At 48.4% G+C, this 69,607-nt stretch overlaps 3 protein-coding genes and 1 non-coding gene across 4 annotated transcripts; all 4 read right to left on the reverse strand.

The window, feature by feature from the left end:
• Positions 1–1,715: 1,715 nt before the first annotated feature.
• Positions 1,716–11,023, reverse strand: LOC141489044 (acetylcholine receptor subunit gamma-like). Its single transcript, XM_074189651.1, has 12 exons — positions 10,975–11,023; positions 10,494–10,633; positions 10,208–10,252; positions 9,831–9,940; positions 8,904–9,059; positions 7,896–7,993; positions 7,410–7,610; positions 5,942–6,056; positions 5,406–5,520; positions 3,298–3,514; positions 2,797–2,930; positions 1,716–2,051 (listed from the first exon to the last, which is right to left on the reverse strand). The coding sequence occupies exons 1-12, from the start codon at positions 11,021–11,023 to the stop codon at positions 1,887–1,889; spliced, it is 1,545 nt and encodes a 514-aa protein (XP_074045752.1). The 3' UTR covers positions 1,716–1,886.
• Positions 11,024–17,285: 6,262 nt separating this feature from the next.
• LOC141490195 (acetylcholine receptor subunit delta-like) lies at positions 17,286–25,364 on the reverse strand. The gene is made up of 9 exons (XM_074190431.1): positions 25,287–25,364; positions 23,519–23,563; positions 23,276–23,385; positions 22,573–22,728; positions 20,601–20,712; positions 20,323–20,437; positions 19,451–19,652; positions 19,215–19,333; positions 17,286–17,863 (listed from the first exon to the last, which is right to left on the reverse strand). Exons 2-9 carry the CDS (start codon positions 23,551–23,553, stop codon positions 17,681–17,683), a joined length of 1,032 nt encoding a protein of 343 aa, XP_074046532.1. The 5' UTR covers positions 23,554–23,563; positions 25,287–25,364; the 3' UTR covers positions 17,286–17,680.
• Positions 25,365–27,319: 1,955 nt separating this feature from the next.
• PRSS56 (serine protease 56) lies at positions 27,320–35,664 on the reverse strand. Its single transcript, XM_074190430.1, has 13 exons — positions 35,556–35,664; positions 34,140–34,277; positions 33,632–33,685; positions 33,337–33,526; positions 31,767–31,866; positions 31,487–31,646; positions 31,205–31,347; positions 30,314–30,476; positions 29,232–29,414; positions 28,973–29,125; positions 28,496–28,555; positions 27,731–27,837; positions 27,320–27,505 (listed from the first exon to the last, which is right to left on the reverse strand). Exons 1-13 carry the CDS (start codon positions 35,662–35,664, stop codon positions 27,320–27,322), a joined length of 1,746 nt encoding a protein of 581 aa, XP_074046531.1.
• Positions 35,665–40,647: 4,983 nt separating this feature from the next.
• LOC141490378 (U6 spliceosomal RNA) lies at positions 40,648–40,751 on the reverse strand. Its single transcript, XR_012469205.1, has one exon. It is a non-coding gene; the product is annotated as a U6 spliceosomal RNA (small nuclear RNA).
• Positions 40,752–69,607: the final 28,856 nt, after the last annotated feature.

The following is a 69,607-nucleotide window of genomic DNA, read 5'->3' on the forward strand; positions in this document are numbered from 1 at the left end:
GGGGAGGCACTGAGACAAAGCTAAGGCAAGGTTCACCCAGACAAAGGTGTGGCTTCTCACTTGCAAACATGGCCAGCCCAAAGCTAAAAGGTCAGAGCTTTTCCTTCAATGCTCCAGATCCCTTGAATTCTCTTTTATCTTCTGGTCATCTCCCACCCTTCTTCCATCAAACCTGCTCTTTTTTAACCTGATCTCTAACAAGTGGATGATTGCAATCAGGTTATCTGGAGATGGGGATATAGCCAGAAGTTGGAAATTTTAAAGGAATTTGAACTCAAATCTTCTGCCTCCTCCATGTGCTAAGAGTCATCTCATGTCCAGCTTCTTCCTTTAATCAGAAACTAGTTCTCAGAGAATCAAAGAATCATGGGATCCTAGAGCTACATCTGAAAGAAAGCTTAGATTTCATTTTATAGATGAAGCATAAAATTAACTGATTTGACCAAGGTCACACAAATAATCAGCATTGGTGGCAGAATTTGAACTCAGGACATCCGATTCTAGAGCAGGTGCTTTTCTCTTTATAGCACAGGAGTCAACTCCCTCCAGAGTCTAACCTGATTCCTCATGGCATCCTCCCCCTTATCCCCAGGAGGCAATGGATGCATAACCATGGCAAAAGGAGATAACCTCTATATCAGCAGGATTGTGGGACTGGGCAAGGGAATCAATGTGGACCTGCCAGCCTGAGGCAAGGCCAGTGGTGCACAGTGAGAACTGAGGTAGTCATCTTGGAGAAGATCTACCATGTTGGTGCCCCAGGACAAAGCCCTGTTACTCTTGCTCAAATCCATCATAATTCTTTATGTCTATATCTTTTCTCCCTTCCCAAATTTTTAAAGTATTTATTTTTTCCAAAAATCTGTAAAGATAATTTTCAACATTCATTTTTATAAAGTTTCCTCCCTCTCATCCTTCCCTCCCCCCAGCCCAATGGCAGGTAATCTGATATAGATTTTACATGTATAGTCATGCTACACATATTTCCATATTAGTCACAGTGTGAAAGATGAATCAGAACAAAAAGGGAAAAAACCCATGAGATCCCCTCCCAAATTTCAATCCCTTGAGGACAACAGAAACCACATTATTAATCAATGTGTTTGTCTCTCCTGGGACATGTCATATCATAATGAGTTTTTAAATAGCATCATTTCAAATGACACCTTTAGGGTCAGAGGAATATTTTCCATGTGTAAGGGAAGGGCTTCAATAGCCCCACCTCAATGGGTCAATCAACAGACTGAAGTAGATGTTAAAAACCACTTTTCAATGACCCCTTCCAGGCTATTCTATTCTCTGGACACCTGTCCAGCTCCTAGGCCCTACGAGAGTATATGCTCTTTGAGAACACCTGTGGCATTTTAGTAGGTGATTAATAAAAATTCTTGCTTATTGAATGATCAATGAAACACAGGGAGCAGTTTTCAGTTTGTCGTTATATGCTTCACTTGTCCAAGAGTATCTATGTTCTAAGAATTGTGTTAGCATACAAAGATATAGGTACACCCCATTCTCCTGCCCTCTGGAAGTTTATACTCTACTATCTAACAAATGTTTGTGAAATTGGATTGAAGGGATTCCCATCCTTGCTCTGTGAAGTCCTACTGGGCCTTTGTTTGAACACCCAAAAGATACATCAGTTATTCCAGGTTTGCTCTTTATTCCCCTCTGGGTTTTCCTCAAAGCATCTGATTCACAGAACTCTGAAAAATTCCATTGTGGAAACACAAATATCTTCACCTTCTTTCTTTCCAGAAAAGGTGCTCAAACCTTGATTCCCTATGGTGGGAGCAAAATGCCAACAAGATCTGACATCACAGGCCCAGAGGCCAGTGGGTGGGTGGGGGCATTGGTGGTCCAACCTCCACTTCTGCCCATGACAGCTAAGGCAGGTAGGTGCGGGGATCTCCTGGGAAAGGGAGAACGGGGACTTGGTTGTAGTGGGCCAGAACAAAGATGCCGATGGTGCCACAGAAGAAAAGCACAATCATGGCTAGAAAGCAAACTCGGTCCAGAACACGGCCCACCAGCATCCAGTCTTCATTCTCCTACAGCATCGAAGGCAAACATAAGATAGGCAAGTAAGAGACTTTGTCCCTGATCCTCAAATACTCTTTTATCCATCCATCCATCCATCCATCCATCCATCCATCCATCCATCCATCCACTCAGAAAGCTTTTATAGAATACCAACTAATTGCCAGACCCTATGATTTTATTGGTATAAGGAACATCCGGGTGAAGAAAATTGTCATCTTTTGTGCAGCTTAGCTGCCAGGGGCATTTTGAGGGTAATTGAGATGTCAGAGGCTGAGTTTGAACTCAGGTCTGGCTGCAAGGGCAACTCTTGGTTCACTATCACAATGACTGACCTCCAGGAGCTTACATTTTATTGTGGAGAAACAATAGTTGCAGTGTGCTAGAGCTAAATCTGGAAAGGCTCTTGGAGGCCAACTGAGCCAACCCCTTCATTTGACAGAAGAGGAAAACAAGACCCAGAGAGAGACATGCCCAAAGTCACATAGCAATGAATAAATACAAAATGTGTGAAAAGTAAATGCAAGTTAAGACTGTAAGCTTCCTGAGGGCAAGAACTGTCTTGTTTTGGATCTTTGTAGACCTCCCACTCACCACTGCCCACCCTGAGTCAGTACCGCAGTATCTGATATAGAATAGATGCTAAATCACTGACTGTGACTGAGAGAAATTAATTTGGACATGGTGGCGACAGCACTCTCCCATGCTTCCTCTTCACCTCTGTCTTCATCCTCGTTACCCCCGTCTCCCACTCACATTGTCAAAATGTCTCTGTTGTCTCCTGGTCCAGGCAATGTGGTTGCAAGCATCCATACAGGCCTGGATGGCAGGGGCTGCCTGCTTTAGACTGGCACAGAATTCATGAGTATTCCCAGACTCCATACCATTCCCTAATGAGGAAGCCAAGGGTAGAAAGAAAAGTTTGAGAGCAGGAGAGAACCAGGCAGAAAAGTTTAGGGATCTAGCACTGGGAAGGACCTAAGGGGTGGTCTCCTCCCCTTTCCTCCCCCCCCCCCCCCCCAAGGAAACTGAAGCACAGAGAAGGGAATTGACTTTCCCAAAGTCTTGTAGGTGATAAAACATCAAAAGTGTGATTTGAACCTAGGTATACTCTGCCCCCAAAGCTGACCCAAACCAGGGCCCTCACTCAACCCCTGTTGTCTTCCCTTACTCACCTTGGACAAGTAGCCCTGCCTCACAAGACCTCCCTGCCCCCAGGGCCTCCGCCCCTCCAGCAACCCTCCTCCCTGCCCTCACCAATCTTCTCCAGCGCAGCCTTCACCAACCCATCCCTCTGCCATCGCTGCTGAAACACCATTTCACTGCAGGGCATCCATGGGGTGGCCTCCTCTCTAGTCAAATCTGACCCCACAGAGGAGCCATTCTGGAGGTAGCGAGTGAGGCGTCTGGGGGCCAGGGGGTCCAAGGGTCTCATGTGCATCTTGAGGAATCGAGGCAGTAGGTACAGGAACACCTGGAGCCAGATGAGAAGGAGAGAGAAGGACCAGGATTCCTTGAGAGCTTGGACTGAAGGGTTCTTGGTCATTGATGGGGGTCAGAAGGATCTGGACTTTGGGGTGATATAGAAATAAGGAGCCCTGATTTTGGAGACAGGAAGCCCTGAGTTTGAATCCCACCTCAGACATTCACTAGCTGTGTGACCCTGGGTGAGTCTCCTAAGTTCTGTCTGTCTCAGTTTCCTCACCTGTAAAATGGGATCATAATAACACTATCTCCCAGGTTTGTTGTGAGGATACGTATAAATGAAGCTCTTTGCAAAATGTTAGCTGGTATCATTGTGATTCACTGATGTGGGGAGAGAGGTGAAAATCAAGTCCCCAACACCGTTTCATCTCAGCAGTGGCTCTGTAACCCGGGGCCCTGACAGATGGAGTGACTTGACCAACTTGGGTAGAGTCTTCCAGATCAAGGGTTAGTTCTCTAGCTTCTCTCTAAACTCAGAAACTCCAAACTATCCACAGAGATTAAAATGTCTGTGAGTGTTTGGAGCTCAAAACTTAAACGTATATATACACATATGTGTTTAAAATGGTTTTTCTATGTAATTGAAGAAAACAATAAAATATTATTTTTAGAAAAAGTCTGTGAGTAAGAAGCTCCTCCAGAGGGGCCTTGTGATGGGAGAGCTTGATTCAAATGGAGCCTCTGCAAAGGACTGGCCTTGTGGCTTCTGACCAGTTTGCAATCCTCCAGGAGCTTGTGTTCTTATGTGTGTGAGTATTTGTAAATGGCTATGTATGGATCTGAGTGTGTTTGAATGGATGTGAGTATGTGTATAGGGTATGTGTGGATGGGTGTGTGTATAAGTGTGAATATGTGTCTGGATATGGGTGTGTGGAGGTATGTGTGTGGTTGGGTGTTGGGATTGTGTATTTGAGTGGAGGTGTCTGTATAGATGGGTATGAGTATGTGCATGGGGGTATGTGTGTATATGGTATGGAGTGTATATGGGGGTGTGGGTGAGTGTATGTATGGATATGGGTATGATTGGGTGTGTATGGGTGCAGGGAGTTGTGTAAGTCTGGGTGTGCATGTGAGTGTGTGTATGGGTTTGTGTTGGAGGGGAGTGGAATACTACCTTAGCATAGATAAGTGCATAAAGAATAAAGATAGGTTTCCACAGAGAGGGGGCCTGAGTTGGCCCTTTAAGAAAGCCAAGGATGGTGAGAAAGGAACTCAGAAAGAAGTAAATTCTGGAGATGTGAACCAGGGAGTATACTCTCGGAGGCCAAAGATGGCAGGCAAAGACCAGAAAGCAGCAAATGGGCTGGTTTTGCCAGAACACAGAATGTGGGAAGGCAAGTCTGAAGAGAGAGGCTGGGATCAGACTGTGAAGGCTTTTAAATGCCTAGTTGAGGGATCTGCAGCTGAAAGGCAATAGAAAATGAATGAATGTATGTGTGAGTGAGTGAGTGAAATACCAGTAGAGAGAACACATATTTAGGATTTGGGATATTGGACTAGAAGCTGACTTAGAATCCAAATGAGCCCCATTACTGAGGAAGGAGACATAGGGAAGAACACAGATGTGTGTCTGTGTATGTTGGGGGGGGGTACCCTGAACAGAGTGGTTACTGGAGAGGATGTAGCTGGTGGATCGCTTGGGTTTGGGAGTTTTGAGCTGCAGAGGAATCAGAGTCAATGAGGTGTCTGAGCTATCTGGTACCCAAATAGTGGACCCTTGAGAGTGGAACTCTCTCCAGAGGGTCCAACAGTCAGGTCAGAAAAGGAGCAAGTCCAAACTCTCTGGTGATCACTAGTGGGTTCAGCCTATGGGAGTCCTGTCTGAACAATAGTGAGATCAGTTTGAAAAAGCTGTTAAGTATATGTGACTGTAACCTTACTTTTCGAACTCCTCGAGCCATGGAGTGAGTATTTGGTGATCTGAGTGAGACATTCAGGACAATCACAGCATTCACCACGATTAGGATGGTCACCACCAGCAAGAAAGTCAGGTACCTTTGGGAGGAAAGGAAGCAGGAGCCAGAACTGGCCATTGGCATCTTCCTGGGAGTAATCCCAGCCCTCCCTCTCTCTCTCTCTCTCTCTCTCTCTCTCTCTCTCTCTCTCTCTCTCTCTCTCTCTTTCTCTTTGTTTTTCTTTTTTACAAGGCAGTGGGGTTAAGTGACTTGCTCAAGGTCATGCAGGTAATTATTATGTGTCTGAGATCAGATTTGAACTCAGGTCCTCCTGACTCCAGGGCTAGTGCTCTGTCCACTGAGCCACCTCGCTGCCCCCCTTAAAACAGTGTGACACTTAAAACAGTGCCAAGAACTCCTAGGTCCAGTGGGCAGTCTTGGGGAGTAGCCCAGAAAGAGTGGGAGGTTCTCCTGCATGAGGAGATAGGACAGGAGGGAGTGAGGAGAAAAGGGATTCTTACTTGCTAATGAGGGGCACAGCCTCAGAGGTCTCAGGCACCTTCTTGGCCACCAAGAAGAGGAAGACAGTCTGGGCCAGTAGGACATTGATGGAGACAGTGCACTTCTGTCCCCCCGCTGGCCCACCCAGAGAAGAACTAGGTCAGAGCAGCAGGGCCAAGGATGAAACCTTCCCTCCACCTCCCAGCTCCACCCATAAAAGTTGCTCCCCATCTTCTCCTCTCTAATCTCTATCTCCAGGGCAGAAGTAGCCTCACAATGATGCCCCAGAGTTTTAATTGTGCAATCTTTGGAATCCGAATCACAGGGCCTTAGAGCATAGTCCTTGATGTCGTCCTGGCTTCAGCCCTCTCGTCTCACTGCAAAGAGGTGTTATCGTGTGGATCTTAATTATGAAGGTCTGAGGGATACTGATGCTTGCCAGGATATCCTGGGTGGGTTCTTGCCCTCAGGAGGCTTCTCTTGTCCCTGGCAGCATGGAGTGATTGAAGTAATGGAGCAGAGGACAGATTTGGGTTATTACAAGTATACCAGTCATCAGGCTGCTCTGGGACAGGGTGGAGGTTGGGGTTCTCTTTTCTCATAATAACAAGCTGCTAAACTTCAAATTGATAAAGTACATTACAAAAAATTAGAGCAGATAGGGAAACAGCCAAGTTCACCTCTCTGAACCTTCATTTCCCTATGACCACTATGTGTCTATGAATTAAAATCCACATATTCTCAAGTTTGACTCCCCAAAAGAGATATGAGTATGCACCTCCCTCTCTTCATTGCAGAAGTAGGGGACTGTGGGTGTGGACTATTGTAAACACTATCAAACTTTACTGATATGTTAGTTAATTTTGTTGAACTGATTTTTTTTCTTTCACTTTTTTATTCTATGCTGTAAGCAATGGCTGGAGGAGGGAGTAGGCACTGCAAAAGGGATGTCTTGGGAAATGAAGGTGAATAAAAATGAATCTTTAATAATGTTTATGATGTGATGGGCAGACTTTGGACTCAACTTTGGGGATACAAAACCCAAAAGGAAGTCAAGGCTGTATTTATATCCCCCAAACTTGACATCTAGTAGGAGCTTAATCAATCAATGTTTATGGTCTGACTCTGATGTGAATGGCAGTTCTCTTGCCACTGCTCTCTGCTGGAAGGGATTTCACACATTACCTAGTCCAGGCCTCTCTTTTTACAGATGAGGAAACTGATGCCCAGAGAGGTGATTTGCCCAGGATCAAACAGTTAGCAGAAGCAAGATTCCAATGCACGCGCTCTGGCTACTTACCTAGGGCTCTTTTCCCTACACTGTGTTCTGTTGAGGGCACCTCCAGAGTGGGTGCCCTGGGAAATGAAGGGGACTGAACTAGATGACCTTTAGATTCTTTTCTCAATCTAGACCTCATGAGCCACTAAGCCACCTGGGTTCCTTATCCAGGGCCAGGAGTTGCCTTTCAGGAGCCAGGGGGTCCTCACCTTTGGCAGGTAGGAAGTAGATAAGGATGGCAACAGAGGAGATGAGCACACAAGGAGTGATGATGTTGATGATGTAGAAAAGGGGTTTCCGCTGAATGAGCAAATAGAAGACCACCCGCTGGTGGGCAGCTTCCCCTGGGGCTGCTGGGGGATCCAGGAGCCTCTTGGCAGGGCGGTGCTTGATGGCCCATTCCCCATTCTCTGTGGGTGGCAGAGGGATGGCACAGGCCAAAAGGATACTCACCAGGAGACTCTAATAGGGACCCCATCTGGCTTTCTTCTCTACCCATCTAGCATGCTCCAAGCTTGATACAATGGCCACCACACCCCAGGGAAATTGAGGAAATGGAAGCAAAGAGAGGAGTCTAGATTGAAAAATGAGGGAACCATCTGAGCCCAGAGATAAACTCAGAGGTAATGAAAGGTTCAGAGAAGCTGTGTAGAGAGCAGAATGAGAGTGGCAATAACTGTGGAGGAATAAGTTACCAGTGAAGGCTTCGGGATCGATGAAAATCCACTCGACTGTCTGGCCATCTTCCTTACTTAACTGCAAATCAATCTCGTTTGAGCTATAAGTCTGGGACCTTTGGGGAGAGAAGACCCAGGGGGAAGGGCCAGAGAGAGGAGATGAGAGAAGGAGGGGAAGGGGAGGACAGGGGGAAAGGGGAAAGAGGAGAACAAAGGGACATGGGGGAGAGAGAGAGAGAGAGAGAGAGAGACAGAGAGACACAGAGAGACACAGAGAGAGAGGAGAGAGACAGAGAGAGGAGACAGAGAGAGATACAGAGAGAGACAGAGAGACAGACACACACACAGAGAGAGGAGAGAGACAGAGACAGAGACAGACAGAGAGACAGAGAGACAGAGAGACAGACACACACAGAGAGAGACAGAGAGGAGACGGAGAGATAGAGAGAGAGACAGAGAGACAGAGAGAGAGAGAGAGAGAGAGAGAGGAGGGAAAGACAAAGTGACAAAAGGGAGAAAGTGGAAGGAGGAGAAAATGGAGGGTAAAGAAAGGAGGAGAAAAGAAGGGAGAGAAACAAAGAACAGAGAGAGAAAAGGAAAGGGAAGAAGGAAGAGATTCATAAAGATGAAGGAGAGAGTGGAGAGGGGGGAAGGGAAAGTGAGAGGGAGAGCAAGCGAGAAGGCTGAGGGAGTGCACCCATCCATGAGTACTTCTGGAAAGGTTATGTTTTTCCCCCAATAAGTACGACTCCCAATTATACCATCCCTTCATAAAAATCACAGGTGCAAAGAGCAGTAAAGCTGGAAGTGACCTTACAGGCCATTAAATCTACCCTACCCTAGCCCTATTTTCTAAGTGAGGGATTGGATTCAGAAAGCTTGGCCAGGGTCAGCTGGCTAGTGAGTGACCAGGCAAGGCCTAGAGTCTGTGTCTTCTGAATCTCAAGCCCACATTGTTCCTTCCCCCAGCCCCCTCTTTTCAGCTGCTCCCCCTTCCCCTTCCAGCCCCAACCCCAGCCCTCTCACTGGAAAACCAGGGAGCAGTTCTGCCAGTCAAAGGGGAAGTAGGTAACGGTGACGGGGCAGGATGAGCGGAAGATGGCGGGTGGGAGCCAGTAGATGCAGCCGTTGGGGGATACGAGGACGTTGCAATACAGGGCCACTTCGAAGACTCCATCCACACTGTCAGAGGCACAGGGGGCCATGAAGAACCAGAGGCTGCCCAGTTGGCACCCCTAGTGGGGTTCCCTGAGCATCACCTGGCCCAGATGTCTTCCCATTCTCCTTTCTCTTGTGCCCCTCTCAGCAGGATGACCTAATCCCCGGCCCCTCCAAATTCAGGCAGCCTTCTCTTCAGCTCAGGAAGAACTTCACCTTCTCTCCAGACTCTCCTGGATAAAAAGCTCTTTTCTCAGACTTTCCTAGACACCCGGTGGCTGATTTTCTCCTCTCTCTCAAACCTGTTCTCAGATCACAGATACCACAGATGGGTACCCCCTATCTTCAGGACAAAGCAATCTCCTAGAGGGCAGGGACTTTCCTTTTTGTTCTTTTCTCCCCTTACCTACCATAGTGCTAGTCCCAGAGCAGGAACTTCCTGAGTTGGTTTGAATTGTAGCAGAGAAAGTACAATTCTTCCAAGCCCCCAAGAGCTAACTGCCCTCACTTTATTCTTCATCTCATCTTGTCCCTACCCATTTTTATCTCCCCCCAATCACTCCTTTCCTTCCTCCCCCCATTCCCCGCTCCCTTCTTATCATCTCAGAATTCCAGAGGCAGAGAATCTCAGGTGCTGAAGGGTAAAGACTTTCAGATCTATCTCAGGAAGCTCCCAATCGACACCTACTGAATGCCTGTGAGTCATGGATGGACTCTCAATGGATGAACTCCCTGGTTCCTACCCTCAGTTGCCCTTGGGTCCCACCCCCACCTACTCAGTATCCTTCAACTTACTTGTTCTCCAGAACTACATCTGGTCTCCACACCATGGTGGAGGGGACTCTCAGCACCCAGATGTCCTCATAGTCTTTGGGGTCCCAGCGCAGGCGGTAGTCACACCACTGCTACAGTAAGAAAGAACCAGGGAGAGGGGAACAGGCTAGCAGCTGACTCACACCCCCTCTCCCCATCCTCACCCTCTACCTCTAGCTCCCGTGACTCCAACTCGTGCTTCCCTGCCCCTTACTCAGCTGCCCTAGGACCCTCAACCCTCCCAGGACAAGGAACCTTGAACCAAAGTCAGGAGAGGGGTGGAGAAGGGGGGCTGGAAATAGCAGCTTCTGACCCTGGAAACAAGGGTCCCTGAGGTAGGGTAGACAAGGGGTGCTTACCATCTCTATCCAGACATTGGTGGTGAGTGCTTCCTCCCGTTCATTCTGAGAGCAAAAAGGGAGGTGTCAGCACCCCACCTTTGACAGCTAGTCCAGTCTCCAGTGGGGAGACCAATTAAATGACCTCTTTCTCCTCCTTAGAGGCCAAACGAGTGAACCCCAATCTCCCCAGTAGGATTCTTTTAAATTATCCCTTCACGGATTGCAGTCTGGTTTACCCCACGTCTTCCTTGGCCATCATGGGCAAGGGAGCTCCCCCTTTCCCCTTCCCAGGGCCCCTGTTCACCAAGGAGATGAGGTTGGTGAGGGTGAGCTTCAGGCTGACATTGATGATGTCCGAGTCCATCTCAGCTGGCCGCAGGTTTGGGTTATAATTTCTCATCAAATCATTCAGCAGCTTCTCTTCCTGGTTCAGGCCTTGGACTCCTGGAACCAAGGGGAGAAGGAGGAGATAAAGAAGGGAGAGAGGAGGAGGAGGAGGAGAAAGACAAGAGGAAAAAAGAGAAAGAAGAGAAGAGTAGGGAGAAGAAGAAGGGGAAGGAGAAAGGAGGCAAAGGAGAGAAAGAAGAAGAAAAGAAAGGGGAAGAAGGGGAAGGAGAGGAGGAAGCAAGGTAGATGAGGTGGGTGAGTAGACAGGCACTAACACTGAAGGGGAATCTTGAGAAGTGGTCCCCCCATACCCATTACCTCTCCCCAGCTCCACCCTTTGGACCCCTGAGCCCCCTGTTCCATGTCACCCTCCCAAACCTTCCCTCCAGCTTTGATACCCAGGCAGCCAGCCAGTAGCAGCAACTCCAGCTTCCCTAGCCAGGGCATGGTGAACAGGGACCAGGGTGGGAAAGAGGACGCAGTTTCCTAGCTCTGGGGGCAGACCCTGGCTTCTGCAGAGCTGTCGTCTCCTCCTGCTGGCTTCCCCCCCACAATCCCCCTCCCCATCTCAGGCACCTCCCTCCTCATCTCTCACACTTCCAACACACACGCCACCCTCCTCCCAGCTGTCTAGCCACAACATTGTCAGCTGTTCAGCCTAGGCCACAATGCCAGGTTCAAGTTACCGGAAGGAGAATGAGACCTGGGAAGGGTCCCTTCCCCCAATGCAGTCTCTTTCAAGTCCTCCCCCATTCCCTTTTCCGGGGCAGGAGCCAAGGACTTACCTCCTAGACAGAGGGGCTGAAAAATTTGGGTAAGAGAATTCCAGGGAAGATGGGGCTGGGGCTGCTGCCATCACTGCTCCTGGAACTGAGTTAGAGGTCTGGAGCCAGATCCCGGCTCTGCCACCACCAGGGTGACAATGTTGGGTAAGGGATTGCTCCAATCTGCACCTGTTTTCTCATGTGCCAAGGCATGAAACTGGTTGATCCCTCAAGGTTCCTCATGCCTCCAGGTACCAGACTGTGTATAGAAGAGAACCAGGGGATCTTGAGCTAGGCCTACCTTGGGATGGTCCATCATCCCCTAAGAACCAAGGAAGTTGAGGCACTAAGAGCTTGGGTGGACCTGGAGTCAGGAAGACCTAAGTTCAAATTTAACCTCAAACATTTACTAGATGTGTGACCCTGGACAAGTCACTTCACCCTGCTTGCCTCAGTTTCCTCATCTGTAAAACATAAGGAGAAGGAAATGGCAAACCACACCAGGATCTTTGCCAAGAAAACTTCATGACCCAAGTCATGAAGACTTGACACAAAACAGAAATGATTATACACCACCAACAAACTTGAGGCCCATTGAGGTTGTGTTCCTCGAGGCCTGTTTTTGCCTTTCTTCATGTCTTCAGGGTAATATCTTACCCATATATAAAGCTTAATAAAAAGCTTGTTTGTTTATTTCCTGCCTTGCTCCAGGTCTCAGAGCTTGGGGCAGAGTGACTCTGGGGCTTGAAGTCATCTAACTTGAAATCTTTTTTCTTGTCCAAAAAAAGGTCACCAGGTGATTTGAAGGATGCCACAGGGCCATGGATTTGGAGATAAATCCTCTAGTCCAACCCATTTTATTTTTAAAAAATCCTTAATTAAGTCTGAATTTCCTCTACCTGGCTTTCAAGGCTCCAATGAATTGGCCCCAGTTTTCCTTTTCAGCCTTTTCTCCTGTTTCTTGGTTTGATCAGATCCGGAGCTGGAAACAACTTTGTTGTTGTCTTTCCTTCATTCTTGAAGAAGACCATGACATGGGTGGGCGGGGGGTGACACCATGACAAGCACATGAATTGGATTTGAGTGAGGGGGCTGTGCTAAGTCACAGCCTCACTTTCTCCTCCAGGGCCAGATATGAATCAGGACAATTGGAGATGGCTCTGGATGCCAGGCAATCAAGGTTAAGTGACTCGTCCAAAGTCACACAGCCGGTGGTAAATCTCTGAGGCTGAATTCAAATTCTTGCCCTCCTGACTCCAAGGTCAGTGCTCTATCCACTGTGTCACCTAGCTGCCCTGGAAGGAACTTTACAGATCCTACAGATCCTCCAACCCTCTTACATTTTATAGATGAGGGAATTAAGATCTAGGGAATTGGATTGACTTACTCAAGAGTACATAGATCCCAAGCATTTAATCTACCTGGACTCCAACTGTAGAACTCTTTGTACTGTCTACACTGCTGAGTTTCCCCTTCTCACACTCCATACTTGAGGACTCTCCCAACACATCCAGCCCTTCCTTGCTTCCTTATCTGGTTCCTCTGCTTAGAACACTCAATTGTCTCCTCCCCCAACCCCAACTCTCTCTCTCCCAATCTACCTTTTCCCTCCTTCATCTTAAAATGGATCTTTTTGCTTAGAAACCAATTTTTTAAATTATAATTTGCTGTCCAGACATCATTCCAATGGTAGTGCTTAAGGAAGGTGACTAACACACATACACACACTTGTGTTCTATTGAAACTTCTTGAGGGCAGGGATCGTTTCATCTTTTTTCTTTGTATTCTCAGCATCTGGCACAGTGCTCTCTGACAAATTGCGTTTGGATTGGACAGAAACAAGGTTACAACTGGAACAGAGTGGATGCATAATAAATAAAAGAGTACTGATTGATTGATTTTTATGTCTTAGAAAACTCCTATTCAAGAACCCTATTTCTCACCCATTTATTGGACATATTAATGTATTACAGGATATCCTGAATGTGTCTCAGTATCAGATGGAGGTAGGAGAGGTCTCCTCATTCTCTTGACCAATGAGTAACTAATTGGGGGAGGGTAGAATTTTTTAAAGATTTGTGTTTTGATTTTATTTTAAAATCAGATGACCCACATTTCTTGAGAATACTAAAATAAAAGAATGAAATAAAATTAATACAGTGACCTAAGCTGAAAGTACATACAACTTACCAGACCAGTATCATCCCTCCTACCTCTATATTTAAAAAAAAGCTTTTAATTAACAGAAATATATTTTCTTTCCCTCCCACTCTCCCATCCCATTGAAAAAAAGGAAAATAAATAGGAATTATTAGAAACTAATTTGCATAGATAAGCAAAAAAATCCCCTCATTACAGAAAATGTGTGTACAGAAAAACACTAGTCTCATTCTGCATTCTAAATCTAAATCTAAATCTCTCCCTTTTGGTATCAGAAGAGTAAAACGTACAGGAAAGAAGTAGTAGTCTACTGGGCAGAGGGCAGGCAGTACAAGGAACACCTTCTTTATCCAGTTCTTGGTGAGATAACTATTAGTAGGCTGATCATAGGGACAATATCAGTCAATAAGATTTATTAAGCACCTACTTTGTATCAGGCAATGGGCTGGGTCTTTGAACTCTGTGAGCCTCAGTTTCCTCATCTGCAGAATAAACACATTACCTTTGTGACCCCCAACCCCCAAGGTTATCATGAAGGAAGAGCTTATTACGTAAACCTGGGAAGTCTGTGGAAATGTGACTTATTACAGCTGTTAGATTTCTGGGAAAGTGAATTTTTCAGATAATTGAGTCTTGGAACTCTCCGTAACAACAGTTTAATAATCTTCAACAGTTTGTGTTTCAGTGAATCTAGAATTCCTTGAGGTGTTATGGAGAGGTTCAGAAGAGTTTGCACCTCAAATAAATGGCTCTGGGCCATCCTGGTTCTTCTGTCTGCTTTTTTTAGTCCCTCTGTCTGCCTTGTATGGTTCTGCTTTCCCCAGAGCCAGCTGTCAGCTCTTCTTACTGTCAGTGAGCCAGCCCCTGGATTCAGCTAAGTGACCGACACACAAGTGTCTGAATGAAAGCCTCAGGGAACTCTTGTGAAATAAAATGAATGGGCTTTGTGACCAACTGTTGACAGTTCAGGAGCATTTCTGATGACTACTCAGTTCTCATGGTATTATGGATGGTCAAAGATGCTGGAAGTTTGACCTCAGAATAAGTTGGAAGGAAGGAGATGAGGGTTTACCATAGATCTTCATAATCATATTGCATCAGTATTTCTATTGTACACATATGAGTATCTGTTAGAATCCTAAGCGGCATTATGAGCAGGATGGTTTCAGAAAAACCTGGGAAAACTTATAGGAACTGATGCAAAGTGAAGGGAGCAGAACCAGGAAGACTTTGTACAAAGTAACAGCCACATTGTAACAGTGAATGACTTAGTTATTCTGATCAGTACAATGATCCAAGGCAATTCTGAAGGACTTAGGAGGAAAAATGACATCCACCTCCAGAGAAAGAACTAATGGAGTCTGAATGCAAATTGAAACACAGTTTTTAAACTTTATTCTTCTTGGGTTTTTTTTTTGTCTATGTTTTCTTTCACAACATGGCCAATGTGGAAATGTGTTTTGCATAACTACACATGTATAAACTATATCAAATTGCTTGTTTTCTCAGGGAGAAAGTAGAGGAAAGAGGGAGAGAGAGAATTTGGAATTTGAAATTTGAAAAATGAATGTGAAATTGAGAAATAGTTAATGAAATAAATAAAAGGCGTGGGGGGGGGGAAATGGAAGCAATCTAAGAGGAAATAGAAATTAGTTCCCTATTGTGGTTCTAGCTTTAATTAGGACCTAGATCAGCCATATCCATTCTGTAGAATTTTCCTCTATCACTTGGGTTAAAATCTGTCTGTCATGTTTACTCCTGGTATGACCTTGTGTGGTTGCACCACTCCAGATCTCTGTTTCCTCTTTAAAAATGAGGAGGTCGTATTAGATAGATGTTGAGGACCTACTGGCTCTAATCCTTTCCCTTGGTTATTCTCAGCAAACCTTTAAAACTCCCCACAATTCCTTCCTCTTGGGATTCTGGGAATGAAAAAGTGGGGGGACAGTAGTTAGTTTTTTGGAACCAGAAGGACAGAGGTGCAAGAGGGCCTGACTCAGAGGGCAGAAGTAGCTTCAGTAGGAATAATTTGCAAAGAGGCAGATTTAGGCTGTAGGTAAAAAACAAACAAAAAACCACCACCAACAAAAAAACCACCTCCCCCAAACTGGAGCTGATATAGGATTCCATCTCTGGAGATCTTCAAGAAGAACCTGGTTAGTGGGGTAGTGAGCTCTCCATGTCTGTAAGTATTCAAGGATGAAGTTGATGATATTTTGCTGAATGATTCTTGTTCAGGCATGAGTTGGGGAGGTGATTTGAAGTGTAAAAAATTTCTGGTCTTTGATTTGGCCCTAGGTTCAAATTTCAGCTCTGTGAGACTGTGGATAAATCACTTTACTTTTCTGGGCTTGAATTTCCTCATCTGTAAAATGAGGGAATTGGAAGAGATGACTTCTAAGGTCCCTCCCAACTCTAAACCTATTGAGCCTGGGATCCTAGCCTTGGAAATCCTTCCACCTCTCAAATACTAGGGTTCTAGATTTGGGCAGTCACAGACTGTGATGATGGATGAATCAGAGAAAGAGGAAGATGGAAAGACAGAATCTGATCATCAGGGACCTGCAGGAAGGGAAGCTTCCACCTCTTCCTAGGGAAGGATGGTAGCAGTGCAATGACATCGGGGTATAGCTTGGAAGTACTGAAAGAAAGTGCTAGATTAGACCCATAGCTGCAAGTTCCCAGAGACACAGAGCACTGGCAGAACTGTTTTGTAGGAAGTAGGGGATAAGAGAAGCTGGGGATGGATTGAGAGAGGCAGTGGTCTGAAGATCACTTTTGTGGACAAATGAAACTGGATGTACTTGGCTATGATGGCCCTCTATGTACTACTTCAACCTTGACCCTTTGTTTTGTGCAACTGATTGGCAGGGCAAAATAGGAGGGAGGGGAAATAAGAGAAGAGAGGAGGGCAGGAGACTTGTACCCACCATCATCCTTTGCCAAAAGGTGAGGAGACCCTTCAACTGAAGGAGGATCATATTGAGGAACCTAGATGTAGAGCTGGCAAAGATCTCAGAGGAAACTGAGCTGAACCCTCTCACTGACTGTCAAGGAAACTGAGACCCTCAGGAAGGCTTCCCCAAGGTACTGCTGAGAGTGAGGGATGGGGACAGGGTCCATGTCAAAGAGGTTCATAGGCTTGTAGTTTTGGGGCTAGAAGGGACCTCAGACACCATTTTGTCTAAGTCCTTCATTTTACAAAGAAAGAAACTGAGGCCCAGAAATGGAAAGTCAGTTTCCCAGTCATACATAATTGGATTGTTCACATCTAGGAATTAAACCCAGGTCCCTTGACTTTTCCACCAGTGCTTCTCCCACTGTGCTTTGCTACCTACCCAGGCACTAGCAACAGGACCTGTGTGTGAATGTCAGCTCAGACAGATCTTTACCCGTGGGATCCTGGGCAAGTCATTTCCTCATCTTCCAAATGGGTACAATAGTGCTCATATAGAATGGGTTATTATGAGACTCAAATGCAATTTTTAACATTTGTAATTTGACTTTTGGTCTGAAATATGATTTAAGTTATCTCCAATGAAAGAATATAAGTCTATTTGCAAGCTTTCACATGCTCCAGAACTGTTCCTGTTAGGGGTGACTGCAGCATCGAGAGAACTAGGTTCACTGTGGGTCACTAAGGACTTAATTTCTTTTTTTAATTAAAGATTTTATTTATGTTGAGTTTCACAATTTTCCCCCCAATCTTACTTCCCTCCCCCCCACCCTCACAGAAGGCAGTTTGCCAGTCTATACATTGTTTCCTTGTTGTACATCGATCCAAATTGAGTGTGATGAGAGAGAAATCACATCCATAAGGACTTAATTTGTTGATAGATTTAGCCGCACTGAGTTCAAATGCGCCATCAGACACTAATTACCTATCTATGTGGCCTTGGACAAGTCACTTAAACCCCAGTGCCTTGCCAAAAAAAAAAAAAAGTCAGCAGCTCATGTGTCCTCAGGAATACAGACTGCTCTATTCCCATCTCCTGTCCTCCCAGCCTATCTCCTTCCTCCAGGATAGTGTTGAGTCAGGACCTGGCCTTTGGAGAAGGGGGATCTTAGCAGGAGCTAGGGATGTGGCCTCTTCCCCACCTCTCCCCAGACGCCTGTCTTTTAGAGCACTTCTCCTTCGCAGGACAAGGTCTGGGTCTGTGGGTTCCTGGCTGACCAGCTCCTAGATGAAGCGTTTATCCTTCTCAGAATAGGTGAAGGGATCCCCAGGGAAAGGCTGGAGGGGGGGCTGGTTGTACATTCCCTGCAGGAGGATCCAGGCGGTACCCAGGGCCATGAGAGGGGTCACCACAAAGAGGCAGAGGCGATCCACGGTGCGGGCCACCCGACCCCAGCTGTCCTTCTCCTAGGAGACAATCAGTCCTTCGCCAGGCATCCATTTAGGAACTGCCCCCTGCCCTCGTGGCTAGACCAAGGAGACTCAAAGACCACAGTGAGACAGAGTCGCCCAGAACCGCGCAACCCCCAGAGTCCTTCCCGAGACTCAGAAAGGGGCAGAGCAGTCGTCATGAGTGACACGCCATTTTGTTGCCTTCATGAAAGAGTGGTCTACACTGCCTTCCCTTCCCAAACACTCATCTCCGTGACCTGCCATCTCAGGAGCTTCTGGTCCTTCTCCTCTTGCAAAAGCATCTACCGTCACTGACTACTGTCCCCCTCCCCCGGCCAAACCCTCCTTGGTTTTGACCTCTCTGTCTCCTTGTTTATATACTCGACCAAATCAGTGGATCATTGATTTCTGAGTGGAAAAGGCCTGCTGAGGTCCATTTGGTTCACATACACACACCCATTCTCCAAATGAGGGAATGGAGTCTTAAGGCAACAAAATGACTCCCTACAATGATATACAGGACATAGATTTTGAATTCAAAGGGACCTTAGAGGTCATCTGGCCTAACCCCTTCATTTTATAGATAAACTGAGGCCAAGAGAGGCAAAGAGGCTTGCTCACCCAAGGATGCAGGGACTACATGGCAGAAGTAAGATTTGAACTCAGGTCCTTTGACTCCTGCTCTCCTGTCCTATACTCAGCTTCTAGACTCCTTGAGGCAGATGTAATCTAGTCCTCTGGCCCTGGTCTTCTTCCAGTTCTCTACACCTTAGCAACCTAATGCATTGCCATGGCTCCACTTAAGGCTTCATGGTGCTCTCTAGCTCTGATATTGCTTTTCATCTCCAGCTGTTATATTGGGTTTTAGAAAATTTGGGTTCAAATCCCCAGGTGTGCTGCCTCTTCCTGTATGACCATGTGTTAGTTCCTTCCCCTCTGGACCCAATTGTAATGAGGGAGGTTGGTTTCATGGCCTCTGATGTCCTACAAGGCTATACCTATCATGCTCTCTGTATGACCCATAAGGCAGCAATCTGATGATGATGATGATGATGATGATGATGATGATGATGATGGGTGGATGGAAGAGGTAACCTTGATACCTTCACAATACTTTCACTCCAACCCCTTCCCATTCTACCTACATCTACCTCCAGAATATCATTTGGCTTCCATGCCAGCCTTGGGAGCTAGAGAGAACTCAGAATTCCCCATCATCCCTAAGTCCTGGGGGAAGAGGGCAGCTGAGGGCGACCCTTGGTCACTGGGAACATGGGCTATTGGGCCAGCAGATATCTTAAGTCATGGTGCCCAAGATTTCTCCCTTGCCATCTCCAGCCCAAGGAACCCTGGCACCATTTCTCACCTCATTGTAGTTATTCTGATCTCTCATGTGGTTGACAATGAAGTTGGCGCCATCCACAGCCGGCTTGATCTCATGCAACAGCTCTTGCTGTGACTCTTCAGACCCTGGTGGGGGCCGCCCTACCAGGAGACATGAGCACAAGGAACTCTGCTAAGATGGTAGAGACAAAGGGCAGGGCCCCAGCTGTCTGCTTTACCCCCTACACAAACTCCCCCGTCCCCAGCCTGGACACTCACGCGCGGGAGTGACACGGCTGGTGAGCCCATGCCTCTCCGACTGCTTCTCAAACATGAGATCACTCCGGGACTTGACAGTAAAGTATTCCTCAGCTTTGGAGATGTAGCCCAGAGAGCTGCTGCGGCGTATCTGGGACCCCAATGCTGGTTCAGCTTCTGGCTGGGACATGTGCAAGATCCGGGGTAGGGTCTCCAGAAACATCTGGGGGAAAGAGGAAGGCTGAGTTGGACTTGGGTCTTCCTGATTCAGTCTACTGCTCCTGCCCATTCTCTCACTTTTTATAGCTGTTTATGTTATGATCTCTGTATGCTTTCTTCTCCCCTCCCTCCTCTCTCCTTCTCTCCTTTCCTCTCTTCTTTTTTGTCCTTCCCTTCTCTCCCTCCCCATCCCTCCATCCTTTCCTCTCCTTTCCTCCCTTCTTTTTCCTTCTCTTCTCTCCCTTCCCTTCCCCTCTTCTCTTCATTTCTCCTTTCTTGTCCTTCCCTTCTCTCTCTCTCTCTCTCTCTCTCTCTCTCTCTCTCTCTCTCTCTCTCTCTCTCTCTCTCTCTTCTCTTTCCATCTAGTTACCTTCCTATTATATATCTCTTGGGCCCTGGCTCTCCTTCCCTTCATGTCCCACTCTTTACCCTCCAGATTTTCCAATCCCTTTCTCAGCCCGGCCTCAGAATAGGATCCCCCCTTTCTCTCTCCCCCCATAATACAACACTAGACTAGAAGCTCTCTGAAGGCAGGGACTGTTCTTTTTGCCTGATTTGTATCTCCAGGACTTAGGACAGTGCTTAGTGTGCAGTAAGTGCTTAATAAATGTTCTTCATCTTCAATTATCCATCCCCCCCCACTAACCTCTCCCATCTCTTTTCCCCAGACCCACCTTCCTGACCCCCTGTGAGAGGACATGGGTGCTGGGTGTCCGGTGGTGGATGTTCAGAGTGACCACACAAATAAGCACGATGATGGTAACAAGGACCATGCCAAAGAGGAGAAACCTGCCATGGACAGAGATGGGCCTGAGCCCCAGACTTAACCCCAATCCCTGAGTTCTGAACCCCAAACCCTGAGCCTCTAGCCCCAAGCCCCAGCTCCTGTTTCAGTCTATTCTCTGGGAATAGAGAAGGGAGAAGAGCAGAGGACAGGGGCAGTCTCACTCACTTGCCAATGAGGGGGATGGCATGGGAAGTAGCGGGCAGTCGCTTGGAAATGAGCAGCAGGAAGACAGACTGGGCCAACAGGACAGAGATGGTCACTGAGGTCTTCTCACCACCTGGGAAGAAGACCGGCCATAGGTTCTGACCCCTAAGTCCCTGCCTTGTGACCTTTAACCCCAAACCTCATCATCACTTTTAGTTTAGGGCTCCTGGGGCTCCATCTCTGATTGCCCTACTCTCCTCCTGCCTCCTGGGGCTGTTCTGGGCCTTTGGGAGAATCTATTGTCATGGACCCAGAACGAGGGCTGGGTTAGGGGGCTGGGCAGGGGCAGGATGGTAACTAGGTGACACAGTGTAAGAGAAATGGTGACAGAAGACCCAAGATCAAATACTGCCTCAGATACTAGCTTTTTGATCCTAGGCAAGTCACTCAATCTCTGTCTGACTCAGTTTCCCCAACTGTGAAATAGAGATTAATAATAGCCTCTAGCTTTCAAGGTAGTTGTTTCCTGGTCATATATAAAGGGCTCCAGAAACGTGTTATTATTCTTATTCTTTTCCCTCCATAAACAACTTCCCATGATGCCATGTGCCTGGAGGAAGTCTTTCACCCATTGAGAGGAAGATGGTTAGAGCAGAGAGCAGAGGAGGGCAGGTCTGGACCAGGAAGGTCCCACTTGGTGTCACAAGGAAGAAGTTTGGGAATGGATAGAATCAGACACCTGGGAAGGTCACTTGGTCCATCTCAGTCATCGTGCCTTGGATGCTCATGATGGAAATAATCAGTGGAAACAATGGAAGAAATATCAGCTCTTGGGCTCAGATCCTGGCTTTGACTCCTACCTTTGGGACCTAAGACAAGTGACTTTCCTTCTTTGGGTCTCAGTTTCCTCATTTAGAAAATGAAGGGGTTGATCCAGACAGGCTCCAAGGCCTGTCCAGGGTTAGATATATGATCCTAACCTCAGGGCAGGGCATTATACCACTCTAGGCCTCAGTTTATAGCAACATCAACTGAGGGGATTAGATTAGATAGTCTTAGAGGATCCCAGAGCTTGGGTCCTGCCAGCCCAGGGAGCTGGAGGGAGAACCTCTCACACTTGGTGCTACTATCTCTGAACTATTGGAAAGCCAATGGGGGAGGCTGAGAACCAGAGGGATGGGGTCAGGGTAGGGTTGGGGGGCTAGAGCCCCTCCCTCACTGTCAGCAGGCAGGTAGAAGGCCAGGTTGATCATGAAGGAGATGAGGACACAGGGCACGAGGATATTGATGATGTAGAACAGGGGCTTCCGGCGGATGATGAGGTAGAAGGTGATATCCTGGTAGCTGCTGCTGGCGGGGGAGACGCTCTGATCGATGTTTTTCCGGGCAGGTCGGTGAATGATTTCCCACTCCCCATTTTCTGGAAATGATACAGGCCCCTTGGACCGAGGAACAGAACTAGAACAGGGGAAAAGGACACAGAGCCAGACCAAGTTTCTTAGAGTCTAAAGAGGAGGGGAGGGCTGGGTACCTGTGAAGCCTGCAGGGTCAATGACAATCCACTCCACAGGGTAGGAGCGCCCACTCTTTACATCTGTCTCCTCCTTCAGCTGCAAATTAATTTCTTTAGCTGTGTACGTCAGGGAGCTGTGGATGATGGAGGGAGACGTCACACTGAGGCGCCTGCCCTGTCATTCCTCCCCCTCCATCGTCCCCCCAGCACGGAGCGATGGTTGGGAGAAGTTGACTCTGTTTCCTCCTGGGCCTTGTCCCTTTCTGTGTCCTTCATGGGATTCAACCCTGGCCTGGGACTCTGAGGCCTCCCCCAGCTCCTTTGGATCGAGTGTTTAGGTATCCTCCCTCAGGTCCCCTGGGGTGATGCTGCCCATGGACTCCAGGATAGGGACAAACATCGGACCGAGGGAGGAGATGCAGCGAAGCCAGCCTCTAGGGAGAAGCCGGCCTCTAGGGGCTGGAGGCCCCAGTGTCCAACCTGAATTTGAGGGAACAGTTCTGCCAATCAAAGGGGAAGTAGGTGACAGTGATGGGGCAGGAAGACTGGAAGATGGCAGGCGGCAGCCAGTAGACATAACCAGAAGGGTAGAGAAGAATGTTGCAGGCATAGGAGATCCGGAAGGCACCATCATTGCTGCGGGAGGGGAGGGGGGCAAGAGCAGAGGTCACTGGGGGGGAAGGGGCAAAAGTTGAGGTCATAGGCGGGGTAAGGAAGGCCGAGAGAAGAGGTCGCTGGGAAGAGGAGGGCAAGAGTGAAGGTCACTGGTAGGGAAGAGAGCCTTGGGTGGACTGGGGCTGGGGGGAAGCCATTAGAGGAGGGGCCAACGGGGTGGGGCCAGGGCAAGAAGGAAGAGCCCTATAGGGATAACAGCTTTAAGATTTGCCAAGTATTTTCCATGGATTCTGTCATCGGATTGCACTGGTTGCCCTGGGAGGGAAGAACTATTTTAATTCTGTATAGATGAGAACCCTGGGGCTGAGGGAGGTCAGACAGTCAGAAGTGGCCATGGTCCTTGGTCTTCCCAGCTCCATCCTCTACTGATTAGGAGTAGATGGAGAGAGCTGGGGGCAGGGGAGCCAGGGCCGGCAGCTGGAGGTAGCTGGAGGCAGATGGGGCGGTCAGGACTACTGGAAGGAAAGTGGGGAGATGAGCGTTGTGGGGGAGCGGACTCCAAGCCAACCTGTTCTCCAGGACAATGTCTGGGAGCCACAGCATGTCCGGAGGCAGGCGGAGGACACTGATGTTCCCAAATTCAGCCGTCTCCCACTGGAGCCGACTGTCGGTCCAGCCCTGGAGATCCAGAGGACACAAGGAGACACAGTTCCATCGTCTCCATCCTGTTCCAGCCTGAGGCTGGCACCCCCAGGTGACCCAGAAATTGTGGGGTGCTCCCATCCCCACCCAGCAAGCCAGATTTTCTCACGTGCTCGATCCACACGTTGGTGGTGAGGGTCTCATCAACTTCTTTCTGAAAGAAGAGTAATAGGTTGAGATCTGACCTTAGGCCCTGGAATAGGCCTTTACTTGTTTGTTTATTTATTAGGGGAGGTTATAGGAGTTAAGTGACTTGCCCAGGGTCACAAAACTAATCTGAGGCTGAATTTGAACTTGGGTCCTCCTGACTCCAGGGCTGGTGCTCTATCCACTGCACCACCTCCCAGGCCCAATTAGGCCTAAGGGTGTTGATCCAAGGTCTGGGACCTCTGAACCTCTAGGGATGAGGGGCGGGAGTTGGGACACAAGGATCCCGAACAATAACCCTCTTTACTTGAAAACAGCTTCAATAACAATAATTGGAGATGCTGAGGCCTCAGAGTCAGGGTCAAGTTCTGACATCCCACGGATAACCCTGGGCAAGTCGCTTCACCTCCGTGGGCCCAGGCAAGCCTCCAGATCATTATTGGAAGAGTCAGCCATCATCTACACTGGTAGAGGGAGTTTCCTCACTTGGAGTTCCCTAGACCAGGGGAGTCAAGTTCAAAAAGAAACCAAGCCCTGTGGCTCATCATGACTAAGAAAATCACAGGTTAACATTATCTATGTTTCGTAGTATTTTCATGAGTCTGCTTGGGCTGCTGGGCAGTCACCTCTGCCCTGGACCATGGGAAATCACAGATCCAATTAAAATAATGATAATAATAAACATTTCAATGTGACTTTAATACATAATTTCATTTGCTCCAACAGACTTCTAGATTTAACTCTAGAAGGGACCACTTCAGACATGCCCAAGGGGAGTAGGAGTCCTAGAATTCAAATTCTGGTCTTTTGACTCCAAATCCAAGAAATCTTTCCACTGTGCCAACCTGTCCCTCCTTGGGGCGACCCTGGAAGGGAGGTGCTACCATTATGCAATTGAGGAAACAGGTTAAATGACTTGCCCAAGGTTACTCCACCAGCTGGTAAGATTTAAAGTACAATTGGAACTCAGACCTTCCTAACTCCAGGCCTTTTGCTCTCTATCCATCGTACCACATTGACATTTACTTTTGGCACCTTTGCTTAGGCACTTTCAAAATATATCAATACAATTTATTTTCATATGACCACAATTCCCAATAAATTTCTCTCTCTATCTCTCCCTTTCCCCCTTCCATTTTTTTTTAACAAGGAAGCAAAATGGACCTACACATCAACCAAGTCTGACCGTGTATATACTGTTTCACCACCATAGGCCACCACTTCTGCCTAAGCAAGGAAGGAGGGCGGGGCATTCGCAGCATCTCTTTTTGGTGGACAAGGCCCGTTTTTTCTTAAAGAATTTCTCTGACCCAAAATGGCGAGTCAGCTCTCAGGCATTCTGTTAGCTGCCCCTTCTCTTTTCTATGTGGGTGGCTTTATTCAAGTTGCAGTTTCAATTCTTTTTAGCTGATTCTCTAGGTTAAACTTCATATGATTCTCTCTTCCCTTGTTCCCAAACTCCTGGGTTCTTGCTTCTTCCTTCCTCTCCTTCCCTTTCTCAGTTCAACTTGGGTCAATAAATGTTTATTAATCCTACCCTGCTCCAATTGATCCCTGCCCTCAGGAAGAGCATATTCAGCTTCCAGAGAAAGTCAAAGTCACAGGGGAAGGATGGGGAAAAGGGTCTCCTCCTGCTGCTCACTGCCCACTCAGCCCTGCTGAGCAGCTGCCCAGAGACCACCTGGGGAAGGCCAGATGACCTTTAGGACCTCAAGGAGTCTGGGACTCACCAGGGAGATGAGGTTGGAGAGGGTGAGGGCCAGGGTGATGTCCACCTTGTCTCCTTGGTGTTCCACTGGCCGAAGGTTCTTGTTATAACTCTTCTCTTCGAAAAGATAGTGGATGAGCCGTTCCTCCTCATTCCGGGCCCAGGCACCTGGGAAAGGAAGGGGCTGTCTGGGGAGCAGCCCGAGGGGTCAGGCCGGGGCTGGGTGGGACCTCCAGTCCCTGTTACCAGGGACTGAAGCTGGATAAAGACCCCAAGAGGCTGGGTCCTTCAGTAGGGTTGGGGGGAGTGTTACAGGATTGGAGGAATGGAGAAGGTTCTAGTAGGGATAGAAGCAGCAAGTAGTGTGGGATTAGGGCAGGGAGATGGGAGGAATGGCCAGTGTGGGTGGTAGGTTGCTCCCCTGAATGGGGGGGTGCTGGAGGGGGTGAGATGGGGATCCTAGAGGTGCCAGGGCCTTACCGGAGATGACCAGAGCCGTGAGAAGTCCCAGCCTCAGTGTCCAACCCTCCATTGTGTCCTCCGTCCGGTCTGCAGCCCTGGACCTGACCCCTACTGTCTTAGAGAGGGTGCTGATGAATGTAGATAGGACTGGGGGGGGCAGGGAGGGACAGGTGGTGTTGGGCTGGGGGGAGGAGGAGGAGGAGCAGAGGAAATGAAGAGATTAAGCAGCAACCCGATACCTAGGGCGGCTGATGGAGGGTGAGACAGAGGGAGGAAGGAAGGAGGGGGCTGGGGCGAGCTGGGCAGGGGGCCTGGAGAGCCGGCCGGGCCAGCTGTGGCCGTCACTCATCTCCGAGGGACAGCTGCATTCCTGGGGGGCAAGGGGGGAAGGACAAGAGGCTCTCCCTCTAAGGGTGACCCCTCTGCTGAGGGAAACATTAAACCTAGAAAATTCAAGTCCATTCAACAATTCTTTTCTGGAACACAGACAAAAAGAAATGCGCCTTGGCCTTTAAGATCTTCATATATACAATAGTTTATTGGAAGAGAGGAAGAGGAGCACACATTTATTAAATACCTACTGTTTGCCAAGAGACCCTGGACCCCTAGGCTCTGTAGTGGCTTTGGAAAAAAAAATGGACACCGTTTGTTTTTCTATCAATCCCATTTCCCAGAAATTTTTATTTCTACCTTCCAAAGAGTTATCCCTTATAACAAAGAATAAAAAAGAAGTGAAAACAATTTGTCAAAATTAGCCAGCACATCCCCCAAAATCTGATGGGTATGCCCTGTTCCAAACCCATAGGCCCCCACTCCACCCCAAGCTCTTGAAGAAAAGTTCCTTCTATTTCCAGATGAAAATTGTTTGTTCTCCCTCTCAAGTCTATTCCTGCAGAGGTTGATGGGGCTTTACTTGGTGACCTACTTCCTGGGGAGTCTTGGGGGAAGGGGACATTTATTATGGAAATACTAGTTCTCAGATGATATACAGTTATTTGAGTTAGGGGTATGGTACCCCCCATGTAAAATTTTTGACCCTCCCTTGGAACCAGAGAAAAAAGCCTAAATTATGATGGCATTAAAAGCTAAAATAGGTCGATAGTATAGACTGATCTCCATGTACTTTGGGCTTTTCTGAGTTTCCAAATTTTTCCTGTCATCCACTGGTTTTCATATGTCATCTGTGGCTTCTGCAAAACTCCCCCCAAATTCTGATTTAATTTCTTACACCAACCCAAGATATGGAGAAAGTGAGATTGGCTAAGTCGTGATTTTTATGTGTCTCTACCTCCCAACCCCCATAAATCAAAGCTGCAAATAAATAACTACATTCTCCTGATCCCTGCCCCTCCCCACCACTAGCTAAGGGCCCATGGGGTGCAGCATCCTCCCCTCGGGTCAGTCACGGAGCATCCCCACCATCCACCTTCATCTGGAGGCTGGGAAGATGGGGGGGTTCCCTGGGCCCCTGAATCCCTGGCCCCACCTGCAGGAGCTTCAACTCCAAGAGACTCCCCTCAACTTGTTCTCCATTGCCGCGAGACTAAGCCCCAGCTCTGTACCAGAAGGACATCTGGTCTGGGGCCTTCCTGCCTATGTTGGGGCCCCAGCTCTGAAAGCCCTCAAGGCCTGGGCCAAAAGGCCAGGGAGGCTATGAGTGAGGGTGGCAGGCTCCAGTCCAATCATGGTGGCGAAGACTACTCTCCGGCCCCCCACCACTGCCCTGACTTGGGCCTGGAAGAGTCCCTTCTGAGTCCTGGAGCCCAGCTCAGCCAGAATCTGTTCAGGGAAAAGGGCAGGTCAGGAAGGCAGAGGTATGTCCCCTTTCCCAGCACTGTCCTCTCTCTCCCTCTTCTGGGGGGTCTTCAGCAGTGGAATTAGAGCCCTGGTTTAGACTGGGGAAGGGAAGACTCCCTTTGTCCTTTGACTTCCTCCCTAGGTCTCCCTGACTCTGGTCTGGTTAAAGAGAAGACAAGCCTGGGGTCTCAGGGGCTCTGTCCCTACCTCCTGAAAATCCATAGCCAGTTGGTCATGGGGCACTTGCAGGATCCAGGCATAGGCTCCTCGAAGGGCAGCCAACTTGTGGCCCAGAGGAGCCAGCCCAGGGCAGCCTGGAGGGAGGGAGACGACACTTCAGGTTAGGACTTTGGAACCACCCTCTCCCCAGATCCTCTCCACTCCCAGAGTCCAAGCTCAGAGCAGACAGGGACTTGGGAGGACATCAAGTCTAACCCCCTCCTTTTACAGAGGAAGAACTCAGGCTCCCTGCCTCCACTCCTGCTGCCCACTTGATTTGGTTGCTTGCTATCTATCTGCCTTACTTTCCTTTCTTAGAATAGTTTATATTTCTCTTTTATTATTATTTTTAAATTTTTGGGTTTTTGTAAGGCAATGGGGTTAAATGACTTGCCCAAGGTCATCCAGCTATTTAGTATCTGAGGCAGGATTTGATCCTCCTGACTCCAGGGTCGGTGCTCTATCCACTGCACCACCTCACTGCCCCATTATGCTTCTTTTTTAAAGATTTCCTTCCTATAACCCTCTGAACTAGACGCCTTCTTTACAGTTAAGGAAACTGAGGCTCAGGAAGCTTAAGAAGACCTCTACCCAGGGTCTCTGAGTATCAATGGCAGGATTCAAAGTCGGGGCTCTTCCCAACTTCATGCTCCTCTGCCCTCTCTCCTCTTGCCTCCCTCTGGAGATCCTGCTGCAAAGGGTCCAAGGGAGACAGCCTTGGTGCGAGGCTGGGGGGATGGCCTGCCCCTTTACCTTTCACTTCTGCCTCCTGCTCCTGCCTTCCCCGGGATAGGGGGGCTTCTCCTTGGGGAGCTGAGGAAGAAGAAAACAGAGGGAGAATTTTGTCCCAAAGTGGGGGGATGAGGACATTGAGACCGAGAGAGAGAGAGAGAGAGAGAGAGAGAGAGAGAGAGAGAGAGAGAGAAAGCAGGAGGGGCATCCTTAGTGATCCCCAGGGATTTGGGCATCTGGGGCAAGGCCCAGGGCAAGGGGCAGTGAAGTTATTCTGAGGAGGAATGAGGAGACACTGCCTCTAGGCCAGTGCTGGGGAGGCTGCCGAGAGGAAAAAAGGTGGGGGAGACGGGGAAAGACAGTGAGCATTGGCAGGGCCCTGAGGTAAGGCCCCTTTGTCCTTGCCTTAGGTGAAGCTCTAGTCACCTGAGTGGAGGAGGGGTGGGGAGTTGGGCAAAATGGAGGGGGCCAGAGAGGCAAAGAGGATTGCCCTGGTACCTGTGCCAAGGCCCCGCTCCCAAGGATGTTCCAGAAGCCCCAGGCCTAGTTGAGGCAGTGTCCGAGCCAGACGAAGCAGCCGCAGATGGCGGGAGACAAAGTCCTGGGCATCTCGGAGCAGCCTCAGCAGCCTCTGGACCAGAGAGCGCAGCTCTGGGGGAGGGCACAGGATGGGGCAGGTTGGGGAGGGAGTCCAAGCCCCCCCCCCCCAAGTCAGCCACCCTGCAGCCCTGCCCCTGAACAGCCGGGCGAAGCTGACCACATCTCCTCCGGTGCAGCCCACATTTCTTCTGGGCCAGGTGGGCACAGGTGCCCAAGCCTCGAGAGGTGGGGCAGGAGCGTTCGTAGAAGGCGCACAGGTGGGTCAGCTGGACCGCAGGCTCCTCCTCGGCATCCTGCGCCAAGAACTCCCGGCAGCTGGGCTCCCGACTGGAAGGAGGGGCTGTGGAAGATAGAATGGGATGGGCTGTCTCATTCTCTCGGTCTCTGTCTGTCGCTGTCCCCCTCCCCCCATCTCCTCTCTCTCTCCCTCCCTGTCTCCCTCCGTCTCTCTGTCTTTCCGTCTCTGACCGAGTTGCTGTCTCTCTATCTCTCTATCTTCTCGGCCCCCAACTCTCAGTCAGCAAGTCAATCACCAGCCTTCATTAAGAGTTTACGTAGTCCTAGTCTCGAGGAATAGGGACAAAATGGAACAGTCTCTGCCCCCCGGAAGCTTACATTCTATTAGAAGAATCAACATGATCAACGTGTATGGAAATCTATCCAAGGAGCGTGTGAGACCTGGGTTCAAATCCGGCCCCAGATATTTCCTAGCTGTGCGACTCTGATCAAATTGGCCAACCTCTCAGGGGTCGGTTTCCTCATCTGTCAAATCTGGATTCCTTTTCATTCTACATCCATGAGCCCTCAAGAGAAGAAGGGAGTCGCTGGACAAAATGAAGGCAGGAGAGATGGCGATTTGTCCAAGGAGGGCCGAATGGCACCAGAGCCTGTGTATCTTCGGTTGCTAATAGCCCAGCATCCAGCCTGGGCTCGATACCAGCTTCTTGAATGGATGAGAACACTGAGGCCAAGGTCACGCCGGGGTATTGACAGAGACAAGATCTGAATTCAGCTCCTCCCTCTAAATCCAGTGTATTTTCCACAACTATAATCATAGCCAACTTTTTGGCACAAGAACACTCATTTTTGCCTCATCATTAGGAGTTTAATCAAAGGCCGCTAAATTTGAAGTTGGTTTTTTCCCTGGGTCCTAGTTCTTGGGAGCATAAAAGTTGAAAGGTGGATCCAGAGCAACCCAAAGGAAAGGCAGATGAGGAGGAAAGGGATGAGGGTGCTTACCGCTCATTTGTTGGCGGATCCAGTCCCTGAAAGCGACCACACGGGTGTATACCCCGGGTTTGCCTGGCTCTCCACAGCCATCCCCCCAGGAGGTGATACCATAGAGGACTTCCCTAAGGGGGGGCCCAGCCACGGAGCACGTCAGAGGCCCCCCCGAGTCGCCCTGTGGATGCATGGAAAGAGGAGGAGGAGCTGGTAGACCCTGGGGCCATCATCTTGTCCCTCCAGCACCAACCAAAGAGCCATTCTGCACAGTTGCAAAGGGATCGTATGGAGAATGGGATAGAGTCAGGGGACCTGGGGGGCAATTTGATCCCCCCTCTGAGTCCCCCTGTAAAATAAGGGATGGAGCTCGGATAGTCTGATTCACTTTCAGTGACTCAAAAGGGGAGAGGGTAGGAGGATTACTGAGACTTAACCCCAAGCCCACTTTGCCCTCCAAAGCTACCTGGTCCAGTTTGTGGAAAGGGGCATCGCTGTTCTAGTTTCTAGGAATAGGGACAAAGTGGGAGAGACCCTGCCCTCATTTGGAAATACATCCAAGGAGCCTGCGAGACCTGGGTTCAAATCCTGCCTCAGACATTTCCTAGCTGTATGGCTTTGAACAAGTCACCTAACCTCTCAGGGTTCAGTTTCCTCATCTGTCAAATGTGGATTCAATGGTCTCTAAGGTTTATGGAAACCTCAGTGTATGAGAAAGGGTCCAGAGGTCCAGGGTAGGTGAGCAACTGGACCAGGCTCATTCAGCTAGTATCTGAGGTGGAATCTAATTCAGATGTCCAAATCCAAATCCAAGGCTCTTTCCATTCCAAGAAGTTTTCCCTTGTAGGAAAAGCTATGTGGCCCCTCTCTGGGCAGAGCACTGTCTCCAAAGGGCTCCTTCCCTCCTACCTGGCAGGAGTCCACTCCTCCAGAGAGATAGCCAGCACAGAGCATGGTGCTGGGGTGAAGTGCGAGCCCCAGAGCTGTTCGGCACGTGTCCAAGCTGAGCAAGGGTACCCTGGCCTCCTGCACAGCCTTAGCGGCAGGCCCATCTGAGGGGGAGGGACAAGATACCATTGGGACCCCTTCTTCCCACCTCCCCAAACACCCTCCTCCTCCTTTCTCCCTCCCCCTTCTGGGCTGTGTGTATGTGGGGGGGGGGCGGAGAGCTAGCCCCCCCCCACCTCACACCTTCATAGACAGCTCCCCAGCCGGCAATGGAGCAGATGGTGCCCGGAGGAGGCTCTCTGGGCTCATCAGGCAGACAAATAGGCCATGCCCACTCGGATGGGGGCACTGGTGCCCACAGCTCCACCAGAGCCAAGTCATTTTGGAAGGTCTGGGGGTCAAACTATAAGGAAGAAGAAAGTGGATGTGTCAGGGGGGGGCCAAGAACTGGGGTGTCAGAGCTCTGGGGAGCCCTGGGCCAGAAGTTTGGGAGGCGAATAAGGAAGGGCTCTGTGAGTCTTACCTTGGGGTGGGGAAGAATGCGGTTAACAGGGATACCCCCCTCCAGCTTCTCCCTAGGGGGGCTGCTCAGGGTCACGGACCACAGGAGCTCATTCTGAAGGCTAGTGAGGAACACAGGATGTGTGGTCACCAAGGAGGGGGAGTGGAGAGGCTACTGACTCCCCAGAGGTGGCATCACACACAGACTTGCAGATTTAGAGTTGAAAGAGACCTCAGAGTGTAGACAGTCCAATGCCCTCATTTTACAGATGGGGACACTGAGGCCAAGTAAAGTGACCTGACCAAAGTCACACAGGGAATAATTGACAGAGGTGAGATTTAAACTCAGATCCTCTCTAAAGCCAGCGTTTGTAGAGGGCTTTAGCTGTCCTAAAAATGTCTCCTTTTATCCTCATAACAACCCAGCGATGTGGGTACTGTTATTATTCCCATGTCACAAAGGAAGAAACTGAGGCAGACAAAGTGACTGCCAAGCCTCACACAGCCAGCCTGGGGCCGTACTTGAAACTCGAGGCTTCCTGCTTCCTTGGCCACAGTCCTAACCTGTGTGACATCTAGGTTTGCTTAATGAAATGTAGATGTTTTCTCTTATTGCTTTGAAGATGGGATGGGGTGGGATGGGAGGGAGGAGGAGAAGAAGGAGGAAGGAAGATGTTTTCTTTGGTAAGAAAACATCAAGATCTGAGACCCTAGAGGATTTCATTGACTTCTTCCTCTTTCTTCTTTTCCTCCTTCCTTTCTCCCTCTTTCACTCTCTCTTTTATCCTCTCTCCCTCTCTTCCTTCCTTCTTTCCTTCTTTCCTTCTTCCTTCCTCCAGTCATCTATCTGTTTCTTTATTGTTTGTTTTTGGGGGTGGACCTGGGACTTTAACAATGTATGAAACTCCCGTGGAGGAAATGCCCTTTGCTACTGAAGGTGAATGACTCTCATGCCACACACAATCATAGAGAGCCATTGATGGAGGCATTCTGAAAGATGTGTCCAGCGCAGGTGAATCTTGAACCCTGGTTCCTCTGAGTCCCAGCCTTTAATATATATGCTCTGAACTGACCCTCCACCCGGGAGGTGGAACATCAGTCATCGTTCTCACTTTCAGTCAAGTAAATGACTCCCAGAACAGTGACTTGCCCAAAGTCACGCAGCTGGTAATCTCTCGAGGTGGGTGCTTAACCAAGGTTCCTCTGGACTCCTTTCTAGCCTCTATTCCCTTGGCCTTTCTGAGGGTCTGGCTCTAAATTTTGATACTAAGGTCATATCCAGAACGAATGTGGAGCCCCCTTCCCCTTCTTCCCCTTTTCCTTCCCCCTTTCCCCTTCTGCTTCTTCCACTTTCCTTCTTCCCCTATTTCCCCTTCTTTCCTTACTTTCTCTACTTCCCTTCTCCTTTTCCTCTTCTTCCCCTTCCCCTTCCCCTTTGCCTTGACTTGGCTTTTGAATGGCTTTAGAGATGCTTCCCTCATCCGCCAGGGGACAGCAGAGACCACCATCTGGTTGAGATGGGCTCAGCTTCTAAGCCATAGACAATCACTGACCTCCCTCCATCCCTGCCCCCCACCTTCCAGGGGACACACCTTGCAAAGCAGTGAGCCGCCGTGAGGACCCAGGCATCCCCGACCAGGACCCCTCCACACATGGGCTGCCCATTCATCCTCAGTGACACCAGCCACGGCCAGGAACCCGGCGATGCCACCTTGCCCCCCACAATTCTGCCCTGGGCCCACGTCAGATTGGCAGTTCCCTGGCTCTGTAGGCCACAAGTCACTGATGAGAGAGGAAGGGGAGTCAGGATGGGGCTCCAGCCCTGTGGGGTACCGCCTGCGACTGCCCCACATTCCCCAGCCTCCTGCCCATCCCTGCAGCCCTTACCTGGCTTCTGTTGCCCAGGAAAGTTGTGGACATGAGGCTGCTGGCTCCCAAGCCCTAGGGTGGGGGGGCCAAGAGGTGAGGGACACAAGACTCGCCTCTGACAGCACATAATCCCTGCCCCCAAGGATCTCCGAATCTCTGAGCTAGTAGGGGCTCCTTGGGGTGAGGCCGCCTGCTCCACCCGTTCCCGGCAGGATTCCTGTCCACACCACCCCAATAACTGGCCATGCGCTCCCCCAAAGGACTTCGTCCTTGGGCTGAAGGGAGAAATCCTGCACACAGAATCCCTATGATCTAAGCCAGGGGTGCAGCAGAGGACTGGTGGGGCCAGACCAAACTCTCTTGTTCAGCCTTGAGGAGGAAGGCAGCAGAGAACAGAAGGGGGAAGGAGAGGAAAGAAAAGGGGTTATGGGGGGCATGGTGCCCGGGGGAGGCGCCCCAAGAGAAGAAATGCCTCAGGTCTAGGGCAGCCTCAGCAAGGTTTCCTGTCCCTCCCCCCAGGGCTCACCAGAACAGGGTGGGGGGTGGCCGACACAAGCCTGGCACCTCCGGAGCCTGCGTCTGTAGCTCAGAGTCGCCCTTTCTATAGCCAGTGAGGCTTTTCTCTGGGCAGCCTTCATCAGGAGAGTCCCCTGATCAGACAGAGCTGTGGAAGCAGAGGAAGGCAGGGCTGAGGCACATCAGGAGACTCTGCCCTGGGGGGAAGAGGAGCCCCTTTCGCTTATGGCTGGGATGAGACACCTGACCCAAGGTCACACAGAAACGCCAAGGAGTCTTGTCTCAGAGTCGGAGGTCCCCTGTACCTCCACATCGAAGAGCCTCGAGCTGGAACTAAGATGAGCCACCAGGGCTTTGTCCCATCTTTCAAGTAGCATAGAAACTACTGAACTGAGCTCCCAACTGGCCTGAACGAGCTAGCTAAACTAGGAAACTGCTGGGTGGGGCCCCCCAAGCTATGCTTGGGTATGTCCACTCACGGGAACATAAAATCTCATGAGGTCTCGTTTACCACTGTGACTTAATCTGTCTCAAAAAGTTGATTTGAGGGGGGCAGCTAGGCAGTGCAGTGGATAGAGCACCGGCCCCGGAGTCAGGAGGGCCTGAGTTCAAATCCGGCCGCAGACACTTAATAATGACCTAGCTGTGTGGCCTTGGGCAAGCCACTGAACCCCATTGCCTTGCAAAAAGCAAAACAAACAAACAAACAAACAAATAAATGAAGCTGGTTTGAGGTGGACTTGTCCCAGGTAAAGAAGTGGCCAGTTATAGTGACCTGCCCCCAATGCTTCCAAGGGCTAAGTACCCCGAAACCCAGAAAGGCTAAACCTAGCGTAAGGCTTCGGAGCTCCCCCAAGTAATGGGGGAGACAGACGGAGGAGAGAGATCTGAGCCATTAGGGTGCCTCCCTCCACCCCCTACCCCAACCTCAATTTCTCAATGAACTCTCTCCTGACTGACTTCCAACCTCTTCTCCTAACCTCAAAATTCCTGCCCTGATCTCCGACTTGGCCAGCCAGGAGGGTACAGTGAATAGAGTGCCGAACTTTGGATGAAAGGGACCTGAGTTCAAATGAGACCACAGACACTTAATAATGACTTAACTGTGTGACCCTGGGCAAGTCACTTAACTCAAGGAAATGTCAAACTACTCCAATATCGTTCCAAGAAAATCCGAAAAGGGGTCAGAAGGAGTGGAGCACGACTGAGATGACTGTACAACGGCTCGGTCTCTAGCTGCTCTTCAGTCCCTCAAGTCTCTCCAGCCCTCCTCTCCGGCCCTAATTCTCACTTTGCTTTCTAGACCCGAATCTATTTTTTACTTCTCTTTACCAAATTCTCTTTAATTCCCCCAACCCCCCCCCCCCCCCACACACACACACATTCCCCTTCCTCTCATGCTCCGGACGACCAGGGATGAACTCACCTCGAAGCGTAGTTCTGGCCAGGTGCTCTTGCCTGGGGACTGCGGGCCCCACACCCCCGGGGCCCCAGAGGGACAGGAGGCCCAGAAGCCCCAGCACCACTGGCAGCATCATCCACTGAGGGCTTGGGGAAAACCAGCTTGAGCAGCCCCCTTCCAAAGCTCTTAAGGCCTCTAAAGGCCCCCTCCCCGGGCCCCCGGATCCTCCTGGCCCCTTTGTTCCGGTGACCTTGGGTCCTCGGTCCTCGGACCTCTCTAGCCTTCTGCCTATGTCTCCCTGGCCAGGCTCTCCCACCAGGCCCTGGCTTAGCAGGAACTGGACAGATGAGGTGAGCTAGAAGGGTGGGGGTGGGGGGACAGGGGGCTGGGGGCACGGACCCTCCTCCGGGCGACCCTGGGGTCCAGCCTGGGGTCATGAATGAGGCCTTCGAAAATGCCAGCCGGAGGGAAGGCAGTGGGAGCGGGTGGGGAGGGGCCTCTCCCCCTTCCCCTGGGTCCCCTCGCCCCCCACCCCCAGTCACAGCCTTTGAAGTCCTGGCCTCTGGGCTCTTTGTGAAAAGGGCTCTTGTTTCCCCGGCCCATCAAAGGGGGCATCAAAGGGGGGAAAGCAGGACTAACGGTTGGGCTGGTGGCCCTGGAAGTGGTGGGAGGGAGAGGCCAGACCCAGGACAGCCGCTTCCCATCCCAGGGCGCCCAGAGACCAATGGAAGGGCAATGGGGGTGAGGGGGGACATCTTGGAGCCCCCCGGCCTGGGAGTAGGAGGAGGGCACCTCCAGGCCCTCCCTAATTGCTCTGCTCACAGGCTCCCACGAGACTTGTGCCCCGGGGGTCCCCGGTGGCCTCTCCCAGCCTGCTCCGAGTGCCTAGCTCTGGAAGCTGGACTCCAGGGGCTTGGGTTCAAATTCCAACGTAGTAGGCCGACTTTGGCTAAGGCCCTTCTGCTCTCTGCGTAGTCCAAGCGGGGGTTTGGATTCGGATGACTTTTGAGGTCCCTCGGAGCGCCGGCTCCCCGGATTCTGGGCCCCCTGCCTGGGCCCCAGGAGCTCCAGGCCTAATTGCTCCGGGCCCGGGCCCAGGCGATTGTCACCACTTCAAAAGGGCAGGATCAAAGGGCTGTGATTAGCGCAGTAATTACTGGAGGGGCGGGGCGGGGGGAGTGCGGGCCCGTGGGGGGGGCGGCCGGGGTGGGGGGCAGTGGGAGGGGGAGCCGGCGTGGGGGGGGCAGCCGGACCGGGGGGGGCAGCCGGACCGGGGGGGCAACGGGGGGGCAGCCGGAGAGGGGGGCAGTGGGAGGGGGAGCCGGCGTGGGGGGGGGCAGCCGGACGGGGGGGGCAACCGGGGGGGCAGCCGAAGGGGGGAGCGGCCTGGGGGGGGCAGTGGGAGGGGGAGCCGGCGTGGGGGGGCAGCCGGACCGGGGGGGGCAACGGGGGGCAGCCGGAGAGGGGGCAGTGGGAGGGGGAGCCGGCGCGGGGGGGCAGCCGGACGGGGGGGCAGCCGGACCGGGGGGGGCGAACGGGGGGCAGCCGGAGAGGGGGCAGTGGGAGGGGGAGCCGGCGTGGGGGGGGCAGCCGGACGGGGGGGGGGGCAACCGGGGGGCAGCCGAAGGGGGGAGCGGCCTGGGGGGGCAGTGGGAGGGGGAGCCGGCGTGGAGGGGCAGCCAGACCGGGGGGGCAACGGGGGGCAGCCGGAGAGGGGGCAGTGGGAGGGGGAGCCGGCGCGGGGCGGCAGCCGGATGGGGGGGCAACCGGGGGGGGGCAGCCGGAGAGGGGGCAGCCGGAGGGAGGGGAGGGGGGGGTGTCCGGGGAGAGGGGCAGGAGATGAAAGACTCTTGGGAGGACCTGAGCTGGCAGAGGGGCTGCCACCCTTCCAGAGGGCACTTTCTGTCCCCCTTCCTTGCCTGTTCCCCTCTCTTCCCCTCCTTCGTTGTCCCCACTTCCTTCCCTGACCCCCTTCCTTTCCTGTCTCTCCGTCTTTCATGGCCTCCTTTCCTTCCCTGGTCCCCCTACCCAAATGTCCAGTGGACAGTGCTTGGGAGCAGGTAGCAGCTGCGGTACCTAGTGAGGGGTCCTGGGGCCTGAGGCGGGCTCCCTTACTTCCTGGACTTGGGAAAGAAATGAAGGGGAGAAAGACTTCGTGATCTAGACATGAACAAGTGGCTGCCAGTCGGGGGAAGCTGAGTTCAGGTTTGACCTTGGGCATATCTTGGCCGTGCTCTGTGGGTTAGACATTACATTCCCCAGGGCTCCCCTTGAGCAGAGTCTCAACAGCTATAAATGACAGCAGGCAACAATGAGGAGCTCCCCGGGCTGCTAAAATCCCAGACCTTGGGATACCCTGACCCCCCAAATCCCTGTAACTGGAGAGAAAAGGATACCTATAGCCACCATTTACATGGGTCTGGCCAGAAAGTCTACAAAGCCCCTCACATCATTTGTTCTAAGGACTGGCCAAAGAGACCCCTTGCTTGAGGTAGGCTCAGATATTCTCTGCCAGTGGCCAGTCCATGTGGAGCCTGAGGGGCCATTTTGGCCAAGGTGAAAGTCTTCCAATGGACTGAGGAGCTGGAAGGACTGAAGCCTCCAGAGTGGCTCAGCAGGAATTGAGTGGATGCAGAGAAGACTCCCCACCCCCCATCAAGTAGCCCACCTCTTCCCTGGCAGTTTTGGGGTGAGAAGGGCAGTTATGTTCTTTTTTTGCCAACTTTGTATTTTCAGTTTTAACTTGCTCTCTATTTATTCAGCTCTTAGAATGGTGGGGAATTTATTCTGGCTCTACCATATTCTCAGAAAATCACTTTTCTAAAAGCTCCTTTGTTTCAACTGCCTTATTGATAAAGCGGAGCACACCGATGGGGGCTGATGATCAGTGATATTAGAAAGCCCAGCCCTTGGGGACCTGAGGAACGTAGTCGGCTGCCCTTTGGGAATAGAGTCCACTAACTTGGGAGAGTGTAATAAAATAGAAAATACGTACAAAGAGATTTTTAGGGGGAGGGTACTAGCAAGAAGAAATGGCTGAAGGAATTAAGGACCTAACATGAGGACTGCAGACACCGAGAGAAAGGTGGACAGGCCATACTCTCAAGGAACTCCCATTCTTATGAAGGGATTAGGTCACTAGGAAGCTCAGAATAGGCCTTTTGTAGATGATAGAATAGACAAGCCTTGAAGGAAAGAGGAATTCTATAAGACAAGATGAGAAGGGAAGGCACACCTGGTGGGAGGGACAGCCTGGGAAATGGTCTGGAGATGGGAGATGGAATGTACAGGGAATAGCTGGTAGACTAGAGGGGTTTGTGTAACCTCAAGCCCAGCCAGTTATATATATATATATATATATATATATATATATATATATATATATATATATATATATATATATATATATGTATATATATATATATACATATATATATATATATATGTATATATTCTATGTATTCTTTCTCCCTGGTCTATCCTTTTGCATGAGTTTTGGAAAAAGTAACCCAGGCTGAACCTGAGGTAAAAACTGCCTGAGCCAGAAAGTGTTCCCTTGAGAATGGCTCAAATCCAGAATTATCTATTCCAAGTGGGTGGTAGCAAAGGCCAGGAATGGAGACTGAGTCAGGAGGGAGTGGTCTGGGTCAGTTCCTAGTGCTGCTGTGTGGCCTTGGGCAAATCACTTCACCTCTCAGTGCACCAGATGATGTGGAGGAGAAGAAGGGGTGTGCATTGGGAGAGGGAATTTCCACAGAGGAAGTTCTCTTTGCCAGTGAAATCTCACCCAATTTCATTCACCCCGCCCAAAATTGGGGGTCATCAGTCAGCTATTCCAGCAGGTGGCCACCCCCTGAATGTTTTTGCTTTGTCCTGGACATCTCTGATTACTCCCTTCACAGCAGGCGAGATCCCGGCTTCCCTTATCCTGGGTGCTAACCACCAGTGACATGTTTTCTATTCTAAGAAGGCTCCCCAGAAATCTGTGTATATTTCAAAGAATCACAGGATCTTGGAAGGGGGCTCGAGCCATCTCACTGAGAAGTCAACCAATAATCATTTATTAATCTCTTACTGTATGGGGGGGGCACTGTGTCAAACACTGGACTGAACAGTTGGAGCATCCCTGACTAGTGCTCATTCCTCCTTGCAAAATCTTTCTGACAGCCTGTCTTTCAGACTGTGGTGGCTGGTTTAAGTCTCTCCTTCCTGGTCTTGGTGGGCTTTCTCCTGAGTCTTGGTATCCCCAGCATAGGCTAGTTTCAGATGCTAAACAGGATTAAATATGTGTCTATAGGAAACAGCAGGAGCTTCAACTGGTCCCAGGCTCACAAAGCCCACACCTCCTGGATGAGGATGATGGTGATGATCAAAAAAGGAAAGGGGAGGCAGAGGTTGGTGAGAAGCCCCCAGGATGCTAAGAGTGGAACCTCTGGGCTTTCACCACTAGGTGGAGCAGCAGAGAAGGTAATGCCTCTTTTAAGGGCTAGGAGCTCTGGCCACTGGTTTCTACAACCCTGGGGAGCCCATTGTGGGAGTGTCATTGCCCCCTCTTACAAATGGGGAGGCAGAAGAAAGGGTTCCAAAGTCTAGTAACTAGTCACAGAATCACAATATGAAGAGATAAGTGTCCCTTGACCTCAGATTATTTCTGAACTCTTTTCTTACCAGTATTAGTTCAGTGTGTCTGGGGCCAGGTGATGGGGAGGTCCAGGCAGAGACTGGAGAGTGGGACATTCAAGAGCCAGTTTCACTGGTCATTTTTCAGTTACACATGCCAAACTCTTCATGACTCCATTTGAATATTTCTTTTTTGTTTCTTTGTCAAGGCAATGGGGTCAAGTGACTTGCCCAAGGTAAGTAACACAGCTAGGTAATTATTGTCTGAGGCCGCATTTGAACTCAGGTTCTCCTGACTCCAGGGCCGGTGCTCTATCCAGTGCACCACCCAGCTGCTCCATTTGAAGTTTTCTTGACAAAGACACTGGAGTGGTTTTTCATTCCCCTCTTCAACTTATTTTACAGATGAAGAGACTGAGGCAAACAGAATTGAGTGACTTGCCCAGGGTGATACATCTAATAAGTGTCTGGGGACAGATTTTTTTTTAAATAAGCAAAAAATATGGAACGCTTCACGAATTTGTGTATCATCCTTGCGCAGGGGCCATGCTAATCTCTGTATTGTTCCAATTTTAGTATGTGTGCTGCTGAAGTGAGCACTGGGGACAGATTTGAACTCAGAAATTGGAATCTTCTTGTCTCCAAGCATTGCTCTTTCCATGCATTTCCATCAAGTCTAGCCTGTGTCTGAGGCTGGATTTGAACTCAGGAAGAGGAATCTTCCTGACTCTAGGTTCAGTGGTCTATCCATTGCACCACCTAGCTGCCCTTTTAAGATGTGACTAATATAATGTTGAGCTTGGAAGAAGAAACTTTAGTGGTCATTTGACAGAGGAATTGAGCCTCAGAGACTAACGTGATCCTGGATTTGATTCTATTGTAGGGTAGAGATCGATTAAACTCAAGTCTATCGACCTAGTCCACTTAACCCAGCTGCCTTCATCAGGTGAGAATGCATTTTGTTTGGACCCATGGTATGAAGTCGGTGTCCATAAGGCCTAGGTAGCTCCCTAGGTGCAATAGGAAATCTTAAGAATTGGTTGAGGGATTTGGTCATCCTTTGTAGGAACTAACATAAAGCCAAGAGTTTGGAATTGAAGATCAGAGAATGGATTGGTGGAGGAAGAGAGCGCCTCGGCTTTGGTCTCTTTTGCTACCCCTCTCCTTGGATAGAGGAGAAACTTCAGAAGACCAGAGGATTTGAATTTTTCCATCAGAGTCTTAGCAGCAATTCTGACTTCAAATCAGTCCTTGGCAGAACAGATTGGATGTGAAATGTAGATTCGAGTTTCTACAAGGAGCTCAGGAAAAGAAAAATCTACAACATAATTAATAGAAATTTCTCGAGGATTTCAGCGAAAGGACTTCCAGGAGCCATGAATCATCTTATCCACAAGTGCCTGAGCCCACTTTTGCTAGGATCCTGAATATTGGTGAGAGAGCACAGATCTTATGAGGTGCTCAGGCCGCTAGGTCTGGAGGGACAGTCCTTCAGAGTTCCCCTAACGTTCAGTAAGATCTAAGTGTGATGGATTCTGTTTCGTGTTTTTAAGAATTTGTTAATGCATGTTTCTGAGTCTTTGGTGTTTGGGGTGTTTCTTTTGTGGTAGACATAAATAAATGTGCTCTACCTGGTCCATATTTTGTACACTGAGTATCTTTTCTATAAAAGACCCTCTTAATCCCCTTAAAAGGAGGCCCTAACCAATGGACATACCAAGCTTTATTTAAGTTATTGTTCTCTGGAATTCTAGGGAAGGGCCCAATGAGCCTAGAAAGTAACAGCCTCTCACAGGTTCTCCCAGGACAGCACTCGGTTCCCATGAATCCAATCTGAGTCACCCCTTGTGAGGGGGCATCTTCCAGACCATTGGCAACATCTCTGCAGGCTAGAAATAAAAATCTATGTCGATCCTTTAAAACCGCATCATCGCTGACATCCTAGAAAATGTACGTTTCAAAAGCACTGGAGAAGAGATTGTTGATTTACTTCTTTGACCTTAGTATTGTTATTTGTGCAGAATTAATTTTCCTAAAGCCAGTCAACCAAGATTGCTACACAGACATTCAGAAGCAAAGGAGAAAGTCTGCAGGATCATTTTCCTTAAGATGATGGTGCGGCAGCAGCAGCCCACTTACTTTATTTGCCATGAAAGGTTGAGACCAAAATCCATCGAGTCCGCTTGGTCGACAACCTCCTTAATTCACAAGACTTTCATCTGAGTGACTTTTGGTTGCTTCTGAAAGTCAAATCCATTCTTTCGACAGGGTTCAGAACTCTGAGCTACTCCTTTTCTGTCTCTATACCCAGCTCTAAATCCTTTGTTCTGAACACCACAGCCTTGGACTCTACCCCTCTGCTCTTCAGCTCTGAGTAGAGAATTTTGGCCTTGTTTTTCCAGGATCTCCACCACACCTCCCTGCTAGCTTTCTCTTTGCTGTGCCAATAGGAATCCTCCTCCCCACTTTCCCCAGTCCCCCTTTAAGTACTGTCTGCCTCTATTAGATCTCAGACTATATTATAATGCAGAAATCATCAGAACTATTTGATGCTAGTTTTTAAAAAAAATTTCCATAGTCATGTTGTGAAAGGAGACAAAGACCAAAAAAGGGGGGGGGAGCAAAAAATAATGAAAATGAAAAAATGGCTTAGATCTGCACTCAGACTCCATCAGTCCTTTCTTCAGGAGGTGGATAGCATTTTTCATTGGAATTGATACTAATTTAAAAAAAATAAAAAGGTCAAAAGTACAAACTAGAAAAGGAAGAATTAGAAATAATTGAACTCAATAAGCCAATGTTCGATAAACCCTCAAATACAAATTACCAAATTACCTAGGAACGAATTCTCTATTTGAGAAGAAATATTAAAACTGGAAAGCAGTTTGGCAGAAATTAGGTTTAAACCAATATCTTATACCATATTCTGCAATAAATTCCAAATGGATACATGAAATGAATATGAAAGATCTTACTGGAAAAATGAGACGTAGATGGGACATCTTTCAGAGCTTTGGGGAAGGAGCTGAAAATGTATCAACCAAGGGATGGAGATAATTATGAAAGATTAGATCATTTTGATTGCATCATATTGAAAAGATTTTGTATATGCAAAGTTAATGCAAGTGAGGATAAGAAGGGGAGTAGCTATAATGGAATCAATCGTACCAAATATTTCTGATAAGGGTTTGAGATGCAAAATACAAGGTGTCCCAAAAGACTCAGTGCTGTCTTAAGCTGTCTAAGCTTAAAATGACCAGAAATAAATTAGATACAAATTAGAAAGTTAGTCCCCAATACACAAATGGTTCTAGGGAATGTTTTTCGAACTGTGAACCCTATCCCTCCCAGTATTTAGTCTAGCACCTTCCAATAATTGGTACTTTATTATTATTATTTATTATTAGTATTTATTAATGCTACTTGAATTAGACTGAATTGCAGTCAATTAAGGGGCCAGCCTGGCTTAGTCATCAGCCATTTGAAATCACACAGTAGGAGTTAAGGTCAGAAGAGCATAGTGGGACTGTGTTCAAGCCAAGTAGACATTTACTAACTGGCTGGTGCATAAAAGGTAACTTGAGTGCCAGACTGTGGTATGGCTGTTTTCCAAAAATGGCTCATGGGAGGTAGAGGGACTGGGAGATTCCTCAATAATATCATTTGTGGGCCAGAGTGGTGTGATGGGAAAAGCACTGGAGGATGCCAATTGATTGGAGAATGTCAGAACAAATTGTGGTATGTAATTGTGATGGAATATTATTGCGCCATGTGCATTGATCGTTTATGACCTATGAGGAGTGAAGTCAGCTGAACCAGGAAAACAAATTAAGTGATGACCAAAATAATGTAAAGGAAAATCATTCTGGAAGACTTCAGAACCCTTCTTCATGGAATGACCAATTGTGACTTCAGAGGACATTTCCAAATTTAGCTCTCCTGGCCCTCAGACAATGATCAGGACATCTATCATTAAATCCCTGAAATCTGTCTGGTTTGATGGGAGCTGTCCAAACTGGGTCCTGTGAGCATAGACTTTGAGAACTTTGGGTCAACTCTGCCCAATAACAAGGTTTATCAGTGAGCACTTTCTTGGGTCCTAAATAAACCATAGTTCTATTAAAAATGACCATTAGTCTATGAACCAAGAGGAGGGGAAGGGGCAGCTAACATGACCAGGATAGACCCAAAGGTCACTAAATATACCAACTCCCAACCCTTGGCCCAGGGCAAAGGAGAAGTGTGGGCTGAAAGAGCCAGGGCAGAGAATCTACTCTAGTACCTGGACCGAAGGACTTCTCAGGTCCCTCAAATTCTAAATCTATGATTCTAGGATCCCTGGCTCTCCAAGGAATCTATTGTGAATTGACCTTTTCTTTTTAACCAAACTTAATAGAGATACTCCCTCTCTCAAATCAGAGTTGCAGCTTCAATTTACAGCCTTAGAGAGTGGTCTGGGGGTACAATGAGGTTTAAGACACTTGTCTAGGATCATACAGTTAGTTTAGGTCAGAGTCAGCACATGAATAAAGTGTAGTCTGGTGGCAAGAGGGTAAATGTGCAGGCAGAAGACTTGAGTTCAAATCCCATCAGTACCATTTAAAACCCATGAAACTTTGAGTCAGTCTTTCCCCCTCTGAGCTTCAGTTTCCTCATCTGTAAAATGAGGAATCGGGACTCCAGGCCCTCTGAGGCCTCTTCTAGCTCTAGAGCTGCTGTCCTGTGATTTGGGGTCCTCTGGCAACGTGGAAGTCAACTCTGTCACCCTGAACAGTTTTCCTTCCTAGCTCCTGGCTGCTTGGTGTGTGTGTGAGAGAGAGACAGAGAGAGAGAGACAGAAACAGAGGAGAGACAGAGACAGAGAGACAGAGAGAGAGAGAGGAGAGAGAGAGACAGAGAGAGACAGAGACAGAGACAGAGAGACAAACCGAGAGAGAGAGAGAGAGAGAGAGAGAGGTGATCTGGCTTGGAAAGGGGTTAGAGATGGGATAGGCTTCAACTGCTATCTCAGGTTTATCAAGGAGGAAGCTAAGGTTCTGAGTACTCTAGATTCTATCCCAGGATCCCAAGGAAGAACAAGGACTCGATTTTTTTTTTAGGTTTTTGCAAGGCAATGGGGTTAAGTGACTTGCCCAAGGCCACACAGCTAGGGAATTATTAAGTGTCTGAGACTGGATTTGAACTCAGGTACTCCTGACTCCAGGGCCGGTGCTTTCTCCACTACACCAACTAGCCGCCCAAGGACTTGATTTTGAATTTTGATCTATGCCCATTGTTTTCTGTTCTGCCAAGTCTGGATGGACTCACCATGAGTGGGTGCTGCCTTTTTCTCTAAGTCTGGCATCTTTAACTGGAGAATTCCGAGAGCTTTAACTGTTCACATCTGGAATCTAAATCTTTACTTCCACCAACCTATCCCCCCATCCAACTCTAACTACCAAGTGGATACTTTTTCTGATGGATGGAAGGAAAAGAAAATAATGGGTCAGAGGTCCAACAAAGGTGACAGTGAGCACTAGGAGCACTTGTCACCTTTTTTCCTTCTCCTCTCTTCCACAGCTGAGCCAAGCCCAGAGCTGAGTGGAGCAGGATACCTGGAAGTGATTCAGTCTTTAGCATAGTGGAAAACCAAGATTTTGGAATGGTGTGGGGCTAGTTCAAGCCAGGGCTCCCTCTTCTCCTTAAGTAAGGAGGTGATCCTTGACAGTTCATTTCTCTGAGGTATGTTACTAAGTTGACTACTGTTGACAGTTTATTTGTCTGAAGGCAGTTAGACTTCTGGGAAAAACTTGAAATTTGGTTTGTCTCAATATTCTGAGGCAGCAATTGCTCATTTGAACATGACAAGTTGTGGAATACTGGAGTGAATGGACAACAAAGTGAATTTCCATGATTTGCATATAAGAAATTTGAGAACTTTTAGAGAAATAATATAAACACAGAATACCAATTTTTCTAGACTTACGAGATAAATATGATGTAGCTGGTCATGGACAGAAGATGAGAATTTGATTGCTCATGATATGAGAAGACTCAGTGACTAAACCAAGAAGAAGGGAAGGGGAGGAAGACTAGAAGAGACAAATGTCTCATGGTACCTATGGATAAAGTGTGAGAAGATGAAAGATACTTCTCTTCATTGCCAGCTGTTGATGCTGAGAGGTGGAGAAGAATCCTGCTTAGAAATAGAGTTGAACAAAAACCAAAGACTATTACCTCTAATTTAAAAAACGCTGTTATCTTTTTATATAATTTTGCTATCTCTTATACTTTGTTTTTCTTCCTTAAGGATAGGAAGTCTTTCTTATTACATTCAACTTAAATCAATGTGTGCCATGGAAGCAATGTAAAGACTATCAGACTGGGGCAGCTAGGTGGCACAGTGGATAGAGCACCGGCCCTGGAGTCAGGAGGACCAGAATTCAAATCTGACCACAGACGCTTAATAATGACCTAGCTGTGTGGCCTTGGGCAAGCCACTGAGCCCCATTGCCTTGCCAAAAAAACTAAAAGAAGAAAAAGAAAAAGACTATCAGACTGCCTTCTGCAGGGGGGGGGGGAGGGAAGCGAGGTTAGGGGAAAAATTGTAAAATTCAAAATGAATAGATAAATAAATTTTAAAAAGAAAGAGAGTTGACATGGCTTTGCAGCACTCTACTAAATTGGAGGGCATCCGATAAGCCTGAAGCTGAAGGGGCAGATACTACAGTTGCTGTCAAGAAGGAAACCCAGCTGAGCAGAGGTACAGTTTGCAAGGAGAAGATCAGAGAGGCGACTGGTCAGCACAGATATCATGTTCAATGAGCTGTAAAGTGAAGTGCAACATGGATCAGCTCAGTATAGCAGTGAGGGTATCTGCTTTATGCAGAGATTATACTCATCATTATGGTTGGTTTCTAAGACAGAAAGAACAAACTGAAGGCTTTCTGACCAAACTTCAGAATTGTGAATTTCCCTGGTCGAATGTAAGCTCGCTAGACTAGTATTTTAGTTATTTTGCCCACTCTCTCTGTGAACACTATATACATTCGTGGAAGACTAGAATTCAGGTTTATGGGCACAATTTATGTAAATACTATGTTCTCTTTGCAGTTTTGGAAAATGTCTTAAGAGTAGTGGCTAATTTGTTCATGGGAAAAGCACTAGTGAGAGGTCATGCGTTATAGTGGGAATGTTAACTCATGTACGCTATCCCCAGGATCCTGGGATTTAGGGTAGTATATTTGTGGTTGCCTCCAGTCGAGGGGCTCTCTTGTCTTTGAGCTGTTTCCCCCCCCCCCCCAGCCTGATACTACCCCCCCTAACTGGTAGTATAGTGTTATTTGATGAATCCCATCCCCTCACTCTTCACTTGCCAACCACCACGAACAACAGATAAGCTTCAATGGAACCACCACAAAGAAAAGAGGGCTTGGATCACAGATTCTTGGAATCTGAGAAACCAGTTAGTTCAGCCTCAAACCCAAGTGAGGAAATCTCTGCAATAGCTCTATTCTCGAACACTTCCCGTGACAGGGGGCTCATTCACTTTCAAGACTTCCTAGACAGCTCTCCTTATTGAAACATGTTTATGATCATGGATCTAGACCTGACAGTGAGACCATCTACTCCATCTTTTTTTTTTTAAGTTTTTTGCAAGGCAATGGGGTTAAGTGGCTTGCCCAAGGCCACACGGCTAGGCCATGATTAAGTGTCTGAGGTCGGATTTGAACTCAGGTCCTCCTGACTCCAGGGCCGCTGCTCTATCCATTGGGCCACCTAGCCGCCCCCATCTACTCCATCTTACAGATAAAGACATGGATGATAAGCAGCAGATAGTCCTCTGACTCCACAACCCAATCTGGCTCCCCTAATGCCTTGTCTTAGCATGGTGGCTTCCACTTTGTCCTCTTTTTACTGTTCCCCTTCTAATGTATTTGATTTTGTTTGCACAAAAGCTTTCCAGTTTTATGTAAATCTGACTTTCCCTATGCAAAGTGCTTTTGCCTCTGTTACCATTTGGTAGCCTCGCAGCCCTTGAGCAGGGGTAGACATAACTATCCCTTTTTTCCTCCTTTAGGGAAACTGATCCCCAAAGCTGGGAGATGACAGACCCAAGGACACACACAGTTAATTCCTGGCCAAACTAGGCTTGAAGCCAGGTCTCCTTATCTTCAAATTCCCAGGTTCTCTCCTTTAGATTCCATTTGCCTCTCTAGGCTTAAACCTCCTTGGTCCTTCTATCCCCGGCTCTGGGTGACCCAGGTGACCAGCCTGTAGGTCTCCTAGGCTATTAATGTTAAAGATGCAATTAGAATGGAGGAGAGAATGTCACCTGAGCCAGATATTTTTCAGGCCATTAGCTCCAAGAATTTTCCACACAATTTATCTCTGGTATTTATGAGCACCGGGGGCCAACCACATTTCTAAGCACTGGGCAGTTCTTCCATTCAGAAGCTTCAAGAGCTCCCTGAAGGGGTGGACTGCTGTTATTGGGGCTACAGGTGGTCGCCACCATTTTGGTGGGAAGTTAAGCAGTGGCTCTGATTGGGAGCTCTTCTTTTCATGAAAACATTTTCTTTATGTCCCTCCTTATCGCTCCTTCCTGCCCACCTCTCGCCCCAATAGATTCCAACTTCAAGATGTACCGGCGTCCCTCTGAGCTGCAGTAGGCTGGATCCCAGAGCACCTCAATTAAGTGAATATCTCAATAAAGTAAGCCATAAGAGTTTTTGATTTCCCAGTGCTTATAAAAGTCATGCTTACACTATTTTGTAGACCATTGAGTGTGCAACAGTATTATGTCTAAAACAGCCAATATGCAGACCCTAATTGAAAATACGTCGTTCGAAAATGCTGCCCGTCTTCGGAGCAGGTTATGCATTTTTTTTAAACAGGTGGGAGGTCTGGCCTTGTTGATGGCTGCTGACTGTTCCAAGTGGTTGTGTGGCTGTGGCAATTTCTTGAAATAAGGCAACAAGGAAGGTTGCCTCATCCTTTCACTCGAACACACAGAGGCCATTGTAAGGCTGTAAATTGTCTAACTTTAATTTTGTTGTAGTTTAGGCTGGATTAGATAGGGACAAATGGGGATTGGTGGGTTGGTAGAGTAGTCAGAACACAATTAAGTTTGCCATCTTATATGATGTCCCAAAGCAATTACAATAATAACAAAGATCACTGATCAGGGCAGCTAGGTGGCAAAGTGGATAGAAGCACCAGCCCTGGAGTCAGGAGGACCTGGGTTCAAATCTGTCCTCAGCTACATCATAATTGCCAACCATGTGACCTTGGGCAAGTCACTTAACCCCACTGCCTTACATAAAAAAATATTTAAAAAAGATCACTGATCACAGATCACCATGACAAATATGCTAATAATGAAAAAGTTAAAAATGTGGGAATTATCAAAATGTGATCCAGGACACAAGGGGAGCATATACTGTTGGGAAAATGATGTCATAGACTGGCTTGATACAGGGTTGATGCAAACTTTCAATTTATTTTTATTTATTTGTCTGGTTTTTTTTCAAGGCAATGGGGTTAAGTCACATGGTTCATGGCCCTCCCCCCTTTTTTTAGGTTTTTGCAAGGCAAATGGGGTTAAGTGGCTTGCCCAAGGCCACACAGCTAGGTAAATATTAAGTGTCTGAGTTCGGATTTGAACCCAGGTACTCCTGACTCCAGGGCTGGTGCTTTATCCACTGCGCCACCTAGCCGCCCCAACCCCCTTTCAATTTATATAAAAAAGTAACATCTACAAAGCATAATAAAGTAAAGCACAATCACGAGAGGTATGTCTATATTGACTGGCTAGAATCTCCCTTCTCATCCACCCTTCTAGGCTAAGTCCAAGATGCATCTCCTCCAAGAGACCCTTCCTGCCTAAGCTAGCTCCCAGAGGATGACAGCTGTATTTCCTTCTTCTGGACACGATGGTAAATAAGGTTAGAGAGGTCTGGGTTCAAATCCTACTTCAGACACATCTTTTCTATTGCGTGACCCTAGGTAGGTCACTTGACCTTGAGGAACCTCCCTTTGTTCATCTCTAAAAGAGGAGACTGCACTAGATGATCGCTGATGTCCATTCTGGATCTTGATCTCCGATGTTGGGTCCAGCACTCCCCCACCCCCAGCCCAATGCTTTGCCCATATTTATATAGTGTTTCCTATTTTATGAACATTTCCCACTCATTCTATTTGAACCATATGGAAACTCTGTGAGAAAAATCCTGCAAGTATCATCATCGTTCTTGCTAGATCAATCAACATACATTTGTTAGTCACCAACTGGATACCAGGCAGTCACTAAGTGCTGAGGTGAATATAAATGCAAAAGTGAGCCAGTCCCTGCCCTCTTGGAGCTTACATTTCAACGGAGGAGACAGCAGGCACCAACTAAATATTTAAAACTATGAGAGGTCATAGTGACATTTCTAATGTCATCTAGCTCCTCAATGAGGACAGTACTGGGGCTCCAGTGCTCTTCCTTCCCTGGGCTGGACCCACAGGGGATGATCAAGGAATGAATGACTGCTGAACAAGTGACACCCCCACCCAGGAAGGGCCAGTCCCCAATGCGACCTCTGACCAGAGTGAAGAGAAGTCCTTAAGCTGGTGGTCTCGACTCCAGTGTTTCTTTGTTTTAGAGGATTGAGTCAAGGAATTGAGATCAGCATACGAAGTGCTTATGATCAGAAACCTCCCTCTGTCACTTGCTATGTGACCCTGGGTTTGTCCATCCCCTTCTACAAGCCTCAGACTCCTCACGGACAAGGTAAGATTTGAATCATCTGCCTAGCTGGTTTGTTGAGAACAAAATGGTTATAGAACACTATTGTGAAGCATTGCAGAAATGCAAGGTATTCATTATCCAGCATTCTTCTTTTCAGACTTGTGATTCCGCTGGCAAGGGGAGATTCAGGTGAGAAAACACCCTGAATGGGCCAATGAAGGCCTCACCTTCTCTGCCAATTACTGGTGAGTTGCTTAGGAGCCTTGCCTGGGAAGACGTTAATCATCCATTTGGGGAAATACTCCTTGATTCTCAAGGAAAAACGATAACAGCAGACTGTATCCAAACTTGACCACATCAAGGTTTAGCTCAGTAAAGCTGCCCAGGTCTTCTTCATCCCTTCAACTTCCTCCATCTTCTCCCTCAGCCTTGAGAGGTGGGAGATCTTAGGAGGAGGGAAGGGGCTGGGAAAATGAACTCTCCAACACCTATTCCCAGGTGAAATTTGCAGAACTGGACTGGCACCTTGTCTCCTCAGTGTTGGGAGGTCCCTGAGGGTCTATTGGGAGGTGGGAGCAGTTTTGTAATTGATTTATCAGTTGAGAGACAATGCCCACCAAACTAATTTGTTTTTAGTTAAGGAGATTTTCCAAGATGGTATCTCCTCTCCAGACCTTGGAACACATTTACTCCTAAGTCCATCCAGTTCAGGGGGAAGTAGGTTTAAGTATGTGTAGAACGGGTGTAATACATCTAAGAGATCCTGAAAGTCCTTTTGGGGGAGTCCTGAAGACGCTGTCCTTAGGGGTGTCCCTTCCTACTGATCTCTCAAGGTAAAGACCTAATGGGTCTAATTTGTCTTAGGCAGACACCCCCCCAAAAACTGCTGCTGTCTAAGAGAGCCAAAACTGCTCATTTTTGGAATTTCACAAGGTCCTCAGCAATGACTCAAAATTCTGGTTTTTTTTGGCAAGGCAATGGGGTTAAGTGGCTTACCCAAGGCCACACAGCTAGGTCATTATTAAGTGTCTGAGGTCAGATTTGAACTCAGGTCCTCCTGACTCTAGAGCCTGTACTGTGCCACCTAGCCACCCCTAAAATTCTCTGTTTTAAAAAGCAGGTTGGTGGAGAGAAGAAAGGCTCAAGGGAGAATTGCTGAGAAATAAAATTGTCTGAGGCCATTTGTAAGATTTCAACTTTTATTTGGAACCCCTGGAGATTCTGGGGTTAATCTTTAGATGTTTTTGACAGAAACTCTCCTGTTGTGCAGGCAAATCTCCTTCATTTGGAATTTGGAATTCTGTGGCAAGGGGCAGCAGGCTTAGAAGAGTTTCACTCAGCAAATGATTCTGTTAACTAAGAGTCCAGTGGGAATGATGACTTAAATCTGAATGGGGGGGGAAATGATTCGCAAGTGTTTTAGAAATGCCATTAAACTTTAAAGAATGTTCATCCATTTATTAAACTAGGCCCCCAAAGAGCCTTTCTTCAAAACCACTGGAAACTTCGACTTAGTTTCCTTATATACCTGAGACTAGTCGGACAAGGTCTCTTTAGAAAGTTAGTTTAATTTCTTGTAAATGTGAAACAGCCCCCTTAATCGCGACCCCACCTTGGGGGGGGGGGGTGAGATGTCATTGGCAAAGGGAACTCCCTCTCCCAGCGTGGATTTTCCTCCTGTTCCCCAGTGTCTGGGCTTAAAGTTGACTGAAGCACCAAAAGATTAGGTGATTTGTTCAGGGTCACTAAGCCAGGGAGGCTCAGAAGCAGGACTGTATGAGATTCAGAGAGATTAAGTGAGCTGCTCACTAGTGTCTGAGATAGGAATGGAACCCTGATCTTTACTTCAGTCTGTCCTCGACATTTATTAAGAGAGCAAGGGAGAGGGGCCGCTAGGGGGTGCAGTAGGTAGAGCTCCAGCCCAGAAGTCAGGAGGACAGGGGTTCGAATCCAGCCTCAGACATGTACCAGTGCTAGCTGTGTGACCTTGAGGAAGTCCCTTTACCCTGCCTGCCTGGCATCCAGGGCCATCTCCAGTCATCCTGATCCGTATCTGGCCACTGGACCTAGGTGCTTCTGGAGGGGAACGTGAGGCTGGGGACGGAGCCGGCATCCCCTCGCTCAGGTCCGGTTCATGTGCCTGCCCTGGGGTCACCTCCCTGAGGTCATGGTCTTCTTGAGGAACGGACACTGTGCCAGACTGTGCCAAAGGAGGGAAAACAGTCCCTGCCCTCAAGGAGCTCACAGTCTAACGCGGGAGGCAACAAGGCCACAGCTGTGGACAGTGAGACCTAGGCAGGGAAAGGGAGAGACAAGAGAGCGGAGTGAGGAGAGCAAAGGGGGAGTCGCGGCAGAGGTGGGGTTCCAGCCGGGCCTAGAGGGAGGTCAGGGAAAGCCGGGTGAAGCTGAGGAGGGGTGGATGCCAGGCCTCTGTGGGGAGGAGCTGCCCGCAGGCTGGTGCCTCAGCCTCCAAAGTAAGGGGGGCAGGTGTAAGACACCTGGGGGGACGCGCCTCGTGGGGGGGATCGAGTGCGCCCCGGCATCCCCTTGCAGGGAGGTGGGTAGGCAGGCCTCCCAGCGCAGAGCTGGCACGGCCCCCTTGCCCAGAAGCCCGAGTCTGGCGAGGCTGGGGGCAGCAGGTCCGACCCCCCTCCTTCCTAGGGCAATCCCAGCCCCCCATCCCGATCAGGACCCTCTGCTCCCTCCACTCACTCCTCCCCATCACCCACCCCCCGGCCCCTTTCCTCACCTGATTCATCTGCTCATTCATGGCCCAGGGGCGTTCAAGAACCCCTTTCCTGTTTGCCCCCCACCGCACCCCCAGGAAGGGTCGAGAGTCTGGTAAGATTGCCGAAGCCCCCCAAGGAAAGGCCATTTGGCTTGGAGTTTGCGGGGGCCGCAACTCTGGAGCGGGGAGGGGGAGCTGAGCCCCAATTCCCAACCCGAGGAGTGGCCCCTCCCCACCCCCAGGTCCCGGTCCCTCAGTTTCTGGCCCCGGTTTACCTCCAGGCGTCCGGTTCTGCCGCCCCCCAGTCCTACCCTCCCCTCGAGTCCCAGACCCCCCCATCTGGGGGGCCTCTCGCCGCCCCTCCCGCCCCTGGGCGCCGAATCTGGGGTGCCCCTCCTTCCGGGCGGGAGGGCTGCGGGGGCCGGGAGGAATGGAGGGGGGCGCCCCCCGCGCAGGGCGCCGCTAATCAATCCCCGGAGGCTGTTAGAGGGGCGCCCCCGCCCCCCGGCGCCCCCCTGCGCCCCCCTCCCCCCGGCGCCCCCCGGCGCCCCCCGGTGCCCCCCCGCCCCCAGGTGCCCCCCGACCCCCCCCGCCCCCCGGCGCCCCCCGGCGCCCCCCGGCGCCCCCCGGCGCCCCCCGCCCCCCGGCGCCCCCGACCCCCGGCGCCCCCCGGCGCCCCCCGCCCCCCGGCGGCGGAAGCGCTCTGTGCCGGGAGGAATGATCTGCCGCATTAGGGGCGGCAGGGGGGGCAGCGGCCGCCCGCTGGGCCGGGGTTCGAGTCCCACCCTCGGCGCTCACTCCGGGGCTCCACTACAGAAACCCACCTGGGCCGGCTGGGGGGCGTCGTTGGGGGGGAGTGGGGCAGAGGCTGGGAGGACTGGAGGAGCCCCAGAGGTCCCAGAGGCCACTCTGAACCCGGCCCTGGGCGGTGTCCCTCGGTCTTCTCATCTGTAAAGGGGGGGGCTGCCCCAGACCGGGGGTCCCCAGGGAGACGAGGTGTCTCCATGTAGAACAGGAGCTGCCAAGTGGCTAGAGCACCGGCCCTGGAGTCAGGAGGACCTGGGTTCAAATCCCACCTCAGACACTTAATAGTGACTAGCCGTGTGGCCTTGGGCCAGTCCCTTAACCCCATCGCCCACCAAAACCAATCCAAGCAATCGAAAGCAATAGGAGCTCCTGAGACTGGAGGCGGGTTTGGTCTTGGCCTCTCCAGCCCCGGGCCAAGCCACCTAAGTAGACATTTGCTACATTTTGGGCCAGGTCCCCCCTATCCAGGGAGGCCGCCCCTGGCCACCTCTGAGCACCAGCAGCCCCGCTGGCTCCTGGGAGCCGCTTCACCCTTTCTGGAGTGCTGGAGGGTCCAGGACCCCGAGTCAGAAGGCCGAGCTCTGCTGTTTGGCCTTTGGGGGACTCCGGGCAAGTCTCCTCAACCCTTCCTCACGTGGGCTGCCAGAGAGAAAAGGTGGCCAAGGGGATCCCTAAGCACTGAAGGAGCTCCCCCTTGCAGACTGGGGGGCCTTAGCTTGGCATTCGCCTCCTCCCCAGTCAATTTAGGGAATGCTTTGTCTTTCTTCTTCAAACTCCATCTTCTCTCCTTTTCTTTATTTCTCTGCCCCCCCCAGGAGTGTGAGGACACCTCAATGTTGAAGAACAAGGGGACAAGGGATGATTGGAGAGAGGAGGAGGAGGCAGGGGGGAGAGCTGCAAGGAAGAGGAAGAAAGCAAGGGGGGGGGCTGGCATTAGCTGATTGTTTCTCTCCATGACTGTAATGGGAAGCCATCCCTGCTTTCGTGTCTGGGCTGCTAAGCAGTCCTCCGAGGGAGGGGCCCGGGATGAGCAGCCCCCACTGCCCCCTCCAAAGAAAAAAAGAGAGTCCTTCCCTGACCCCAGCCGGAAGGTGTCCCCAGTGGGAGGCTAGCCACTTGGACCTCTCCCCAAACCTTATGTCTATTCTCCCCCCCCCCCCCCAGGGCTCAGTGCTCTGGACTTCAGGCCTGGTCTCACTCCGATGAGACTGAACTGAGCTAGGGGCGGCTCAGACGAGGGCCAGCCATCCCTGGCCTCTTTCCCCCTGGCCTTCCAAGGTTCACGGCCCTCCCCTGGCTTCCCTCAGCAGGCAGCAGAAGGGAGGCTGGGGCTTTCACACTAATAGCCTTTGGGAATGACAATCTAGTCCTCAGCCTCCCTCTCCCCCTCCTCTTTCCCCTTTCCCTCCCTCCCTCTGGCTGCTCCTCTGGGGGCGGGCCTGCCCGCCCCATTGCATTTAGTGAAATTGCTTGAGAAAATAAACCTACCCACACATGATTCATGCGGAAGGGAAGGGAAGGGAAGGGAAAGGAAGAGTTCCTGCAGCCCAGGAGACAAAGCCTGGGAGACAAAAGCTCCCCTTCTCCCCAGCCAGTGTCCAGGGCAGCAGGGCCACCAGCCCCCTCCACGGGATCTAGGACCTGGACCCTGGGGGGAGAGGGGAGGAACAGGCCTGGCAGCTGGGAAGGTCAATTCTCTCCCTCCCTCCCTCCCTCCCCCTGACCCAGTCTGTTCTTGCAGGCATCTGAGAGACACTCCCCCCTTCCAGGTCATCTGGGTTCCCCAGCTTGGTCACTGAGACCCCAGAAGATCTGACTCTGGATGGGGACTGGAGGGCTAGTTCTGAGTGGGGAAATCTTGAAGCAGCAACTCTTGGGGGATGGAATGAACAGCACTGGCCCAATGGACAGTGGACCTGAATGCTTTTCCTGAGAATCTGTTCAAATGCCAGATGGGCTCAATGACCCTGGTTATTATATTTCCTCACTTTAGGTCTCAATTTCCCTTTCTGTAAAATGGAAGAGTTGGACTAGACGAGGGATTCTTAACCTTCCGTGAGTCCTGGCCCCTGTGGGGGAGACAGGCCGGTGACCCTTCTCACTATAATGTTGTTAAATGAATAAAATCAGACACATAGCATTGCAAAGGACACCGAGGCTATGAGCAGAGCTACAATTGTCACTGTTTTAAAAAACCAGACAGTTACAGATTCCAGGTTAAGCTTTCTCAAGCTCCCCTCCCCCACCAGGTCCTCTCCAATGGCCATTGCAGCTCCAGCACATTCCAACTGCAGTACTGTGGATTTGAGCTGAGGTCAGGTCCCAACTCTGCTGTGTGTGGCCTTAGGCAAGTCACTTTCTCAGGTTTTTTCCTCTACAAAAGGAGAGGTTTGGACTAGGTGACCTCTAAGGGATCTCCCCATTCTTTGGGTGAAAGAAGGAACAATTTGATTGTTCTGGAATTTCCATAGGCGATGACCCGACTGCCCATCTCTACCCCAAGGTCTCATCCTTCTCTTTCCTTGCCATCCACTGACAACAGACCTGGGGGACCTGAGAGTCAGTAAATGTTGGCTCTATAATTCAATCAAGAGACTGTTTAAAAAGCTTTACTTGGGAATTAGGGGGGAAAGTAAAATAAAGGGCAGGCAGATCCACAAAGCCCTTGAGCTCTCCCTAGGTCACCCCTGGCTGAGGCTATCTGAGCCTTTTCTGGGAAGGTCCGCTCTTACCCTGACTCATTTTCCTTTCCAAGGCAGAGGGAAGGAACAGAGTGATTCCCTGCCTGTTATTGACTCTTCTTTCTTTGCTTTAGCCAAAATGGCAAGGCCATGGTGACCCACTTTGATAGCTCTCCTCGGACTCCAGCTTGGGGCCTCTTGGTGCTGGAAAGAAGGATGTGACCCTGAGTACTTAGCCCTACTCCACAGGAAGACTGATTGATTAAAACCAGCAAACATAGTCAAAGAACATTTCAGAGGTTCACAGATCTGCGGTGAGAGTTCACTGGTCATCTTTTAAAGAGGAGTAAACTGAGACCCAGGGAGATGAAGAGATTTCCATTTCATTCCTACATAGAATTATATCAGGAAATTACAGGGTTTTTTTTTTTTTGCCTTTTCAATTGGGTAGGAGAGAAGAGAAAGAAATAGAAAAGAGATGGAGAAAATTCAGAATTCAAATTTTTTAAAGAATGTTAAATTAAATGACACATTTTTTGAAAAGGAAATTGTATCTGGATTGAATGCAAGCTATTTGAAAGTAGCAATCATTTCATTTACCCATATTTCCCAGTGAACCATCTCTTAAAAACAAAGAATAAAAACAAACAAAAAAACCCAAGAGCACTTTGGTAAAATTAACCAATATATCAAAAAAAAAAAAAGTTTGAAACTAGAAGTGCAGCCAATTCTTATAACTCTTCTTCCAAGCCAAGTTGGGAAATATGACTTCATGGCATTGATTTGTCACTTCTTTCCATATGCAGCCATCCTTGCGGTTCCTGTTTATCATTTCCCTGGTTCTGCTTACTTCACTTTGCATCAGCGCACATGGCTTCCTCCCACGCTTCTCCACATTCATCACGTTCCTTGTTTCTCACTGCACAACAACATTCCATTATCTTCCTGTTCATTCAACCTTTCCCTCATCAATGGACATCTTTCTTTCCAGTTCTTGGCTGCTACAGAAAGGTTTCTTTGAATATTTTGTGTTTATGAGACTTTTCTTTTTATTAATGATTTCCTTGGGGCATTTGACTCGCAGTTGGATCTCTGGATATTTGAGTCTCTTTCATTGTATATTTTCCCAGAAAATCTGGAATTCCTTCGTTCTAATATATGTCAATAACCCAGATGGTTTCCACCTATGATAAGAAAAAGGATGGATCATTTCATGGCACCAAGAGGGCTAAGTCTGACTGAAAGAATTTCTCAAGAGCAAGCAGCGACTATACTCCATTAGCACTATCGATAGAACAGAAGGTTTTGTGACAGTAAAATCTGAGTTCAAATCCTGCCTTAGCTCTATGACTCTAGGCAAATCACTTAACTTGTTTCAACCTCAGCTTTCTCATCTATAAAATGGGGGTTGTGATTCCGCCTACCAGACAAGATTGTATGGATCGAAAGTCTCTTGCAGACTTTCAAAATCTATATACAGGATAGCTATTATTGTTATTATTATTATTACTAGGTAGAGGGGGAGAGGAAGGAAGACTGGATCACAGAATTTCATAATAGGAAGAGAGCTCAGTAGACATCTAGTTCCACCTAGGGCCGGGAAAGCATCTTCATTATACCACACAAAATAGCATCTATTTTTTTTTTTTTTTGCTTGAAGGCCTCCATTATTGATGAGCCTGTTGTCTCCTGGCAGCAGTCCCTTCACCTTTTGTATATCTCCAGGATTAGGAAGTTTTTCCTTGTGTTGAATCTCAGTTTACTTCTGTAACTTCCACTCGTGGCTCCTAATTCTCTCCCTCCGAAACAAAAAGAATAAGTCCAATCCTTCTTTCAAAGAACCAATTTTTAAATAGACGAAGACAACTATTAGGTTGTCCCTGAGTCTACTCCAATGCTTTCAACCTTCCTCATAGGATATGGTCTTGTGATACTTCAGCATCCGGGTTGCCCTCCTGGGGTTATCCTCCAGCCAATCAACCAATCTCCTCAATCATCATACCCAGAAGGAAACAATACCTTAGAATAACACTTTCAATGTGATCTGATGATGACTGAGATGATGATTGGAGTTCAAGAGGCACTAGAAAAAGTAGACTGGAAGGAGGAAGAAAGGGAAGGCCAGTTGGACAAGATCGAAAGAGATGCCATCGAGGACAAAACAAAATAACGTACTAAACTTTTGAATTAGGAATAAGACTCTAGGCTCTGTTGATACTTGAGGTAGTGATAGGACATTGAACTTGGGTTTAGGAGGACATAAACTCAAATATCACATCAGGCTCTTATGAGTAGTGTGGGCATGGGCAGGTCACTGGCCCTCAGTTTCTATATCTGGGAAGTGAAACAGTTTGCCTTGATGGTTTCTAAGGTCCTTTCTATCTCTGCCTATGATTCTTTAAGTTGTAAATATTTTTGAGCATTTTATATCTTCTGTCCTGAATAGTATTTAACTGATTGGACTGAGGAAGGGAAAGGACATTCTGGGAAACATTCCAGGTCAGCCTTTGAATTTCTCTTGCAGTGTATGTGTAAGAGTAATTGGACTCCATGGTGGATTTTTGTTCAATTGCTCCAAAAGAAGGACCTAGGATATCAGGAGCAGAGGAAGAGATCCAAGGATTGAGAACAGAGGATTCTAGAACCAGGAGAGATGCCAGAGGTTTGCTAGTTCTCCTCAGACCCAAAAAGGAATCCCTTCTCTCCATGTCCAAGGTCATCCAGACTCCCTGTGAAGACCTCCAGAAATGAAGAACTCTATTTCTCAGGGCAGCCTGTTCTGTTTTTGGACAGCTCTCGTTGGCAGGTAGTTTTTCCTGACCTTATTTGCCTCTTTACAAATTCCAACCATTGTTCCCTTTTCTTCACTCTGGGGCCAAACAGAAGAAATCAAAGCCCATTCTCAGTGACAGCTCTTCAGAGGTTTGAAGGCAGAAACAATGGCTACTGCCTCACACTACTGGAAGGGGGGTTCCGGCAGGTTATAGGGAGTTAGAAGGGGGATGAGTTGAGCAGGTTTGAAATAAATTTCATAGATTTAAGAAAGAGGAGTTTGGGAATAGTTGATGGAAACTGGACTGAAGACATAGGGGGTGACCCAAGGATGCCAGAAGTGGGGTACAATGTGGGGGGAATGGGGGAAATTCAGATCTGAGTCTGGTGTAGAAATTTCCAATGAGCAAACTATAAGAATGCAGAGAGGCACCTGCTTTCCAACATATAGTCTTAGTTAGACATCTACCTGGAACTCCAAGAGGTTAATTGACTTGCTCAGGGTTACATTGCCATTGTGTGTCAGTCAGGACTGGAAGCCAAATCTCCCTGATTCTGACACTGGCTGACCATCCACTAGACTGCATTGCTATGTTGAAAATCCTGGTAAGAACAATCCCTTATTCTCTTTCTGACAGCTCCCAAAGAGCTCTCCCAGGACATTAGTTCAGTCAATCCTCTCAACAGCCCCTTGACAGATGCAGGGCAGATGAGGATGTGGTGGGGAAGACCGACGATGATGGATGAGGATGGGAGAGGGGGAGTGCTTGGGAAACGGCAGTTTACTGCATTCCTCTGGCTCAGCTCCTCCACCCTACTGGAAGTCTGTAAAGTCAGACCCTAAGTAGCTCAGGGTCATGGCCATCCTTGGGCTCTTCTCCCAGTTTGCCCATATGTCACCCCTCCCCCACTCCTGGTGAGAAAACAACCTTCAGTGGAGCCCAGGTACATGTAGGTCAAAAGACAAAAGTCTTTAGCAGGCTACTCAAGGTCCTCTGGGCCCTTTCCTTTTCAGGCCTGTCCCATGTGACCCTCCTTGCCACGTTCTGCAAATTCCCATGTCATCTTCCATCTTTTTGCTCCACACCTGCTCATCTCTGGCTCGCAGAATCCTTGCAGTGCCCCTCCTCCTCTCATCTCCCCGTTTTTAGAGCTCAGTTCCTCCCCCACTGACTGTACTTTGGTGTGGAATGTGGCTCCTCGGGGATCGGAACTGTTGCTTTTCCCCTCTTTATCCAGCACCCTGAAAGCTTAATGTGCTTAGTAAGTAGGAGTCGGAAGAAATGAAGGGTCGCTAACGAATTCTACCTACTGGCTAGGCCAATGGGGGGGGGACACCTGAACAACGAACTGAGTTCTTCCCCTGCCCCATCCCCAGGCCCCCATTTAGCCAGACAGATCAACTCCTCATTCGCCATGAAATCCTCGAGCCCCTACTTTGTGTCGGAGGCCCTGTGCTGGGCTCTAGGTGCTATTCCTGACTCCTCCTTGATCCTTCAATCCACCCCCATGGTGAGGCTCTGGTTTAACAGAAAGATTTATTTGACAAATAGGATTTTTTTCATTTACATGTAAAGAAAATTTTCAATATTCAATTTAACAAAATATTTTAGGGAAAAATCCATTGTTTGGGGGAGATGGAAGTTGGCTGTGGTTGCTCTCCTGTTCCTCAGGACCTCTCACATCAAAGCCTGGGGCCATGGAGGATCCTGTTCAACCTCCTTTCACATGTGGGAAAACTGAGGCCCAGAGACATGATGTGAGCCGCCCAAGGCCACACTAGGTAGTGGGGGGGGGGGGTCTCTTTCTTCTGTATGTTGTTTTGAAGAGCAAGCCTGAAGGGAGGGGAAGGTGGTGGGGGAAGGGAGGGTCCCTCTGTCTCTCACACAATTGCAGTCCTTGAGTCTTTCTCTGGTCTCCTGGCTTCTCCTCCTAGGACCTTCCTTTCCCCTGTGGCAAACGGGTCCTTTCCTCTGGTCTTATTTCTGTTGCAACCCCCTAGGGGCTGGGGGTCAAGTGAACCAACTTCAGCTTCCTTCCTTGGGGTCTGGCTGGAGCCAAGAAGAGAGAAGGGAGGGGAAAGGAGAGGGAGGGAGAGGAAGAGAGGAGGGAGGGGAGGAAGGAAGGAAGGAGGAAAATGGGAGGGAGAGGAAGAGAGGAGGGAGGGGAGGAAGGAAGGAAGGAGGAAAATGGGAGGGAGAGGAAGAGAGGAGGGAGGGGAGGAAGGAAGGAGGAAAATGGGAGGGAGAGGAAGGGGCAAGAGGAAGAGAAGGGGGAAATGGGAGGGAGGGGGACTGGCTGAGTCAGAGAAGAAGAGAGAAGGGAGGGGGAGGAGAGGGAGGCAGGGAAGGGAGGGGAGATGGAGCCCAGGCAAGGTGCTTGTCAACTGTGAGCTGGAAACCCATCTGTCTTGTTACCTAGCTGTAACCGCAGTGGAAGTGTCTGAGCCTGGCATATTCCCTCTGGGCTGGGAGCTAGAGGAGAGCTAGTAACAGCTTCATCCTTTGCTACCAAGACCCTGCCCCCCCAACCCCTCAGCACTTGGGGGGACAGAGTTCAGAGCCCCCTGAACCCTGAAGTCCCGGGAGACAGACCTCCTTCATGGATGCTGGCTCTGGGCTATTCACAAGTCCCTGGAGGTGCTCCTACCCTGCCCCCAATACTTTTATCCAAATGAAATCAAATTAAAATGGACTTGCCAGGCAGTCTTGAAAGGGAGAGTGTCTCAGAATGCATCTGCAGGTTGGGTGGGGGAGGGGCAAGGCAGGTGAGCTAGGGAGAAAGGGGAAGGCTGGGGGGCAAATTTACCCATTCCATCAATGAACATGTATTAGGGGCCTCCTTAATACCAGGGCACAGGGCTCCCACAATTAAAAATGAAATAGCCTCTGTCCTCAAGGAGTTTCTATTCTTCCAAGGGAAGCCATCCAGATACAGACAAATGCAAAGCAAATACAAAGAAATGGGGAGGGGTTGCCTTATAGAAGTTGGGGAGTCAGTATGCTTTCCCTACCTATAAGAAATAGCTCCTGATCTGAGGTTGGCAGGTAGCTGGGGGGTATTAAGGAGATGAGGGGAGAGTGTATTTCAGTGGGGAGTCTGTACAAAGAGCAGGAAGATGGCATTTTCTGTGTGGGGAACAGCAAGTCAGCCAGGTTGGCAGAAACCTAGGCTGTGCAAAGAGGAGCGTGTGTAGGAAGTCCAGAAACCTTGGCTAGAGACCAACTGGGAAGGGCTTTAAATGGCAGACAGGGACTTTGTTCTTGATCCCAGGGGCAAGATGGAGCCAGTCCATGAGGTTCTGGCTGATGGTAACACCTCCCCAGCTATCCAGTCCCTGCCACTGCCCCCCCTTTTAATGCATCATCATTGTCATGACAACAATGGCACACATTTCTGTAGAGTGGTATGATTCCCCCACATTAGCCCAATGTCTGCCCCTATTTAAGATATACCTAAGAGCAAACCAGGGGACAGAGAGGCTGCCTCATGCTTACCTGGATGTCAGAGGCAAATTTCATCCCCATGGTTTCTGGGTCTCCATTCAGAATTTTGCTGCTTCCAAACTGCATCATGCTACCTCTTAACATTTGTCCTTCATTTTCAAAGAAGACCATGATTTCAGGGAGGTGACAAGCACGTGAATTGGATTGGAGTGAGGGGGGGGCTGTGCTAAGTCCCCGGCCTCACTTTCTCCTCCAGAACCATCTGGGTCCAGTGGCCAGATAGGAATCAGGATGACCCGAGATGGCTCTGGATGCGGGGCAATCAGAGTTAAATGAGTTGGCCAGGGTCACACAGCTAGTAAAGGAATGCTTGCTTAGGGCAAAGATCTTCACTTATCCAAACTTTCTGTACCCTGTACTAACTAGCCTCCCTTAAGTGTTCCCCTACCCGTCTCCTTCATTATAGTTTGCAATGAAGAAGTGGTCCTTCTCCTCTCCGTGTATCTTTGCTGCCATTGAATGGTGACCCCATGCAATCATCTTTTCTTGAGCTCTTTTGCTGCCCATCCTCTCTATCTTAGTCTCCTGCTTCCGTTTCTGTCTTTTTCCTTCTCCCTGTATTTCTCTGCCTTTCTATTCCTGTCTCTTCATCTCTCTGTCTCAACTCCAATCTCTTCCTGCTTCCTTCTTCCTTCCAAGTGTCGATCCTACCACCCTTCTCTTAAGCTATCATCCGATATCTCTCTCCTCTTATCCATTAAACTCTGAAACTACTGTCTACACTGTGGTTTCTACTTGCTATCCTCTCACTCTTCTCAACTCTCTGCAGTCTGGTTTCTGACCTCATCATTCAACTGGAACCACTTTCTCCTAGGTTACCAATGACCTCTTAATTGCCAAATGCAGTGGCCTTTCTCCATTGCCATTCTTTTTGACCTTTCTCCAGCATTTGACACTGTTGACTACTCTTTCCTCTCTGGTTTATGAGATGCAGTTATATCTTGTTCTCTTCATGCCTGTCTTGCTGCTCTTTCTCAGTCTCCTTTGCCGGTTCATCATCCATATCACATTTCCTAACTGTGGCCAAACCCCAAGGCTCTGTCCAGGATCTCTGTTCTTCTCTCTGTATGTCATAGTCCCATTACCTTACCATTCTTGCTTCAACAACTCCCTTGCATTCTCTTTTCTTACCTATGCAGAAGACTCGAAGATCTGGGTAGCCAGCCCCATTCTCAATCCTGAGCTTCAGGTCTGCGGCACTGACTGCCTACTGGATATTTCAAATCTCTGTCCTGTAGACATCTCAAACTCAAGGTGTCCAAAGCAAAATTCATGATCGTTCTTCCAAGACTCTATCTCCCTCAACTTACTATTTCTTTTGAGGACCCACTAACCTTCAATGACCAAGATTTATAACTTTAAGAGACATCCTTGACTTTGCCTTCCCTCTATGTCAGATCCCTCCAATTCATCTCAACCCCTTTCACCTGGAACAGTGCAGTAAATAGATTCTTCATTGATTTCCCTCCTCCAGTTCATCCTCCACAGAGCTGCCAAATTGATACTCTTAAGGCACACTTTTGACTGTCGCTCCCCTCCTCAGGAAGCAGCAGTGCCTCTGGGATCCAATACAAATGTCTCTGGTTGGCATTCAAACCCCTTTGCGACCTTCCTTCAGGCTGCTTTGGAAGGTTTATTGCCCATGACTCCCTATCATGTGCACCATGTTGGCGTCATCTTGATCTGCTTGTTCTTCATACACAGCGCCCCATTTCCACCTCCAAACATCTGTAGAAGTTGCCCTCTCTGCTCACAAGTTCATTCTCTGTTAGAATTCCCAGTTTCCTTCCATGCTACCCCCATAGGAATTCCCTTAGCCATGTACCTTACCTTATCCCCTGACCCCCAATACTTTGTATATACTCCACAGCAATTTAGAAGTATAGGGGTTATTTCACTAAATTTCACTAAATAGGATGTAAGCTCCTTTAGTCAGGAATAATTTTCTTTTTGTTGTATCCCCAAAACCTGACACAGTGTCCAGCACATAGTAGGCACCTAATAAATTCTTTTTGATTGGTTGCTAGCACATTGCAATTTGATCTGCTGGGATTGAGCTGCATTTAGTAAGTGATTAACCAATATGTGTTCATGAATGATAGAACATCCCAGGGAACAGATTGCTCTGAACGAGCTGTTCTCAAGTACCTTTGCCGCTTTCCATTGGTCTAAACACAATAGGAAGTCCTGCTTTTGGGCATTTCTCCTCACATCCTAAAGAGACTTTGGCTTTTGTCCTCCAGATCACCTCCCCCAAAACAGCCTCCTATCACCTGGGGTGCACTTCTTACCTGATGCAACAATTTCCCATGGGTGATATTGGAATTGCTACTATGACAACAGATATCCATGTCACCTTGAAAGGAGTAAAATGCTGGAATAGGATTCCAGGTCTATATGCACTCATATTTATATATAAACAAAAGCACCTTTTTTTCTCAAACCCATCCCACCCTTTTGCAAGAACCACTATATTTCCATTCACCACAATTTGTAACCACAAAATTCATCCTTTCCTCTTCCCTCCCCATGTCCGGTAAATAAATGGGACCTGCTCACATCTTTCAATGTATGTTTGTATTCAGACATGCATGTGTGTGCACAAATGCATAAGAGAAATTTTGCCATCTTAAGGCCCAAGTTCCATTCAAATCTTCTCACAGTGCATTTCATCTTGCTACTGGGAATGAATTACTCTAGAAATCATTTATCCATCAAACTATGTAGGTCTATCCAAAACAATCACATTTAGAGATGCCCTTGTTACTGAAATAGAAATGATGAGAGATTTGGAGGCAAGTAATGACTTCATCAAAGTTAGGGATGAGAGAGAAGAGGAAAGTTAGCCATAGTCTGCCATGCACCCTATGGTTTGTAGAAAGAAGATTTCGAAGCATTCAGAGAATGGATAGATAGAGTCCATTAAGCTGTTATTTTTCAAGGGGCAATTGGCCAAAAAGAGATGGGAAGGGATCAAGAATAAAATCTTAAGACATAAGCATAAATTATAGGAGCTGATTGAAAGACTGATGTTGATGCATAGGGAGCTCTTTAGCATACTCTGCTTTTCAAAGATATGTAGAAGATGAAAGCATGGGCAAGGAAGTGAGAACAGGTATAGAAGTGTATTATGATCTTGCAAGATTTATGCCAGGAACCCTGAAATCTTAAATGAGCTGAGGCTGGTGGTCAGCCTTGAAGACAAAAAAAAGTTTGCTGGTTTGTTTTGACTTGTGGTAGGGGAGAGAGGAGAATCATCAAAGTGGGTGGGATCCTTTGAAGTGAGCAGGAAGATGATAATGGATGTTGTGAGAGGCAAAACTACTCAATCCTTACTTTATTTCTCCTCCAAAGAGAATAATTGTTAGACTGGCAGCAACTTAGATTTTAACAGTTTTAAGGACAGAAAATGGAAATAGGGGTGCACAATGAGGCCTATATACAAAATTGGGCATGGTTCCATAAGGACAAAGTTAGGAATGCTTAATATTAGAAAGAGCCGAGTCTGGCAAGGAAAGTTATAGATAGCCAAGGGGGAAGCTCTTTAGTTCTACCAAGGAATATCCAGGGAATACTAGGGAGAATCACTACCAGGCCAAGACCACAACTGAAGGTGTATCAAATGAGAATAAAGGAAAACCAAAGTAGAGTTACTGGAGGGATGGCAATGTGGTATAGTGGTGAAATCATTGAATTTGGGATCAGGGACCTGAGTTCAAATCCTCCTACTTACACCTGTGTGATCTTGGACAAGTTATAAAACCTCTTTGGGCCTCAGTTTTCTCATCTGTAAAAAATGATAGGGCTGGACTTGATGAACGCTAAGGTTACTTCCAGATCTAAATCCACAATCCTGTGATTCTTCTGCTCTTGTTTTCTCTAAGGAGAATGACCTTTCACTAGAAAAGACTGAACAAAAAATGACTAAAATATAGTTGAAACCAAAGATAAGTAGGAAGATAATAAGAGAATTCCAAATTGACTTAGATGAGTCACTTGACAAATCAATCCATCAACAAGCATTTATTAATATTATATAGGTGTTTAGATATTGTACTAAATACTGAGAATAAAATGAAAAGAAGAAAAAAAATGGTCCCTGCCCCCCAGGAGTTTACATTTAAATAGGAAGAGAATGTGTAAATAGCTGGATACATAAAAGATATTTATAGGAGAGATGGAAGGTGACATATAAGTGATGGAGTTTGAACCGAGTCTTGAATGAAGCCAGGTCTGAATGACCTGCTTGGCTACTGAAAAAAATCAATGACTATTATTGCTGAGTTATAGAGAATGATTTCTGAAAAAATTCTGGAGAATAAGAGAGGTGCAGAGGGTAGCAAGAAGGCAAAAATTCCAGTTTTCAAAAAACAAAAAAGAGAGAGGCACACATAAAGAGGCAAGACAAAGAGACAGAGAGAGACAGAAATAGATGAGAAAGGAGGGAGGGAAGGTGAGAGAGAGAGAGGAGAGAGAGAGAGAGAGAGAGAGAGAGAGAGAGAGAGAGAGAGAGCAAACTCTAAAGCAGTGAGTTTAACATCTTTTCCTGTCAACATTCTAGCATCATTACTTTCGAGAACAGAGTATGCCAGACTAACCATATTTTCTTTTTTGACAGGATTACTAGGCTGGTAGAGAATGGGAATGCTATAAATACCTAGATTGCAGAAAAGCATTTTGTTGAATTTCTCATGGTTTTATTGTGGAAAAGAGGGAGAGATATGGGCTAGGTGCACAATACAGTTAGTTGGATTCATAAATAGCTGATTGACTGGATCCAGAAAATAGTTGTCAATGATTAAATTTCAACTTGGAAGGTCTTTACTAATAAAACCTGGCATTTATGTATCACTTTAAATTTTGAAAATCATTACAAGGGGCAGCTAGGTGGTGCAGTGGTTAGAACACCGGCCCAGGAGTCTGGAGTACCTGAGTTCAAATCCGGTTTCAGACACTTAATAATTACCTAGCTGTGTGGCCTTGGGCAAGCCACTTAACCCCATTTGCCTTGCAAAAAAAAAAAAGAAATCATTACACAAATATTATCTCATTTTATCTTCATAACAACCTTGAGAGATAGGTCTTATTGTTATCTCCATTTTACAGAGAAGGAAACTGAGGCAGACACTTGCCCAGAATCACATAGCTAGTAAATGTTTGAGACCAGTTTGACCTCATCTTCCTAACTTAAGAGCAAGCTTTCTATCCACTGTGCCACCTAGCTACCTCTTCAACAGAATGCCCACAGAAACAGTTATTTAACATTTTAAAATCAATTATTTAGATGAAGTCAGGGAAGATCTCTATGTCAAATTTGCAGGTAACAGGAAGTTTGAAGAGAGATGGCAGCATGATGGAATTAAGATACAAAATTAAGATACAAAAAGATCCTGGTAGGCTAGAATTATGGGCCCAAGATTAAAAGGGGGAATTCAATTATGATAGGTGTAAAATCTTCCAGAAATCAATCTATAAATACAATATGGGAAATTCTGTGAAAAGAATTTGGGGTCTTTAGTGGACCACAAAATCAACATGAATTAGCTTTGTGATGGCAATCAAGAATGCTAATATTCTCCAAAGAAAAGTATGCAGCAGAGTCCAGGACCAAGAAAGACATAGGCCTGCTCCCCTTTGACCTGGTCAGAATACATTCAGAGTACCATACGCTGTTGTGGGCAGTGCACTCTTTTTTTTTTTTCAAGGCATATGGGGGTAAAGTGACTTGCCCAAGGCCACACAGCTAGGTCATTATTAAGTGTCTGAGGCCAGATTTGAACTCAGGTACTCTTGACCCCAGGGCCGGTGCTCTATCCACTGCACCACCTAGTCGCCCCTTGGGCAGTGCATTCTTAAAAAAAATATCAAAGTTATGCTCAAAAGTTTTTAGGAGAAGATGATTCAAGAGTATTGAAGGGATTAGAGAATACACCATACAAGGATGAACTGGGGATAGTTAGTCTGAGAAGAAACCATTCTAATGGAATATGAAAGTGATTTTCTGGTATTTGAAGGGCAGTCACAGAAAGAAGGAATAGACTCATTGGGTTGGCCCTCTGAATGAGATCTGCACAGAGGCGGACTGAGATCTGGACGGCAGGAAAAACTATCCCCGAAGCAGATGCAGCCCAAAGTGGAATGAGATCGACTTAGAAGAAAGTTACTTCCCCTTCAAGCTGGAGATGGCCAACTGTTTGTTGGGGAATCTTGGTCAATTTGATTCCTATGAAACAAATTCAATAAATTTT

This window comes from Macrotis lagotis, chromosome 5 (assembly GCF_037893015.1).
Source record: "Macrotis lagotis isolate mMagLag1 chromosome 5, bilby.v1.9.chrom.fasta, whole genome shotgun sequence".
NCBI lineage: Eukaryota > Metazoa > Chordata > Mammalia > Peramelemorphia > Peramelidae > Macrotis > Macrotis lagotis.

Coding starts and splice junctions, on each gene's coding strand:
- LOC141489044 (XM_074189651.1), bottom strand. CDS start 11,023: ATGCCCTGGCTAGGGAAGCTGGAGTTGCTGCTACTGGCTGGCTGCCTG. Junction 5,521..5,941: donor GCTGTGCCCCTCATTAGCAA/GTAAGAATCCCT, acceptor TTCCTCCCAAAG/GTACCTGACTTTCTTGCTGG. Junction 2,931..3,297: donor GGCTGCGCTGGAGAAGATTG/GTGAGGGCAGGG, acceptor CTTCCTCATTAG/GGAATGGTATGGAGTCTGGG.
- PRSS56 (XM_074190430.1), bottom strand. CDS start 35,664: ATGCTGCCAGTGGTGCTGGGGCTTCTGGGCCTCCTGTCCCTCTGGGGC. Junction 34,278..35,555: donor GGCCAGAACTACGCTTCGAG/GTGAGTTCATCC, acceptor CTGCTTCCACAG/CTCTGTCTGATCAGGGGACT. Junction 31,348..31,486: donor CTGGGGAGCTGTCTATGAAG/GTGTGAGGTGGG, acceptor CCTCCCCCTCAG/ATGGGCCTGCCGCTAAGGCT.
- LOC141490195 (XM_074190431.1), bottom strand. CDS start 23,553: ATGAGACCCTCACCACCAACGTGTGGATCGAGCAC. Junction 23,386..23,518: donor CCAACGTGTGGATCGAGCAC/GTGAGAAAATCT, acceptor CTGGATCTCCAG/GGCTGGACCGACAGTCGGCT. Junction 19,334..19,450: donor CAGCCGTGTCACTCCCGCGC/GTGAGTGTCCAG, acceptor GTCTCCTGGTAG/GGCGGCCCCCACCAGGGTCT.